Raw genomic sequence first — 72,089 nt, forward strand, 5'->3', positions numbered from 1 at the left:
ACAAGCACATACTTATGCTACTAATGGCGGTGAGCATTACTACCGAAGGGGAGAGACACTGTCAGACAATAAAAACTGAACTAAAGTTTGAATAAAAAATGTGAAGAAAGGATTCTTCTGTGGTTTCAGTCTGTCTCAGCGACTTGTGTATGTTCACGTAATCCCACTGACCTGATCATTTAGAGATCAGAGCTGTGAGTGGGCACACACTCTGTGGCCCAAATATTTGTTCTTCTTGAGGCTTGAGTTGTCTCTTTGTGACTCTGGTTGGTTGTTTGTGCTTGCTGTCGTCATGCATAACAAATTAAGGCCCAATACCCAAGTGGATTTGTCTCTCGTTTCGTTGTTTCTCTTGTCGCCTGTCTCCCACAGAAAAGAACTATGAAGTAGGGGACAGGAGCTCCTTGCTGTTAAGCTCGCGCTGGAGGAATGGTGACACCTGCTAGAGGGAGCTGAGCAGCCTTTTTGTATTTGCACGGATCATAAGAATCTCACCTACCTACGGACAGCCAAGAGACTGAATGCTCGCCAGGCACGTTGGTCTCTATTCTTCACCAGGTTTAATGTTTCTATCTCTTACTGTCCAGGCTCCCTCAATGTCAAGCCTGATGCGCTGTCCAGTCAGTTCACCTCCGACACCAAACCATTGGAAGTTCCAACCATTCTCCCTGCTAGCTGCAAAATTGGAAACATCACCTGGGAGGTGGAGGAGGCCATCCGCCAGGCACTGGAGGCTAACCCAACACAGTTACAGGCCCGGTGGACCAGCGTTACGTCCCAGCAGCCGTCTGTTACAAATTTCTAGACTGGATTCATATGAGTTGGTTTTCAGGCTACACGGGGAGAGGCAGGACCAATGCTCTGATTATACATATTTCAGGTGGGAGACCTTGGATAGGGATGTCAGGGAGTATGTGGCCGCTTGCACCGTTTGCGCTCAGATTAAGTCTCATTCTCAACACCCGGCTGAGCTGTTACAACCACTAACCACACCACATCGCCCATGGTCACATATCATGCTGGACTGTTACTGGGTTACCAGTTTCATCTGGGAAGTCAGCTATTTTCACCATCATAGACAGATTCTGCTGCCCATTTCATTGGCCTGAATAAATTACCCACTGTCATTGAAACAGCCCAAAGTAGTCGAGCAGGTATTCCGATTACATGGCATTCCAGTAGAAATACTGTCTGATAGAGGTCCTCAGTTTTCATCACAAGCCTGGAAGGCTTTCTGTGCTGCGCTTGGAGTCAAACCCTGTCAAAGTTCCAGTTACCACGCTCAAACCAATGGTCAGACAGGAGGACTTAATCAGGAGCTAGAAGCTACCCTCCGTTGCATGCCTACCCATGATTCGGCATCCTGGTCTTTATTTCTCCCTTGGGCTGAATACACACACAACACACTTACCTCCTTTGCCACTGGGTTGTCTCCTTTTGAAGCATCTTTAGGATACCAGCTTCCTCTATTTCCTGAACATGAAGCAGAACTTGGGGTACCTCCATCCAGCACCATCGACAGTGCTGCTGTTGAGCCTGGACACAAACAAGGCAAGCTCCTCTCAGGTCAGTGGCTCACCAATGCCTGTATGCCAACCAGCATCACATGGGCACGCCAACATATGCTCCAGATCAAAAGGTATGGCTGGCTGCAAAGGATATTCCACTCAAGATGGATTCTCGCAAGCTATCATCACACTGTAATGGCCTCATCACTAAGGGTGCATCCCATGTTCCATGTGTGTCAGGTGAAACCACTGGGCTCTAGTCCTCTCTCCACCTGCAAACAAGTAAGCCTCTGTAAGATTCTCCTGTGCTATGCCACCGGTTTTCTCACCAGTACAAGTCTGACATTTCTCTCCCTCTGTTTCGGTGACTCTGACTACCATCCCTCGAACAACGATCCCTTCTTCCAACCTCACAGTAGTTCACTCTCCCTGCTCACAGCCTCAAGCACCTGAACCCCCTGTAGCTCATGCTTCATGTGCACAGCTTCAAGTGCAATTCTTGTGTGTTGTTATTAAAGCTTTGTTATTCAATCTAGTTCAGAATCTGCTTTTGGGTCCACACAGAACCACCGCCGCAACACATAATGCTTTTTTAACCTTAAAAAACTAGTGCCTAACCCTTTGCCTAAACATAAACATAACCTAATGGTAACCCTGACACGAGAACCACATTATACCTTTAAACTCTTGGGGACAAATAGTCACTTAGGGGACAAAATGCCCGTCCCCACAAGTATAGTGGCATGCCAGTTTTCTGTCCTCACAAAGATGTCTAAACATGTACACACATGGCAGCTTATATATTTTTCCACCACCTTCCAGTCCACTCCTACCACAGCCCCTGACCCATCCTTACAAAGCTGCACCTTTACTCCCCACTGCTTCACTCCTATTCATCAAACCTGAACTGCATTCTGGGAGTATAATAGCTCAATCACAGATTCCCCCTCCCCGTTCCACTTCCTCAGCTCAAGCATTTGGCAGCACTCAACTTTTCCATCACTGAGCTTTTAAAGATATATATAAAGAAGATTTCCTGCTCTGACTCTGTGTTTATTCAGGCTTTTCAGGAGTCACTTGAAGGCTAGAGCTATTTGTTCTCTGCTTACAGATGAATCTTGATCCAGTTTCATTCGCTGATCTTTACTGATGATACCAATGCAAGGCTGACTTTAGATTTGCTTTCAAGGCAAAAATAACTAAATTAATTTACTGGCAGCTACACAATATTGATATTAAGGCACAGCATAAATGAAACAAAAGGAAGGAAGGAACGTGATCACAGTCTCACTGTGGAGGTCAGTAAGTAATTGATAAAACCAAGTCAAATGAATATTGGCAGCTATGGCTGCAGCTTGCTTTTAGGTGTGACAACAAAAGACAAAGTGAATCTTTAGTCACAGATTACATCAGTCACATCATTTAATTTATTAGTTTGAAGACAAATCAACATAAAGTATTAAAAGCAAAACTAGTAGTTCATCGTCATTTAGTTGCCTTTTACTTGTTCATATTTAATATGCACAGTGATTGACCCACCCATGCTCTAAGGCCATGTGGATACTACTTTGAGACTCACCCTATTAAATTTTTAATTCAACTCGATATTGAATTCATTATATAAATATACAGTGCCAAATCACAACAGCAGTTGGCTCGAGGCTTTAATATTTTAAGGTAAAGACACTAAAATAGAGAAAACAATCATATGTTTGGCTCAGACTGACCTAGAAGCACGTCTCTTGTTCTGATTGCAGATACAATTAGGTTTAATTTGGGCTCCTTCAGCAACAAAGTAGCAGTTTTTTGGATATGAAATTGCCTAAAATTCATGAGCCAGACTTGACTGTGTGGGCTGGATATAGCCCATACTATATGGACAGGAGCTTGTTTGGCCATGTGGCATGTTTGTGCATGTAAAAAAAGAAAAAACCACACAAAGAAAAAACCTCTGACGTATATTTTTCATGTAGACAGCCAGCTTCTTGGACAACACAGGCCATTCTTATCGGTGCAGATGGACTGAAGCCCTGTGTGTGTCCACCAACAGCAGCAGCAGCAGCTCAGTGATATTTTAGAAGCAGGAATGGCTTCCCCTTACGCTGACCTCTTTCTAAAAAGGAAATGTATGCACAGTGCTGGGAAATGGAAAATCAATTTATCCTTTCTCATTTAACAAGATTGAGGAGAAACAGCCAGGAGAGGGAGTCCGCCCTACCTTTTTATTTCTCTCATCCCTCGTCTTCATTTCTGTTTTTACTCTCTCTTTCCTTGCCTTTATTTATTTGAATTACCATACTATTTTTTCTCTCCCTCAATTTCTTATCTTCTTCTGCACTTGTTACAGCACTCAAGGCATTTTCTTAGCAACAAGTCCGTCATCCTGTGTGTTGATTTCACATATTGTTGTGTGCATGTGTCTGTGTTGTGGTACCAGTATGAACGCAGGAAAAACATCAGCTGTTCAAATGCAGTTGAAATGTTTTTATGATAAATGGTCAAAAACTGGATATTTTTTTGGCTCAGAACTCAAAACTTTTTAGCTTTGAACAGCTCGAGTCTCCACAGAAGAGGTTTTTTCTGACAGTGTATGAAATACTACAGATGTGACAGCTGTGTTGTTTTTAATGGTAGATGAACATGAAATGTTCACACTGTCAACCAAAACTTAAAGCTTAACCATAAATGTAAGACCGTGATGGTCATTGTGACTTATCGTTATTGTTCAGCTCTGCTCTTAACACCATCCATAAAAAGACTCAGTCTATTCTTGTCTTCTCATCAGTTCAACCTTTTGGTTGAGTTGCCATAATCATTGTCAGGCCAATATATTTTTGTGCCATGTAACATAAGTACAAAAAAACTATATAAGGCAGTAACCTGCCGGTCTCGTTCCCATGACTGTGTCAAAGCCCTCACTCTGCCTTAGTTACAAACAAGGTGTCCTTTGGCAGTGATGCACGGTGTCCTGGGTAATGGCCACTCAGTGGTGACTCTCAAATCATCATTTTCCACACTGCAGGGTTATTGTTATTAAAGACAATATTCTAACCCACACTACAACCTTTCCTTAAAGCTTTCAAATCAGTGAGGCAAAAATAAAAATGAGAAAAAGTTCAAAACACTAACTCCAAACAGGATACGAACCAGGGTGTCACAGTCAGCGGGCTGAGAGTGTGTCGAGTGAAGAAAAGGACTCAAATACAGACCAAAAACAGAACGTGAAACGTGACTTGAATTAACAAAAAAATGAGCCGTTTATTATGGCTGGCAACAGACGTACAACATTAAGGCAAGGTGAAACTAAACTAAAACCTAAACTGGGAAACACTAGACATAGACATGGACATGAAAACATGAGCAAAACTTGAGCTGGAAAAACTGAATCTGAACTGAATCTGACGAAGGAACGCAGACTGACAAAGACACAAGAATGACACACACAGACAAAATACACATGGGAGGTGATCAGGGGAAGTAGAAACACGTGAGGAAACAGCTGACAGAAATAAACATAATGACACCACAGGGGAAGAGCAAAACTAAGCACACTGAACATGGAAGCACCAGATTTTCAAAATAAAACAGGAAACATAACATAAGACACTGAGACATGGAATACATGAGGGTCGAGGGAGACGCACTGTTGCTGTCAGTGCTCTTTCATCTCTCACTCTCTCATGTCTGGGAGATTTTTCACTCTTGGTGGCGCTGTCACTTGGTGTTCGCTCGCTCTGTGGTAGAGTATCACTTCCTGTTCCTGCTCAAACACAGTGGTGTTTCTGAGTAGCTTATCTGCTTAGCAATTTAATTAACAACTTTTAGATACATTCTTTTTTCATAGTATAATCTTCACGTGCTTCCCTTTCTGTGTACTCACAACCTAATCTACAGGGAGTGCAGAATTATTAGGCAAGTTGTATTTTTGAGGAATAATTTTATTATTGAACAACAACCATGTTCTCAATGAACCCAAAAAACTCATTAATATCAAAGCTGAATGTTTTTGGAAGTAGTTTTTAGTTTGTTTTTAGTTTTAGCTATTTTAGGGGGATATCTGTGTGTGCAGGTGACTATTACTGTGCATAATTATTAGGCAATTATTAGGCAAAAAACAAATATATACCCATTTCAATTATTTATTTTTACCAGTGAAACCAATATAACATCTCCACATTCACAAATATACATTTCTGACATTCAAAAACAAATCAGCGACCAATATAGCCACTTTTCTTTGCAAGGACACTCAAAAGCCTGCCATCCATGGATTCTGTCAGTGTTTTGATCTGTTCACCATCAACATTGCGTGCAGCAGCAACCACAGCCTCCCAGACACTGTTCAGAGAGGTGTACTGTTTTCCCTCCTTGTAAATCTCACATTTGATGATGGACCACAGGTTCTCAATGGGGTTCAGATCAGGTGAACAAGGAGGCCATGTCATTAGTTTTTCTTCTTTTATACCCTTTCTTGCCAGCCACGCTGTGGAGTACTTGGACGCGTGTGATGGAGCATTGTCCTGCATGAAAATCATGTTTTTCTTGAAGGATGCAGACTTCTTCCTGTACCACTGCTTGAAGAAGGTGTCTTCCAGAAACTGGCAGTAGGACTGGGAGTTGAGCTTGACTCCATCCTCAACCCAGCTTGGAGTAAGACAACATGCATGAAGAGGATGATGTGGACAAAATACTCATTTGCCTAATAATTCTGAACTCCCTGTGTAGCCAAAGTATTCACTCACTGTCTCTGTACTGTTTCGCTAGCTTAGCTTAGCTCGTAGCCGACTCCTCACCTGTCCCTCCTGCACTTTCCTGCTCATTGTGTCAGATGTTTAGTTACTCCTCGGCCTCCTTTAGCAGTAATGATATCTGTAACAAATGTAGCATATTTGCAGCTCTGGAGGCCAGGATTACTGAGCTTGGGGGCCCTTTTCCCCTTATTTCTATTTTTCCTGAGTTGCACGCCGGTTGCCTAGGCCGGGGTGTAACAAGCATAGGCCCCGCTAGCTGTTCCCTGGCAGACCCCAAGCAGCTGGGGAAAGAGGGCGGCTGGGTGACGGTGAGGAGGAAGCATAGTCTTAAACAGAAGCCCCGGGTACACCACCAACCCGTTCATGTGTCTAACCGTTTTTCCCCACTCGGCGACACACCCGCCGGGGGTCAAACTCTGGTAATTGGTGATTCTGTTCTCAGACATGTGAAGCTAGAGACACCGGCAACCATAGTCAATTGTCTTCCAGGGGCCAGAGCAGGCGACATTGAAGGAAATTTAAAACTGCTGGCTAAGGGTAAACGTAAATTCAGTAAAATCATAATTCATGTCGGCAGTATTGACACCCGGTTACGCCAATCAGAGGTCACTAAAATCAATATTGAATCGGTGTGTAACTTTGCCAAAACAATGTTGGACTCTGGGGAGGGGACCAGAGAAAACTACAATCAAACTAGGAGTGACATGTTTAGCCGCATGTTCTCCTTAAATTGCTGGCTGTCAGAGTGGTGTCCCAGAAACGATGTGGGCTTCATAGATAATTGGAAAACCTTCTGGAGGAAAGCTGGTCTTGTTAGGAGAGACGGCATCCATCCCACTTTGGATGGCGCAGCTCTCATTTCTCGAAATATGGACAAATTTATTAAACCCCCCAAAATATGACTATCCAGAGTTGGGACCAGGAAGCAGAGTTGCAGTCTTACACGCCTCTCTGCAGCTTCTCTCCTCCTGCTACCTCCCAAATACCCCTCTCCATAGAGACTGTGTCAGCTCCCAAACAGACAAAAAACTAACTAAAAACCAGCAACAAACAACTTAAACATAAACAATCACAAAGAAAGAACAATACAGTATCCTCTCTTCTGGTTCTTGGCGAAGGCGGTCACACTTTTTCTCCTCTCCTCCTTCCCCTTATCTTCCCTGCTTAGCCTCTTGTGTCCTTGTCCTGTCTCGTGTGCATTACTTTCCCTCGAACAGTCTCTCACTGTTGTTCTCTAAAACCTAAAAGAGAATTATGGATTTGATCAACTGGTCTCTGAATGCTATTGACACCCTTTTCTCAACGAGAAGTCTGGGCTCGGGAGAGCCCGAGTGCCCTGGAGGGACTTTCCCTGCCGGATACACGATGGACGGGTGGCAGAACTGGAGGGTCATGTGCCTGGCGGGACTGTCGATCGAGGACGCTGAAGATATCTACCTATTCGGAACCATGATAACAGGGTTCTTGCTGATCGGAGCTGGCTTGGCCCTGACTTATCAGAGAAATAAGAGAGTGGAACCAGCTGTTCAAAACCCCCCAAAGCTGACCGCTGGAATCGAAGCGATGGGACGAGGCGCGACCTCTCACAACAAACGCAGCATGGTTAACACCTTGGAGACGCTTACAGCTGCCGTGAAGACTCAAAATAACAACATTGAGCGTATGGTGGGATACAGCAGAGAGGGGCCTGCTCAAAACGACACCCTGGAGCGAAAGTTGGATCACATCGCAGAACGGGTCACTGCAGTTGTGAGGTCTCAGAATCAAAGAATGACAACACCACAGAACAGAAGTTTGATACCATCATGGGGAGGCTTGCAGCTCTCCAACAGGAGATCGAGAGACCAGTGTCAGAGTGTTAAAGAACAGCTTGAAATTCAGAGCTGCTCGCATAACGGAGAAATCAACAATATTCAACATGTGGACACCACGGCGCCAGCTACTCAGGCCCAAGGCTGGAGCCGAACAACCACTCCCTGACAATGACTGGGTGATAACTATTCTTCCCATCCCATGCAAGGCCACCTAGGTTGGCTGGCAGACTGTTTACTTAGCCTGATAGAGCGAAGGACACTGTCTCAGCTGAACTCTGGACACGCACACACATACACTTACACTGATAAGCACGCACTCATCCCCCTCCCTTTCCAAATGCCTTCGATGCTTGTCTCCTGTGGGGGAAGACGGCGGGTCTGTGTGCCGCGCTGGAATGGTAGCGCTGTGTAGGACGACTGCTGTGTTCCTTCGGATTACTCCTCACCCCCTACCCAACCCCTGTGGCTTGTCACGTGCTCCATTGCTGTAATGTGGACATTTATGTGCTCTCTGTGCAGAGGAGTTTTTTTTGTTTCCTGTTCTCATGCTGTCCTCCCATAGGTGCCCAGCGTGAGAAGAGGTCTCTGTTTTTCCTCTAGTACTTTTCCCATTGTTGTGTACTTTTTCAGTGTTTTTTTTTCTGTAACGCTGCCGATCTCCGACTGCATTCCCATGTGATGTCTTTGTTGTGTGTGTAAGTCGGGGGGGGGGGGGGGTCCTATTCCTCTGCGGGGCAACCTGCATATGGCCAATAAAGCATTCATTCAATTCAATTCAATTCAATATGAACCAAAGAATAAAACAGTGAAATGTGGATTATTAAATATTAGGTCTCTCTCCTCCAAGTCTCTGTTAGTACATGACTTAACAATTGATCAACAAATTGATTTACTCTGCCTTACAGAAACCTGGTTGCAGCAGGATGATTATGTTAGTTTAAATGAATCAACACCCCCGAGTCATTCTAACTACCAGAAACCTCAAAGCACAGGCCGAGGGGGCGGTGTGGCAGCAATTTTTCACACCAGCCTATTAATCAACCAAAGACCCAGACAGACTTTTAATTCTTAGCCTCGTCCACCCCAGCTGTGAAACTCAGAAACCAGTCTTACTTGTTATCATCTATCGTCCACCTGGGCCTTACACAGAGTTTCTCTCTGATTTCGCAGACTTTTTATCTGATTTAGTTCTGAGCTCAGATAAAATAATTATTGTAGGTGATTTTAACATCCATGTAGATGCTAAAAATGACAGCCTCAACATGGCATTTAATCTGTTATTAGACTCAATTGGCTTCTCTCCGAATGTAAAAGAACCCACCCACCACTTTAATCACACTCTAGATCTTGTGTTAACATATGGCATAGAAACTGAACATTTAACAGTGTTTCCTGAAAACCCTCTCCTGTCTGATCATTTCCTGATAACATTTACATTTACAATAACTGATTACACAGCGGTGGAGAGTAGACTTTATCACAGTAGATGTCTTTCTGAAAGTGCTGTAACTAAGTTTAAGAATATAATCCACCCACTGTTATCATCTTCAATGCCCTGTACCAACATAGAGCAGAGCAGCTACCTGAACACTACTCCAACAGAGGTCGATAATCTTGTTAATAATTTCACCTCCTCACTACGTACGACTCTGGATACTGTAGCTCCAGTGAAAACGAAGGTCTCTAATCAGAAGTACCTGACTCCGTGGTATAATTCTCAAACACGTAGCCTAAAGCAGATGACTCGTAAGCTGGAGAGGAAATGGCGTGTCACAAATTTAGAGGATCATCATTTAGCCTGGAGAAATAGTTTGTTGCCTAATAAGAAAGGCCTCCACAAAGCCAGAACATCTTAATATTCGTCACTGATTGAAGAAAATAAGAACAACCCCAGGTTTCTCTTCAGCTCTGTAGCCAGGCTGACAAACAGTCAGAGCTCTGTTGAGCCAACCATCCCTTTAACATTAACTAGTAATGACTTCATGAACTTCTTCACAAATAAAATTTAAATCATTAGAAGCAAAAATTACCAATAATCATCCCACAGATGTAATATTATCTACAGCTACTCTTAGTACAAAAGAGTCTAACTTAACATCAATGGTACTAAGAGTAGCTGTATCAAAGATCCTTGAAAGAGTAGTTGTCAAACAGCTAACAGATCATCTGCAGAGGAATGGCTTATTTGAAGAGTTTCAGTCAGGTTTCAGAGCTCATCACAGCACAGAAACAGCTTTAGTAAAGGTTACAAATGATCTTCTTATGGCCTCTGACAGTGGACTCATCTCTCCGCTTGTCCTGCTAGACCTCAGTGCAGCGTTCGATTCTGTCGACCATAATATCCTATTAGAGCGATTAGAACATGCTGTAGGTATTACAGGTACTGCGCTGCAGTGGTTTGTATCATATCTATCTAATAGACTCCAGTTTGTGCATGTAAATGGAGAGTCCTCTTCACACACTGAGGTCAATTATGGAGTTCCACAGGGTTCAGTGCTAGGACCAATTCTGTTTACATTATACATGCTTCCCTTAGGCAGCATCATTAGAAGGCATAGCATACATTTACACTGCTATGCAGATGACACCCAGCTCTACCTATCTATGAAGCCAGATAACACACACCAATGAGGTAAATTGCAGGAATGTCTTAAAGACATAAAGACCTGGATGGCCGCTAACTTTCTGCTTCTTAATTCAGATCAAACTGAGGTTATTGTACTCGGCCCTGAAAATCTTAGAAATATGGTATCTAAGCAGATTCTTACTCTGGATGGTATTACCTTGGCCTCCAGTAACGCTGTGAGGAACCTTGGAGTCATTTTTGACCAGGACATGTCCTTCAACGCACATATTAAACAAATATGTAAGACTGCGTTCTTCCATTTGTGCAACATCTCTAAAATTAGAAATATCCTGTCTCAGAGTGACGCTGAAAAACTAGTTCATGCATTTATTACTTCCAGGCTGGACGACTGTAATTCATTATTATCAGGAAGTCCTAAAAACTCCCTGAAAAGCCTTCAGTTAATCCAAAATGCTGCAGCAAGAGTCCTGACAGGGACTAGAAAGAGAGAGCAGATTTCTCCTGTTTTGGCTTCCTGTTAAATCCAGAATTCAAAATCCTGCTCCTCATTTACAAGGTCTTAAATAATCAGGCCCCATCTTATCTTAATGACCATATCACCATATAATGTAGTACCATATCACCCTATTAGAGCACTTCGCTCTCGCTCTGCAGGCCTACTTGTTGTTCCTAGAGTATTTAAAAGTAGAATGGGAGGCAGAGCCTTCAGTTTTCAGGCCCCTCTTCTGTGGAACCAGCTTCCAGTTTGGATTCAGGAGACAGACACTATCTCTACTTTCAAGATTAGGCTTCAAACTTTCCTTTTTGCTAAAGCATATAGTTAGGGCTGGACCAGGTGACCCTGGATCCTCCCTTAGTTATGCTGCCGGGGGATTCCCATGATGCATTGAGTTTTTCCTTTCCAGTCACCTTTCTCACTCACTATGTGTTAACAGACCTCTCTGCATTGAATCATATCTGTTATTAACCTCTGTCTCTCTTCCACAGCATGTCTTTATCCTGGCTTCCTTCTCTCACCCCAAACGGTCGCAGCAGATGGCCCCGCCCCTCCCTGAGCCTGGTTTTGCCGGAGGATTCTTCTTGTTTTTCCTTCCCACTGTCGCCAAAGTGCTTGCTCATAGGGGGTCATATGATTGTTGGGTTTTTCTCTGTATCTATGAAGCGCCTTGAGGCGACTTTTCTTGTGATTTGGTGCTATATAAATAAAATTGAATTGACTCACTGTGCATCTTGTTTGGGACTGGGGTGATAGTGTCAAACCAATGCTGCTAAGGAGACTTTCAATATATCAGTGTCATGTCAAGTGATTTCCACAGGCTGCTCCATGTTTAGAAACGTGGGTCAGTAGTGGTTTGTCCAGCACAATAAAGTCACTGCACCTGAAAATAATAAGACTGACAACTGCTGACCTGCATGTGTTGAATTGATATAAAGCATTAATAGATGATTTTCTGTAGTGTGTGTTCGGAGGACTCATCTGATTTTGAATGTGAAGAGAACCAGAGAGATGGTGATTGACATCAAGGACCAGATGACTTCACAGCTCATGTCTATCCTGGGACAGGATGTGGTGGAGTACCAGTACCTTGGCATGTACACTGATGGCGGGAAGAACTGGAAGACTCACACGAAATAGAATGATTTAGCCTGGTCACTCCAAGAATGCAGTGACCAGGCTCGTGTCTCTCATAGAAGTTCAGATGGTGCTTGTGTCACAAGCATTAAAGAAGTTTAGTGTTTTCTAAGAATGCACTCTGCTGCGTTCTGCTGAAGGCTGCATAATCCAATCAGAAAGGCTGACTATGTGATTGGCTACAACCACACATATGTGAAGCTAGAATAGAGAGGAATTAACTGAACAAACTGCTATTCAACACAAATAATGTGTGAACAGTTTAATTCAGTTCTTCTGTCACAAACACAGACACAGGGAACTTTTCAAACATAACATAATAGTTTTATTATTACTTTAACAACTGTAGCAAAATAATGTGTTTCCTATTATTACTGCTATTATTATTAGTAGTATTAACACAGCCATCAGGGAACTAAGAAAAAATCTATACCTGAAAAGCTATTTACATTTACAATAACACCAGGTTAGAGTTGAGGTAGAGCTGGGCGATATGAGATTTTTTCATATCACGATATGTTTTTTTCATTTCAGGCGATAATGATATATATCACGATATAAGGCAAATAACTATATTTGTAAGATTTAAATGTGCCGTTGCTCACAAGTAAAATGTGAAATAATCAGCATGTTATGATCCTTGGGTCCTTTTGACCCAGCGTTTTGTGTTTTCTGTTCTTCCTCTGTTTAGTGTTACTCTGTTCTGCCCGTGTGTTCCTGTATCTAGTCCGCGTTTCTTAGTTTGTGTCCTTTCATGCGTAGTTCCTGTTTTATTGTGAAGGTCTGCGTCTTATGTGAGTGTTTTCAGATTGCCTCCCTAGTCTCGTCATGTTAATCACTCCCAGCTGTGTTCCCCCACCTGTGTGTAATCTCCCCTTGTTCTCTGAGTGTATTTAAGTTGTGTCTTCTGTCATAGTAGTTGCTGGTTCGTCTGTGTTGTTTCCCCTCGGTCTCCCTGCATCTCTCCATATGTATTTCCCCGGACCTCCCTGCATCTTCGTTTCTGGTTTGTTTTGTTAGTTTTACCCAGTTTAGGTTCCAGTTTCATGTTCCCAGTGCCTTTGTTGTTTGTTTTTCCCTTCGTTAATAAATACTCACCTGCACCAGAGCTGCCGCGTCCTGGTCCTAAATATTCCACACGGCTTGCCCCGGCAAACCGTGACACAGCAGCTTGTTTTGATTTAAATATTTATTTCCCATAATAAGTTCAACAGGGGAGATGTACTTAAGAAACATGAGACTTTTTCAGATAAATAAAGGCAAATATTGCAAACTACACAAAAGGCAGCCGCTAAAGCGTTTAAGTTTCAAAATAGAACAAAAAAAAAACAAAAAAAAAACAGACTACTAAATTGTCAATTCCACTTAGAAACAAAATATTAATTCTATAAATAAATCTTAGTTTGTTTTACAGAAGAACAGACAAAATTGACTAACTTTTGTCAATATCAAATAAACTGTGAACTAAAAGGAAATTCTCAATCTGTCCTTGTTGTATAGCTTAGCTTTTCAAACAGTTACATTAGTCTGACAAAAGCCGAATGACGAATTAGCGCTTCCAGTCAGAGATTGAGCATGCACCGCTTTATTGTATTTCCAGACTTGCTTTCGACACAATTTACAGTGCGCGCTCACAGCTGGACTGGCCATCGGGCATACCGGGCATTTGCCCGGTGGGCCGCTGGTGATTTTTTGTTTTTATGCTCCGATCGATCGATTTTTTTTTTTTTTTGGAAGGGTATAAATAATGAAAGGTGTTGGATTGGCCAATTGGTCATGATCAACTCTGGGCTGGACCAATTACAGCCGAGGAGGTCGGATGCACCCTCCCCCTTGTTTAGCAATCTTATAGACGAACTAAAGAAAATGGAGAACAAAAAAAGGAAAGGAGGTGCAGAAAAAATTAGGGCCAAAAAGAAACAAGCCCTTCAGGCAGACGCTGCCAAATGTGTAAAAATACCTGAATTGTTTGGCGGTAGCTATGGCATAGCTTCCACAGATTTAGCAACATCAGCAAGTGGTGGAGGCCAGCAGGTGGATAAGGGAAAGGGGAGGCAAGAGGGGGAGAGACCCGAGGCGGCCGCCGGTCATAGTGGCAGAGGAACTGAACTTCAGGTAAGAAGTTATGACCTGCTGTCTATCTGTGTCAGATATAAACCAAGTTTAGTTGTAGTTTGTTTTCGTTGTGCTGACTTTTTACAGTCGCTTAGAATAACTGGTACTGCTAATAGCTAGCATGACGGAGTTTATATACTGCTGGGCGGGTGTCACGGCTGGCGGCGTGAGCCGTGTGGTGTAGGAGGAAAAGGACCCAAAATGCAGGCAGTTGACTGGTGATGAGAATGAAGTTTTATTTGCAGAAGTGGAGCAACTGAACAGGTAGTGAGACAAGACGAATGACTGAAAAAACCTAGACTGGGAAAACTAAATAACAAACCTAAGCATGAAACGGGGAGCAGAGAATGCAGAGAGACGTAGTTACACCGAGAAACACAGACGATCCGACGATGAACAGAAGCCAACACACACTATAAATACACACTAGGTAATGAGGAGATGACATGCAGGGGTGGACACAGCTGACACTAATGGACATGATGAGAGGCAGACCTACAAAGTAAAACCGGAAACACCCAGACTGTTTTGCAACAAAAACACAGGGACCTGAACGGAGCACAGAGGGGAGACACAGGTAGGGATAATAAACACGACAACCAACCCAAAGAATTAATACAGAATCAGAATAAACACCAAACACAAGATGAACCCAAAAAGAAACACAAAACGCTGGGTCAACGACCCAGGATCATGACAGTACCCCCCCCTCAAGGGCGGGCCCCAGACTGCCCAACAGAAGCACAAAAAACGGCCAAAACCAGAAAACAACCCAACCAGGGCGGGCGGCGGGGGACCAGGAAGGAGGGACAGAGACCCAGAAGGTCAAGTTCAGGGGGCCGACCCGGAGGCCGACGGCGCAGGAGGCCAAAACAGTTCAGTTCTGGGGGCCGACCGTGTGGACGGCAACTGCGGCGATGGGCAAACAGTTCTGGGGGCCGGCCACGCGGAAGGCAGTGGCGGCGACAGAGCAGATCCGGGGGCCGGCCACGCGGAAGGCAGTGGCGGCATCCAGGAGGGTGTTCAGGAGGGCGTCCATGGTGGCGGAGATGCCCAACAAGCGGCCTGGCAGATGACCGACGATGTGGAGGCGGTAGTAGGGGACCTGAAGGCTGCGTGGTCCCTGCAGCCCCAGGCGAAGCGGAGGCTGGACCAGACGAGGCGGAAGCGGAGGCTGGACCAGACGAAGCTGATGAGGATGATGAGGATGCGGAGGCTGGACCAGGCGAGGCTGATGAGGATGCGGAAGCTGGACCAGGCGAGGCAGCAGCTGATGAGGAGGCTGAAGCAGAAGCTGGACCAGGCAAAGCTGAAGCAGAAGCCGGACCAGGCGATGCTGAAGACACGGAGGCTGGAGCCGGACCAGACGAGGATAACACGGAGGCTGGACCAGACGAGGATGACACGGAGGCTGGACCAGACGAGGATGACACGGAGGCTGGACCAGACGAGGATGAAGCAGTGGCTGGACCAGACGAGGATGAAGCAGTGGCTGGACCAGACGAGGATGAAGCAGTGGCTGGACCAGGCGAAGCGGATGAAGCCAAAGCAGACGCTGGACCAGGCGAGGAGGATGCTGAAGCAGATACCGGACCAGGCGAAGCTGATGACACTGATGAGGAGGCCGGACCAGGCGGAGCTGATGAAACTGAAGCTGGACCAGGCGACGGCGAAGCTGATGAAGCTGAAGCTGGACCAGGCGACGGTGTGGGTGAAGACAGGGAGGCTGGACCAGGCGACGGTGTGGGTGAAGACAGGGAGGCTGGACCAGGCGACTGTGTGGGTGAAGACAGGGAGGCTGGACCAGGCGACTGTGTGGGTGAAGACAGGGAGGCTGCAGCTGGCGTAGGTGAAGACACGCAGGCTGCACCAGATGAGGACGAAGCTGAAGCGGATGAGGAGGCCGGACCGGGCGACGCTGAAGCCGAAGCTGGACCGGGCGAGGATGAAGACTCGAAGGCTGCAGCTGGCGAGGATGATGAGGCTGCAGCAGGCGACGGCGTGGAAGCCGGAGACTGTAGCGCTGCAGGCGTGGAAGAAGCTGCTGCTGCCTGCGGCGTGGATGAAGCTGCAGCTGGCGAGGATGTTGAGGCTGCAGCTGGCGGCTGGACGGGCTCCTCGGGCCCTCCAGCTGACGAGGCAGGACGCTGGACGGGCCCCTCGGGCCCCCCAGCTGACGAGTCTTGGGGCTGGACGGGCTCCTCGGGCCCCCCAGCTGACGAGTCTTGGGGCTGGACGGGCTCCTCTGGCCCCCCAGCAAAAACAGTCTCAGAACCAGTGGGCACCGGAGCCCCTGGCACACACAGAACAGAACCAGCAGGTGCGGAGACCTCTGGCAGAGACGGAACAGAACCAGCAGGCCCACGGGCCTCTGGCAGGAACGCAATAGAACCAGCAGGCACACGGGCCTCTGGCAGGGAGGCTGAACAGGTGGTGGAACTAATTGCTGACCTGCAACCTGAGCTGGTAACTGAGCTAAGGGCAAGTGAGCAGCTGATGCTGGAGACTGAGCTAACGGCTGTGCTAACAGTGGGAAAGGCGACTGTTCCTGAACGACCTGCCCTGGCTCCTTAACCTCCAGGGGTCCAGAATCAGCTGAGGAAGGTGGCTCAGCTTCTGGGGAGGCCCCGGAGGGGGTCGCAGTCCCTTGAAAAACAGGGCTAGCATCTCCAATCCTGGAGTCAGTATTAACCGTACCCTTTAAAGCATCCCTGGATTCAGAGGGTGCATGAAGAGAGCCCCTTAAATCCCTGGGACTGGAAAAAACGGTCTCCGAAACCACAGTCTTTAATCTTGCCGCTTCAGCATTAACTGAGACAGTGATATCTGATCCTGAGCCCATAGAAACTTTGGATTCAGTCTCTGGGGTAACACTTTGCAGTTCGGAGAAAGCAGAAAGACAGTCTTTACCACTCACCACAGCTGGCTGTGTCATAATCTCAGAGTCCAGCTGAGGAGAGGAGCGCTGGCGGCGCATATGCCGTTTCTTGCAGGAGGAGGAGGCGGAGAAGACGACAGAGGAGGCTAGTGATGATGGGGAAAAGGAAGCTGGCTCCTCATCGTCTGACCACATAGCCGCGAGGAAAGAGGCAGGTGTGTAGTGATCAGAGCAGGATGCGGAGGCTGAAGAATTCCTTGGCACCGGCACGGAAACAGCTCTCCGCGGTAAAGTCTGCTGCTGCGTTGCAGAGAGCTCCGTCTGCTGCTGCCGCGACTGTCCGGAGGAGATCTCCATCGGCTGCGACTGCAGCGAGGCCTTCCGGGAATCGACGCGCTCTGACCGCTCCCGAGCCCGCCACGCCTCCTGGCCTCGGCTTAATTCTCCCATGAAATCTCCATAGCAGGAAAGCTCACGAAGGTAAGGATTTCCTTCGCCGATCGCCTTAATAGCGTTTAGTCCAACAGAAATTGTCCGTGGGTCCGTCGCGCGGGTTATTCGGCTCATCAGACACTGTACGCGGAGAATATCTTCCTCACGGGCGGAGCCTGCCGGGTCCATAGTATGGTCGGATCGTGCTGTCACGGCTGGCGGCGTGAGCCGTGTGGTGTAGGAGGAAAAGGACCCAAAATGCAGGCAGTTGACTGGTGATGAGAATGAAGTTTTATTTGCAGAAGTGGAGCGACTGAACAGGTAGTGAGACAAGACGAATGACTGAAAAAACCTAGACTGGGAAAACTAAATAACAAACCTAAGCATGAAACGGGGAGCGGAGAATGCAGAGAGACGTAGTTACACCGAGAAACACAGACGATCCGACGATGAACAGAAGCCAACACACACTATAAATACACACTAGGTAATGAGGAGATGACATGCAGGGGTGGACACAGCTGACACTAATGGACATGATGAGAGGCAGACCTACAAAGTAAAACCGGAAACACCCAGACTGTTTTGCAACAAAAACACAGGGACCTGAACGGAGCACAGAGGGGAGACACAGGTAGGGATAATAAACACGACAACCAACCCAAAGAATTAATACAGAATCAGAATAAACACCAAACACAAGATGAACCCAAAAAGAAACACAAAACGCTGGGTCAACGACCCAGGATCATGACAGCGGGTGCTATGAAGTTACTGATAGTAAATTTTATTTTATGCTTAAGGTTAGTTTCTCAAACTCCTCAAAATCTTAACAAATTGTGCCAATCCTTACATGTTGCACCAGGCTGATTTATCATCATAAGTGGAGAAGTCTGTGACAGAGGAGACAGAAGAGCAGCAGAGAGAGAAATAAAAGAGCAGGAGATGGAGATGGAGAGATGTCATCCATGAGGGATGCATTTGACATATGTTTCACATATTATAGCCAAACAAGTTACTTATAGCAATTTAAATACGAGCAATCAGTTTTTGGCAAATACCGGAAATCAGCTTTTTGCAGACAATCACTTTTTGCCACAACACCGGCTATTGCAGTAATAATACAACAGCTTCTTGCCATTTTTTGTGTTTCTTTTTATTGCTGTGTAACTGAGGTTTTTTTTTTTTTTTTTTTTTTTGTCCCATTTGGATCTTTAGCCATCAGAATTGTTGTCTTAAGGCCAAGAAAGATGCCAAGCGGATTTATTTTACCAAGTGGATCATCATGGCCTTGCCATATTGGTCCATTTGATTGATCTTTATTATAATTATGAATTTATTTTATTTTCAGTTGCTACAAACGGGACAGACATGACTGGGGGATAGGACAGGGAGAACCACCAACGCACCGACACCTGAGGGAGTCCGCCACTGGCAGGGGAAGTGGTGGTGGGTGGAGATAGGCCTCCAAACCTTGGAGGGCCTGAGATGTCCCCCAGAGAGGTGGCGTCTGATACCCAACCTGACATATAGACACAGACATACAGGCACACACAGACACAAACATCCATTCCCACCCTCATGCTCTCATACAGTGGGGCAAAAAAGTATTTAGTCAGCCACCGATTGTGCAAGTTCCCCCACCTAAAATGATGACAGAGGTCAGTAATTTGCACCAGAGGTACACTTCAACTGTGAGAGACAGAATGTGAAAAAAAAATCCATGAATCCACATGGTAGGATTTGTAAAGAATTTATTCGTAAATCAGGGTGGAAAATAAGTATTTGGTCAATAACAAAAATACAACTCAATACTTTGTAACATAACCTTTGTTGGCAATAACAGAGGTCAAACGTTACTATAGGTCTTTACCAGGTTTGCACACACAGTAGCTGGTATTTTGGCCCATTCCTCCATGCAGATCTTCTCGAGAGCAGTGATGTTTTGGGGCTGTCGCTGAGCAACACGGACTTTCAACTCCCGCCACAGATTTTCTATGGGGTTGAGGTCTGGAGACTGGCTAGGCCACTCCAGGACTTTCAAATGCTTCTTACGGAGCCACTCCTTTGTTGCCTGGGCGGTGTGTTTTGGATCATTGTCATGTTGGAAGACCCAGCCTCGTTTCATCTTCAAAGTTCTCACTGATGGAAGGAGGTTTTGGCTCAAAATCTCACGATACATGGCCCCATTCATTCTGTCCTTAACACGGATCAGTCGTCCTGTCCCCTTGGCAGAAAAACAGCCCCATAGCATGATGTTTCCACCCCCATGCTTCACAGTAGGTATGGTGTTCTTGGGATGCAACTCAGTATTCTTCGTCCTCCAAACACGACGAGTTGAGTTTATACCAAAAAGTTCTACTTTGGTTTCATCTGACCACATGACATTCTCCCAATCCTCTGCTGTATCATCCATGTGCTCTCTGGCAAACTTCAGACGGGCCTGGACATGCACTGGCTTCAGCAGCGGAACACGTCTGGCACTGCGGGATTTGATTCCCTGCCGTTGTAGTGTGTTACTGATGGTGACCTTTGTTACTTTGGTCCCAGCTCTCTGCAGGTCATTCACCAGGTCCCCCCGTGTGGTTCTGGGATCTTTGCTCACCGTTCTCATGATCATTTTGACCCCACGGGATGAGATCTTGCGTGGAGCCCCAGATCGAGGGAGATTATCAGTGGTCTTGTATGTCTTCCATTTTCTGATGATTGCTCCCACAGTTGATTTTTTCACACCAAGCTGCTTGCCTATTGTAGATTCACTCTTCCCAGTCTGGTGCAGGTCAACAATACTTTTCCTGGTGTCCTTCGAAAGCTCTTTGGTCTTGGCCATGGCGGAGTTTGGAGTCTGACTGTTTGAGGCTGTGGACAGGTGTCTTTTATACAGATGATGAGTTCAAACAGGTGCCATTCATACAGGTAACGAGTGGGGGACAGAAAAGCTTCTTACAGAAGACGTTACAGGTCTGTGAGAGCCAGAGATTTTCTATGTTTGAGGTGACCAAATACTTATTTTCCACCCTGATTTACGAATAAATTCTTTACAAATCCTACCATGTGGATTCATGGATTTTTTTTTTCCACATTCTGTCTCTCACAGTTGAAGTGTACCTCTGGTGCAAATTACTGACCTCTGTCATCATGTTAAGTGGGGGAACTTGCACAATCGGTGGCTGACTAAATACTTTTTTGCCCCACTGTATGCACTTACTCCACACTCAACCAACGTGGAGACAGACATAAAGAGACGCTGTACACACGATCACACTCCCCAAGCGTACTCTACAAACCGGGTCTAGGTACCCTTGCCCCTGGAGGGGGGAACTGCACCCAGACCCAGGTGGTGTTACCCTTTTCCTTGCGGTGTAACTGAGTTCGATTGAAAGCCTGCATGCGCTAGTACCTCTTGCCACAAGTTCCCAGAATCCTTTGCGGTTTTACCCCTGAATGACGTCACATTTTTGGTGGGCCGGTCTCTAGTCAAAATGCCCGGGCCGATTTTTTGTCCCAGTCCAGCCCTGTGCGCGCTACTCTGTTTGACTTGAAATAGCCGAAATACCTTCACACTACGGAACTTCTCTGGCTCTTCCGTTCGACAATCTCTCCAGCATTGGAACCATCATCTGTTTTATCTTCGGCAACCTTCGGTCACGCTCTCGGTTGATGTTTCTCTAGTCGGCACATTCATTTCCTCCATTACCCGGGCGGCATGGCGGCTGGCTGCTTCCCAAACAAATACACATGTGTGGCTTGGCACTTGTGCTGTACGTAACAAGTCATGTGACGTGACGCTGCAACTGTGATTGGTTCGGCTCTGCACTACTTAATTTGGATTGGCTGTTCTTATTTTTTTTTAAGAGGACAAGCGCGGTGAGGCCTATCGCAATAGTTACATTTTTCTATCGAGAAAAAGTTATTTTGCAATACATTACGTTATCGTTCTATCGCCCTATCTAAGTTGAGGTTACCACCTATGACGACTTAATCATACTCTGTTCTGGATAAGTACGACCCAGGGGTCAAGCTGTCGTTCCTGTTACACTTCTATGAAGTTTGCTTTAAGTGGATGGCCTCGTAAACATGTGTGGTTGGTGCAGTGTAATGGAAATGCTGTTGTGGCGAATCCACTTAGCCAAAAAAATGGATTGGACATCAGTTGTAGAAACGATAGTCCTTATATAAGGCTTAAAAAGGGGAATGTACAACAAATAAACTTCTCGACATCAGAGCAACATATAATGGCTTCCAGAAAACTTTCTTTTGCTAGCTAAAAAACCCAGAGTAACTTTCGTCTACCACAAAGGATTCTGGGAAACGCAGTTTTCTAATATGTCTGTGAAGGTTTTCAGTCATCCAGGTCATCGTAGTCAAAGGAGCTTGCAAAGAAAAGCGTCTGGACTTCTTTAAGTTACTTGAAGACGTTTCACCTCTCATCCGAGAAGCTTCTTCAGTTCTAAAGTCAAATGGTGGAGAGTCCCAGATATAAACCTAGTGGGAGTAACCCCCCACAGAGGGACAAAAGGACCCCCTGATGATCCTCTAATCGCCTGAGCCAAGGTGTGAAACTGGGCGTGGGTCCCAATCAGCCAGAGTTTCGGATGTGTTCATAGGGCTTTGGAGCGTGATGTCACGGGGGGTGGGCGTGGAAAGGATTTTGGCCCGATCCGCCATTTTGGGGGTCTAGCGCAAGTGAAAAGGGAGCGAAGTCACACACAACAGCCATGGTTCGTATTTGCTGTGTGGTCGGCTGCAATGTTCGATCACACGACCGGCAAGAGAATAAGGTTGAAAATGGTTTATCTTTTCATTCTTTCCCAACCTGGAAGCAACATGAGGCAGCTCGTGTATCGATGTTACCAAACGAAGGCGTCTAGCCTGGATAGCAGCTGTGAGACGAGCTGACGTGCAGTTCTCTTCCATCTCCAAATATCTGTTGGTGCTCCAGACATTTTCATTCCGGTAAGTTCTAAATATGTTCATATCTTTATAGCCTATTAGTATTATTTTCTATGCGCTCTGAGCTCATAGCAAATTAGAACAAACATCCTACTGAGTGATTTTGCAGAACTACCTTCTATCTATAGAGTTGCTAATTATTTGGCATTATTGCAGCAAACCAGCCTATGAAATGGATGAAACATCGTGACTGGGTTCCAGCGCTACACAAGGGACCTGCTGCAAACATACCACCATGCCAATCAGATTACTTCTTCCATGTGAGGGTGAAGAGGTGACCCTCCTGGATAAGATGGTGAAGGTTTGCTGCGTTTTGGTGAACAGTGTGATAATAAAACCAGAGAAGAATGAAACCTGCTCCTGTTAAATGTTCTTAAGTCTTGTGCTGTTAAAATTGCTGTATTTTTTTCAAAAGATACAGTAAATAAAGTTAGTAGTGGGTGATATCATGTAAACACTCATGATTTTGTGTAAACATTTTGTCATTTGTAAACTATGGATTCTACATTGTAACTGATGTGGTGTTCTATAAGGTGGTTTCAATTAAAAAAAAAGAGGCAAAAATTAGTGTGTTTCTTTATTCAACTTTTGAACAGTGGTACTCAGTCAGTATATATTCAGTAAATGCAAATTATTTACACGGCAGTGCACTACAGGCATAAATGTAGACCCCTAGATAAAACATTATGGGTCATGCCCACAACCCACAGCTTTACTGTGTTCCAGCAAAGTATCCAATAGCAGTGACAACTCCTCCAAAGTAGCAGGTGGGATTTTTCTGTTTTGAGGACGGCTCCTTTTCCCCGTCACTACGGATGGTCTGTTTATGTTTTGATCAAGAGCCTTTTTTTGGGCAGCTGAAGAGGAGAAGTCTATCTTATGGCCAACCTCTGGCTGTATCTTGGTCATATTACCCAGCAAAACCCAGTATGCAGGTTCATCTGTAACAGTCCTTGTGCCACGGATCAACACTGTTGCTTCTACATTAAACAGAAGAGCAGCGACATGGCTGCAGGTCTCTGCGACTCCGGCCTTGCAGGTGCAGTGGGCGGCTTCAACCTTCCCTGTGATGCTCACGGTGACCCATGGCTGCAATGCTGGTTCATTCAGTCTTTGAGAGTGCAGGACCTGAAACACACACAAAGTTCATTTAAAGACAAGAACTATGAGCCAAGGCCGACGTAAATGTGTTTTATCTACTTTATCATAAATGTAACAAAGTGTTTATAAAGTTAGCACATACATGTAATTTTTCATTTCTTTATGTGTCCATCTATAGAGCGCTGCATGTTATAGTGTAAATCTGCCTGCAGAAAATGAACCTAAAGTATGTACCGGTAATGCAAGGATGTCATCACTTTAGAGATGGAGAAAGCATAAAGTGACAATTATGAATCCCTTAATATGATAAGGAGATTCTGCAGGTCATTGATCAATATATAAAATTAAAATAAATTGTATTTTTAGTGACACAAGATACAAACATGGAAGCAAGATGTTTAATTAGGATTATTTATAATAAATATGAATAAATTAGTGCAATTTCTTTAACCATAAAGAATAACAATCCTTCAGGAGAATGTCACATCAATGCACTGAACTCGCTATGTTATCCACCTAACAGCCTCCACATGTTCTCACTGTAATTTCCCCTCATGAATGAATTTATGCTGCACTAATCTGAATGTTTGCAGGGAAACAGACCATCTCTCCCTTCTGCTACACCCAATATACACACAAAAGATCAAGAGCACTGGGATTACAACCAAAACCGTGAGAACATGGCCGCAGGATGCTATTCCGATGCTTCAGGACTGTTTCCACTGCACAGACTGGGATGTATTCAAGGTGCAGGACACTGACAATCGTGTCGCATTGGACAGTTACACCTCCATTGTCTTGGACTACATCTGTTTCTGTGTGGACAATGTAACAACTTGGAAACGATTCCGTGTGTTCCCTAATAATCCACCCTGGATGACACACGGAGTTCAACAACTTATTCGAACAAGGAACAACGCTTTCAAATCCGGGGACCAGGAGGCATACAGTGCTGCCAGGGCCAACCTGAGAAGAGGCATCAAGACTGCCAAGCAGCAGCACAGGAGGCGTATCGAGGCCAGGTTTGAGAACAACACAAACCCAAGGCAGGTCTGGGAGGGCATCAGGGCTATCACGGACTACAAATGAAGAACACCATCACCCTCAGCCGACAGTTCTACTCTAGCTGAGGATCTAAATCTCTTTTATGCCCGTTTTGACAGGGAGAACACCGACCCTGTCCTGGCCCCTCTCCCCTCAACCGACCCTGCTCCGGTCCTGAGCACTCATGAGCTGAGGCGTGTGTTCCGGAGCATTAACACCAGGAAGGCGGCCGGGCCGGATGGAGTGCTGGGCCGGGTGCTAAAAGACTGTGGTGCGGACCTGGCGGACGTCTTCACCTCTATATATAACACCTCGTTGTCCTGTTCACTGGTACCATCCTGTTTCAAAGCAGCAACCATCGTTCCCGTCCCAAAACAGTCAAATGTCACATGTCTGAACGATTTCAGACCTGTGGCACTCACCCCCATTCCCGCCAAATGCCTGGAGAGACTGGTCATTAAACACATCAGAGCTGCTTTTCCACCATCCCTGGACTCGTACCAGTTTGCATACAGGGAGAACCGGTCAACCGAGGATGCGATCGCCACAGTGCTGCACACATTACTGAAGCACTTGGAACACAGGAACACCTATGCACGGCTCCTCTTTGTAGACTACAGCTCGGCTTTTAATACCATCCGGCCATACAAACTCCGTCCCAAACTCCACCAACTGGGACTTAACTCCTCTCTGTGCAACTGGATTGTGGACTTCCTCACTAACCGTAGACAGAGTGTCAGAGTGGGTAAGAACACCTCTTCCACCCTTGTGGTCAACACCGGTGCCCCTCAGGGGTGTGTTCTGAGCCCTCTGCTATACACTCTCTTCACCCATGACTGTATTTCCTCCTGCGCGTCCAATCTCATTGTTAAGTTTGCAGATGACACTACAGTGCTCGGACTTATATCCAACAATGATGAGACAAACTATAGGACAGAGGTGCAACAACTAGAGTCATGGTGCCACGACAATAACTTGGTCTTAAACACCAAAAAGACCAAGGAGATCATTGTAGATTTCCGGAAGAGGGGCCATAACAACCATCTGCCTCTCTTCATTGGCAGTGAGGCGGTGGAGAGGGTGAGCAGTTTTAAATTCTTGGGGGTAACTGTGACCGAGGACCTGTCCTGGGGCAACCATATCACCTCAGTTGTACGGAAGGCCCAACAGCGCCTCTACTACCTGAGGAGACTGCGGAGCGCACACATTCCCAGATCTCTGATGTTGAACTTCTACAACTGTGCCATCAGCAGCGTTCTGACGTATGGATTTCTAGTGTGGTTCCCCAGCTGCACCAAGGCCGATCAGCAAGCACTCCAGCGGGTGGTGAAAGAAGCTGGCAGAATTATTGGAACAAGTCTGCCAGAGATCAGTAATATCTTCCCCACTCGCTGTCTGAGGAGGGTGCACAGTATCCTGCAGGACCAACATCACCCTGCGCGCCACCTTTTCCATCTGCTGCCCTCAGGGAGAAGGTACAGGTCTATACAGGCCAGAACATCCAGACTGGCCAACAGCCTGTATCCACAGGCTGTGAGGCTCCTGAACTCTCTGCCCCCCTCTCACGGACAATAACCATATCCAACTTCTTAATAGCAATGAACTGGTCTGCATTGGTGCATCATATCTTTATTCTCTTCCCCCTCCTGCCCCCCCCCCCCCCCCCCCCTCTTTCTTAAATAGATAACTATCATATCTGATATCATATCTCACAGTACAATAATATTGAATGGGTTGCATTGTTGTATTTTGTCATGTTTCTCAGGTCTTTGTCTGAATTTCTACGAACATTATTGCTAAGGATTGTCTTATTGCATTGGAGTCACACTGGGTTAAATATGTACACTTGGGTTTTAAGGGGTATTTATTATTTTCTTCTTTTTTTTGGGTTGTATGGAAGCCCCAAACGCAATTTCATTGTTCTTGACAATGACAATAAATAAATAAATACTAAATACTAAATACTAAATCAAACGCATTTCACTCGCAGTACTCGAGCTGACTTACCTTTGCTTGAATGACGACTTGTACGCGCTGATTCCACAGATAAGGTACGAAAATATGTCAGGCTACGTCAGTAGCGGTTGGTCTTCAGGGTTTCTACTCCACGGCCCTATTTCATACTGGTCCACATTTCCAATGCACGCTATTTTCTGCAAGTACCGCTGCTTCGCCTCTGAATGAAATCGGTCTCTATACAGTTCATTCTCTTTTGAGCTGCTTTTAAGCATCTTTCTTGTAGTCGTCGTTCCAACACAGTGTGTTTGGTTTGATTCGTAGACCCCGAAAATGGCGCTGCGCTCCCATAATGCATTGCGGCGTGACGTCAACTCCAAAGCCCTATAGTGAAACCTGGCCCCACCTTATCATGCAAATTCCTGAGGTCAGATGGCCCAGGATGTGAGTGGGCGTTAAGGCGTCTGGGAAGGATCTCGAAACTGGATTATAGATGGCAGAGAGTTGGTGTCGTAAACCCCCGCCTCTGTTCAAAGATGGTCGCTCACAGTGGACATAGATGCTTCTTTCACTCCTCTTTCAAACCATCTGTCCTCTCTGTCCAAAATGTGAACATTGGCATCCTCGAAAAAGTGTCCTTTATCCTTAAGATGCAGATGGACTGCTGAGTCTTGTCCTGTGGAGGTGGCTCTTCTGTGTTGTGCCATGCGCTTGTGAAGTGGCTGTTTGGTCTCTCCAAACAGCCAGACCTCTACATAATCACTAAACATTTGGCTAACACTTAAATCACTTACAAAATAACCAAAATGCTGTTATCAAACAATAAACTGCAATAAAGTTACAACAAATGCTCCATGGACAAAATGCGGTCGCAGAAGACTTAGGCGTGCAGGCATCTACACGGGCCTTTAGGTTCACTGTCCCATAATGAACTTTCCATAATGTGGACCAGAGTGGACACTAACAGACCTGCACATGTGAAAGTCGAGTTGATTCACATTCTTCACAGGCTTTGCTACCATGTGTTTGCTATCATCAGTGACTGTAGCAATTCTATTCCTTTACTAACAGACAACAGAAACAATCAAAGCAATGAGCAGAACACTGGTTTAACATAAAAACACAACAAACTGGTGGGACAAACTGCTACAAACTACGCACAATTCACAATCCAACCTTTTCATGTGACACTTGTCGGAAACCTTAATTGAACCATTAGCTATTAGAATAACCCAAACCAGTCACAGACACTATTCCACTGGAAAATAAAAGATAAAGGAAGAAAGAAAAGCAAACCGCTAATCCTTTCTGTTAATCTTTTTTTGGATTAGAAAATGCAGATGATTAAACATTAAAACATTCAAATTATATGCACTGCTACTAAGATTGTAATTTATTTAGGGGGGAGGGGGCAAAGCATCTTTGGGCTATATAACAGCACTACAGAAATTGTGCTCTTAGCTGAATGAATAGGGAAAGAAATTAGAGCTCTGCATGTTGTGTGTGTTTGTGTGTGTGTGTGTTTGTGTGCGTGTGTACAGTGTGTGAGTGTGTGTGTGTGCAGTGTGTGAGTGTGTGTGTGTGTCCTTTTGCCATCTGTTGGCAGAGATCCTACTTTCCATACTGATCACCTTCCTCATAATCACCTCATCAGTCAAAGTTCATAAGTCTCAAATGCTGTGAACGCACACACACACACAAACTCACACACATGTACACACACACACACACACACATACACACACACACCTTGACAGGTTGACATAACTTCACTACAAAAAAAAAGAAGAACAACGAACTTTGGTGGCAGATCTGTGGGTTTAATAACACTGCAGGTTAAATACTCAAAATAATAATCTGGTACTCGTTCCTTGTTACTATTTTAAGTAAAATGTTTAAACTATTTAGCTCCAAACATCTCCCTCACATGTCTATATGAGTCTAAGGATTGAAGAGGTTAAACTATGCTGTACTACTGTACACAGTGAGTAATTTGCCTGAAATGGGCCACAGCAGTGGTCTTACCAGCACCTCAGACACTCTCGGCTGGGCCCATAAAACTCTGCTGAACATTTTTGGTAGTGCCAAATCTAAGCAATCTAGCTGGTTGACTGCAGGCAATGGAAGTACCTCATTAGGCAGTTGCAACTAGCTCAATCTTCAGTATCACATTTGAAAATGGGATTTATAGGTTTTCCTGTGTGTTCCTGTATGTTTCGTGTAGTTTCCTGTAATCTGTCTTTGTGACTGTGTGTGACCTTGTACATTTGCAATCTGCATAGGGCACAGTGAATCATGCTGAGGTATGCCTGGCACTTACCCAATCGTGGCAGCCGACTTTTAAGCATATGCACATCTAATTTTCTCCTGAAGCTTTGCAGACAAAATGAAATTTCCATAAATTTGAAAGGGAACATTTCCTCCTACTACAATGATGTATTGAACTGCTTATTGAGTTTGAAATACTTTTTAACACCACTGAAAGAAAAGTGCACACTGACCATGAAAACACAGGTATACAGACACAGACTACATGCTGAGAAAACAGAAGCAGAGAAAAGTATCAGTACAGTATTGCAGGACTTCAGTCCTCCATGAAATGGAACAATTTTCTTTCTTTTTCCCATCAAGATGACTGCACAGTCACAAGCTCAGCATATTAAATTTATGTCAGATTTTTGGAACAGTGGCAGAGGGATACATTAACAGAAAACATTTAATAGAATCTTCTCAAATCTGATTTAACTGCTTTGCTTGGCAGTTTGAATACAAGTCAATATCTGCTCGGCAACTTGGCAAAGACGTCTTTGTTTTCTTTCCTTTGCCTCACAGTGGCTTTAATGAAGTAATAGAGAGGTGAAAGGACTGCAGTCAATGGGAGATGTGATGAATGATGCTCCATCCTCTTAATAACAGTATTGGACAGGATAGTAGGATCTTAACTGTTTTCTCATTTTCTCCCTGAGCACTGCCGCCTACTCTCAAAGTGTAGCAACTCCCGATGCTTCTACTCAGTCTAATGAGAAAAGAGTGCGGAGAGACGAGGCACGGGCTGATAGGTGAGCTCGGGTCAGGAAATGCAGAGACTTTGTCTGAAGTTAACAATTAATACGTGACCACTGTAGCTGCTTTAAAAACGACTCCTACACGCTTGACTTGCGAGATCAGGTTTTTACGCTGGAGTTAGACTCTCATTAGACCAGGCGTGACAGGCATACTGAAGGCATGCTGCAGCTCAAACCAGCACGCTACTGGGAATTGTGCAGGAAGGAAATATCATTGAATTTCATACATGCATGTTTATTCTGTGTACATGTATGACCTCACATCTCAGCGGCTATTTGGATAAACTGTTGGCTTAGAACAATTTTTAAACAAAAAGAGCTTTAATGCACAAATTCATGTCAGTGAGTGACAGTGGGAAACACACTGACATGCTATTTAAATATAGCACTTCTAAAATTAGCAATTACTGTGCAGCCAGTGCTTTACTCCAGCCACTGAGTCTTCAGCGATCAAACGACTTACCGCCAAACAGGGTATAGAATATAATAAAACCACACTGTTAGAAAAAACATCTTAAAAAACAGTAATATTCCAGCAGCTGGGGCGCCAAAATAATACCGTAAAATTACAGAAAATAACTTACTCATAAAAATACGGTTATTTCCAGTAATGAAAATACAATTTGTTGCCCTAATTTTACATGGGATTTTGCCTTTTTCAAGTGCTTTTAAACATTAAATTAGGAACAATTTAATGTGATTAACCAATGAAATTACCTATAAACAAGGTCAATGAATGCGGCAATATGAATAATAATAGTTAAATGTACAGAAATATACAGTTAACAGTTGGTTTAAATAATAATGGATTGCATTCATATCGCACTTTTTGAGACCCTCAAAGCGCTTAATAATTCCACTCTGGCCATCACCAGTAGGTGGTAGGTGAAGTGTCTTGCACAAGGACACAACGACCGAGACTGACCTTCTGATTACAAGGCGAACTGCCAACTCTTGAGCCACGATCGCCCTAAATAACAATAATAATAATAATTATTTGATGTAACAAAAGTTTATAAGAATCATTTTATATATTTTTCCATAGCATTACATTTGAATTTAACAGTTCAATCTTTCAAATAACGGACAAATATTTGTGAAATCATGATACATTTGTGAATGTATTTTAACAATCTAAATATGCATATGTACAGACAGATACATTTAAAAAACAAGAAAATTATGTTTTATTACATTACAGTGATTTTACGTTAATTTACGTTTGAAATGTGAAATCAGTCTATTGATGTAAATTTAATGATATTCTAGAAGAACAGTACAAAACTGTAAAATACACAGCAAAATACTTTTATATTAGGATTTTTTTTTACAGTGCAGAATTTTTTTGAACTTGAAAAACTTACTCAAATTGGAGATGGCAGAGCAAAAAATGATGTAAAAATGTGATGATTTGAGATAGAGTGAACTCAGTAGTCACAATGAAAAATATGCACATATTTATCTCAAATGTTTACTGAGTTTGAATTTGAGTACAATCTGGAAACTCCAGAATTTAGTTTCATTGCGTTGGGACAATCTACTGATATCTTTGTCATATTTGCACGATCCAACATGACAGTTGTTGTTGTGATCTAAGCACATGGAACATGGACACAAGACTTTCAAATTGAACAGGAAACATGACGGACGCAGACATGACATGAGCTTGACCACGAGAAACACACGACAGACATGAAACATGACAGGTTGACCACACGAACCAATAAGGGAGACTAAATCACAGAGGGCGATGACACAAAGGGATCAAATAAATGAGCAAAGACTGAGCAATTTAGGAGCTTAAGATAACTAGATGAGCTTAACATAAACAATGAATAACAAAGTCCTAAGACTCTCAAATCCTAACTAATAATTGCAGCAACAAGAACTTAACATATCTTCAATGCTAATATAAGAAATTCACTACAATACAAAATTAACACAAAATGATTTGTCACAGACCGAGCCCATCGCACAACCTGGGTCAGAAACGTATTACCAACCCAGGGTGGGTGAACCATGTTTTTCTTTATTACAACCATGGTGTCGGACTTGGAGGTGTTAACTGTCATCCTAGGAGCACTTGGCTGCAAAAAACCCAAGTGCAAGTTGGAGGTCATGGATCTAGGAATCATCATTAGGCCAGGCCTGAGGCATTCATATGTTTAAAATATTGTTAAAATAATAGTTTCAAAAACATCTTTGTGAAGAAGACTAAACTGAATGAAAGAGGACCAAATACATAAATGGATGGAGCATACAGAGATGGATGACTCAGACAGATGGAATAGGCAACTGTAACCTGACCATTGCTTTTATCAGATTTCCTGAGTGTCTTAGTATGCTAGTGATGGGTCGTTCGCGAACGAAATGGCTCTTAGAGCCGGCTCTTTGACGTGAACGACGCGAGCCGGCTCCTTATCGCGAGCCGTCACGTGGGTTTTTTTTTTTTTTTCTTTCTCTCAGCCTCTCTCTCGCACTTTTTTTCCGCTTCACTCTGCACGCGAGCCTTGTGCTTTACGCTGGGCAGAGGGGGGAGGGGCGGTAGTTACACTCAGTAGCACAGGAACAGAGCCAGAGAGAGAGAAAGAGAGGCAGGGACAACGACATTAGAAAGGTATAGTAATCATCCACAACTATTTTCGGTTGCAGATGATAAAGGATTGAGAAAGTTTATTCATGCAGGTCCATATGACAGAGAATATGCATGTTCTTTTAGTTTTCATATTATAATTTATATTTAATTGTGTTGTGGTTTGCAGTGTTTTGTGTTCTTTTCACTTTAAATTTGTGAAAGGAAAAAGCTGAAAATTTAAATAGTTAAAAGTTGAAATGTGAATAGTTGATTTTTGTATTATATGATTTATTTATTACATTTTATGTGGAGTGAATAAATAAAAGTATATTTACGGTGGCCCCTAGAGACAAAGCACATACAAACTTCAAATCACGTACGAACTCTGAAGCATGTACAAACTCCAAAACACGTAAAAACACGTACAAACTCCAAAACACGTAAAAACTCCAAAAACACGTAAAAACACGTACAAACTCCGAAGCACGTAACAACTCAGAAGCATATAAAAACTCAGAAGCACATAAAAACTCAAAACACGTACAAAAGACAACAGAAGTGCTGCAGGATGCTGGGCGCAGTGTTGAGCCTTTGTTATCTTGTGGCTACACAAGCCAGCAAGTACCAACGACCGGATTTGGTGTGTGGTAATAACAGGTAAATGAACTTTTTTTTAAATTATTTGAATATATATATGAGTGCCTGTGTATAAATATACAAACAATACACACATGCTTTCAATTGTGTAATTTAAGTGATCTAGTAGCTCTGCTTTGGAAGTTCAGTTCATGCTAGAAATGTGTTTTGGAGTTTGTACGTGTTTTGTCTCTAGGGGCCACCGCATATATTTATATATAAACATATATAAATAAAACCACTTGTTTTTACGTTAGTAATTCCTTTTGTGCATAATTTTATATTATTGTTAATAATAAATTAATTAAAGCAACAAAACAACCTGAAGAGCCGGTTCGGAGCCGAAAGAGCCGGCTCTTTTTAGTGAGCCGAACCGAAAGAGCTGGATCTCTAAAAAGAGCCGGAAATCCCATCACTATAGTATGCCTATATTTCCTTGTTATGTTACACCACCTTGTGATCACACACACATACACACACACACACACACACACTTCCCATCATTGTTTTGGTAATTATACTCTCCATCTAACTCTCTGTATCAATCCACATTTGAAATATAACACAACACGAGTACGTCTCCTTTGAATGATAATGAGGGATGTAATACTTTGGGGTACTTTGACTCGGCTGTGTTACGTTTGATTACAATGTCTATAAAATCAACAAAATCAGCACCCAGACAAACAGTTTAGCACAATGTTCAGACTGGATTTGTCCTCATTAGAGGATCTATTGATCTCTGGGGGGATATTGGGTAGTTATACACTGTAAAAAAAATATTCCGTAGAAAAACGGAAAAAGTCCTGGTAATATTCTGCCGGTACATTTTCTGTTTTTTTACGGAAGTTTGACAGACTTTTCTGTAAATGATAAAACGGAAAATTCTGTAGATTTACAGTATACTCTCTGTACTATTTACGGACATTTCCTTCAGCTATAAAACGGAAAATCCTGATATTTTCCGTTAATAGAAAAATTTAAATTTCTGTTTATATTACTATTTCCAAGCACTTCTTTTCACTGTAACTCATTAAATATAGTTCTTTATAACCTAGTACACCATGTACTCAAAAATTAAAACTTAAATTAATTTGTGCTTTGTACACAACAACATTGGTATAATTAATGTTAAATATTCTTTTATTCTCCTTAACTCAAACACTATACTAAAATATAACGACAGCATCCATCTTATCATAAAACGACTAGACAGCTGTCAGCTCGTTAACGTGTTGGCCGTCCAGCCCCACGCACGGGGCGATCCGCGGTAGCTCGTTAATGGAGATTTGCCGTGTTGTGGCGTTAACGTCATTTCAACGAGATTTACGCTGACAGCACTAGTGGGAACACAACGATTATGACTGTACATTTACTCCGACATCATCCTAGTGCAAAGACAAGTGGAAGCAGACAAAAACAACAAGCATGCATGCTACAACCTCATCCTCTTCTTCAAAGTCACTGTCAGACTCAGAATTTTCAGAAATGGTAAATGGCCTGCATTTGTATAGCGCTTTTCTAGTCCATAGGACCCCAAAGCGCTTTACACTACATTCACCCATTCACACACTGGCGATAGCAAGCTACATTGTAGCCACAGCTGCCCTGGGGTCCAATGTCCAGATGAAACCTGAAAGAAGCCTAATGGCTGCTCTTGCGCTTACTTTTCCCTCCTTTTCGGGTTCTTTTTCCCACAAAGCATTGCAGTAGTTGAGAAATACACAAAAATACCTGTAAATGACTAATAGGGAAAATTCCTTCACGATTATACAGTAGATTGTACTGTATTTTTACGGATTTTTTTACAGTGTAGTTACTCTGGATGGCATGATAGACAGGATGCTTGGATCAACAATGTCTTTCAGAAGTGTGGAGGAACAGTGTCTAGTGCCCAGGTTGTGGTTTTCATGGAGGAAATCATCTTTACAAGACAGGTCAGATGAGATAAGCAGGCAAAAGAATCGGAATCACAAAGTGGGAATGCCGCTCCTAATATTCTAACTTTACTAGTAAAGAATTGTAGGAATTCTTCGCATCTGACAGCAGAGGTATTCTGAACTGTATAGAAGGAGGCAGAGAAAACAGTTGATGCTGTGATAGGAGGGAAACATTTTTTTTGCAGCGTTTAAAGATTCTTGATATTTCACAAGATAGTTTTTCAAGATTTCAAAAGGAACTTGAAGTTTGTCCCACTTCGACTTTCTGTCTGATTTTCTGCGTTCCCTTCTAAGAGCTCTAATGATGTCATTCATCAAGGTTGACTGTTTAGGCCGGAGCTTCCTCAGTTTAAATGGAGCAATAGTGTCTGTAAATGAGGAGCAAGTGATCTTAAAAAAGTTGATAGGATCTTAAGCGCTAAGATAAGGTGGGTAGGCCTCTATGGTCCAAACGTGGTGGCCTGTCGAAGCGTCGCCAAAATTGTTAGCAGTGGAGGAAGTAGTAAAATGCAAATGGTGGAGAAGCAGATTTGGTAGGGGAAAGAGAAATATTTTTATCAACCTTGGTCTTTTGTTCACTCCACATATTCTCAAAGGGATTCAAGTTAGATCTTTATTGCTCATTCCAGTAGCATCCTCACAGTATATCACTCCATCAACTTGTTTCATTGTAGGTATGGTGTCCTTTGGGTTGTGCACCTCTCTCTCTTTTTTTTTTTTTTTAAATATAAGCAGTGTTTCTTTAGCCAAAGAGCTCCAGTTTTCTCTGATTAACCAAAGGATGCATTTTTAGTATGCAGAATTTTTCTCCAGGTTGTCCTTACTATACTTGTTTGAAGGTGTGCCTTCTGCAGAAGTGGAGATTGTCTTAGTCTATAACCTTGTAGTCTATTCCTGTGCAGGTTCTAGTGTTTGTCTTGTTTGAGGCTGCAGTTCCTGACTTGCTTAAGTCTTTCACTGGTGTGTTCACAGTTGTTCTGGAGAAACATCTCTCAGTAGTTTCATTTCCAGAGTCTTTGAAATCTTCCACTTCCTACCTCTGACATGTCATGTCAGTTCTTGACACTTTGTGTTAACGTTGTGTTAACTTTGCATATCCATCTGCTGCTTTGTTCTTTCTTTATGTACCATTTTCTTTTTTTTCTTCCTTTGACACGATGCTTCCTTAAATTACAGCTCAAATCTTTGCTTTTAGCAAAGAGTTTATAATTTGTGTAAATTGGAAGTCAACCTTCAGTTCTCACTAGAGCACATCATTGCACATCAGTAGTTGGTGCTATGGCTCCATAAGGGCTAATAATATGGACCCTGGTATTTTACCAGGGTCTAATAACTCATTTGTATCAGAACCCTACAGGAAAGGAAAAACACACAATAGCAGCCCTTATCATTATAGAATAAAAGATCTCTCCAGCAACCCAGCCATTTATTACTTCCAGTGAAGAAAAGAAAAATGGAAATAAGTAGAACACCACAGCTTGTATGTAGGATACTGCCATCAGGGAGCGGGGGAGGAGGAAAAGAATGAGAGAAGATGAAGGAGTGAAGAGACAAATATGGAGATATTAAAAAAATATATATTATATACAACACCAGTAACAGCTATTGTATTACTATAAACTTGACTTTAATTGCCAGAAATCACATGATTGTTGCCTAAAAATGGATAACCAAGTATGTTTTCATACTCTGCATACCAAATTACCGCAAAGGAGAGCATAGACATGGAGGTAAAAAGCTCTTTCTACTATAAAGTTATCCTCCTTTCATCCTCTGTTTATGCAGGGAGGATAGAATGGAGACTAAAGCACCATAGTCCTATAGTACGATAGTTACCGCTGATTTTATTTTCTAATGAACTAATGCTGTTGTACAATAACAAACACAATGTTAATTATCAGCCATATCACACACACACACACACACACACACACAAATTAAAAATATATTTTTAAGGAATAGTTTGCAAAAATTAAATTATTCATTTATTTTTAATTTCATCAGGTTCTAAAAAAAATGCTTTGTAGTTTCTAGATTTTCTACAAGTCACACGGGAGCCAAAGCCATCAGATATGAAGACTTCCTGCTGAAAAGTTATCAGTTTGGATTTGGGAGAAAGATGTTATCTCTACTTTTAAGATGAGGTTTAAACTCTCCTTTCTGATAAAGCTATAGTTATAGACCTGGGTCAAGAGACAATGGAAGTTTTCCAGCTGTCAACTGGGACAAAACAGGATACATTTAAAGCTGAAATTGAATGAATGGATGATGGATGGATTGATGACAAAAGATCCATTAATTGTAAGCATTCATCTCACTACATCTTAAAACTGTAGTGACTTTTGTTTCTCAGCTTTAGGGAATATTAATTGACCATGTGATTTTTTTAAATTGCTTTACTTTATTGATTGATATAGCACTCTTCACAGGATAAAAATACAAAGTGTTTCACAGTAATATAAAACAGATAAACATAAAACAGTGCAATCAAACATGCAGTGCAAATCTAATTAAAAGCTAGTCTAAATAAATGAGTCTTAAGATGATGTTTAAAAGAATAAATACAATTAAGGCAGCGTAGAGATGGAGGGAGAAAATTCCTCAACCTGGGGGCACCGCTCTAAAAGATCACCTCTGGCTGTAAAATGTGTTCGGGGAACTACCAACCGCCTTTGATAGATGATCTCAGGCTGCGAGAGGGAGTGTGACGTTCTAAGAGATCAGAAATATAGGCAGGAGCGTCATGATTCAAAGCTTTAAAAGTCCGTACTGAAAGTTTAAAATCAATTCTAAAATGCACTGGAAGCCAGTGTAATGAGCGTAACACTGGTGTAATATGCTCTCTTTTTCATGTCTTTGTTAAAAGCCTTGAGGCAGCTGGACCAACTGGAGACGGCCAAGATTCTTTTTGCTCAAACAAAGAAAAAGACTTACAATTATCTAAGCGAGAAGAAATAAAAGCGTGAATAATCATTTCTAACTCAGATATAGACAAAAACGTTTGCAGTTTAGAGATGATTCTTAGCTGAAAAAGGCTGTTCCTAATTAACTGTCTAGAGTGTTGCTCTAGAGACATGGCAACACCGAGATACCCGAGATCCAAGAAAACCAAGATGCTGTTTGATTATAGATATCTGGCTGACAGTTAATGCAGTGGACCCATTATACACAGTTATATAAAACAGTTGTATTCAATTCAATTTTATTTATATAGCAATAATAACAGCAACAACAACAGCATCTCAAAGTGCTGTTTATAATAAGGTACAATAATAGGGAGAAAATCACAAAAATTAGACGAGCCCCTTTGAGCAACAGTTGGGAGGAAAAACTCAATTTTAACAGGAAGAAACCTCCAGCAGAACCAGGCTCAAGGTGGGGGAGGCATCTGCTGCGCATTGGTGGTGAGCCAGAGATTAATAATAACTAATGATTCAATCAAAAGAATGCATTTGGCTTGTCCATTTAGGGGACTGCAAGTTTCAGGTTTTCCAGCAGTTCCCAGTTCATGGTTGGCTTGAGCCTTAATGGTGTATGGGTTGTTTTTGGACATCCTAACATTCTTTTGAATTTCCTTTCACCCCAGGGTGAAAGTGTCACGGTTTGTGAAGACAGACCGTGCGGAGATGTGTGTGGTGGACCCAGGTGCGAACACAAGTGAGGATACGGGAGTGAACTTAAACAAAAGCGAGCCTTTTATTGTGGCTGATGATCACAAAAGAAACAAACAAGAAAGAGGCCAGCACAAGAGCAGTAACTAAACAAACCTAAACTGGGAACAAACTATGCTATGGCTGGGGATACAAAAGACTGGGCATGGAAACACGGAGGGTGGGAACACAGACGACGCGACACAGACTACATGAAACACAGAGACTAAATGCACATGAGGGATGATCAGGGGAAGTGGCCACACATGGAAGCACAGCTGACACACATGAACCTAACGACAGGACAGGAGAGGTGCAACTAAATACACTGACACTGAATACAGACTTTCAAAGTAAAACAGGAAACATGGAGATTAGACATGACATGAACTAAACATAACCACGCAGACATGACGCATGACAGGTAGACGCACGAACCAGGGAGACGGAGTACAGGGGAAGATGACAGAAGCGACAGCATGAACTTGACAACACAAGACACACAGACATAAACACATGAAGGGCAAGGGAGGCTTAATACAAGGGTAATATAATTACAAATGAGCTGGAATAACTTAATGAACCTAAACAAACAATAAACATCAAAATAGACTAAACACAAAACACTGGGTCGCACGACCCAGGACTAGGGATGGGTACCGGTGTCCGGTGCCATGATGGCACCGGTTCTGACATAAACAGTAGTAACCAGACCGAAAAGCAGCGCACATTTCGGTGCTTTATTTCGGTGCTTTTTTTTCCTGAGCTGTGATACACTTCTAGCCAATCATTTTACGTTTCCGAGGATAGTAGGCGGGTCCAGGTACGTACGTTCTTTTAGAGCAGAGCTACAGATTAAAAATGTCCAAGGCGAAGCGGTCAAAGTCTGGCTGTACTTCACAGCAAAATATGCAAACTCAGCAGCCTGCAACAAGTGCTTTAAGCTGATACTGTCAAAGGAGGTAACACCTCAAATCCGATGAAACACCTGGCGACGCATAGCGTTTTTTTTAAAAAGCCAAGAAATGCGCCGTATTTGATAGCTTGCTGCGAGACCTCACACCGAGCACATCTACTGCGGGTGTGGTGCCTGTTATCGGACCCGGAGTTAGCAACATCCCCCAAGAACCCGAAGAGGAGAGTCCTGGCCCCTAGCCCTGCCAGTGTAGCAGTAATGATGAGGATGATGATGCAGCAGCAGCCGTTCTTCTCTGCGTGAGTAGCTTAATGTTGTTCGTGTGTAATTTACGTTGAGTAGGCTAACCACGTTATTACATTAATGCATGTAAGGTGAACTAGCAAACATCATCATAGCTACATGCGGCTGTCTTCTTGTTTGATGGCAGATACTCCCTTCACCCTGGCCAAAAAGGCTAAAATGACCAAAGAAAAAGAGGGAATCAGCTAAACATGAGAGGTTTTTGGACAAAGTTTGTGTTTTTTCCATTGTTTAAGCAGTGCTTCCAGCCAAGAGTGATACCATATATGCCCCATAGCTGCAGAAAAGGCTGTTATCTTTTTACAAAAACCAGCTGAACATGAGAGGTTTTTGGACCAATTTTGTGTTCTCCATTCTTTAAGCACCGGTTTGAGCACTGTTTGAGCACCGGCACCATTTCAAAAGTACCGATTTGGCACCGGTATCAGATAAAACCTAAACGATACCCATCCCTACCCAGGACCATGACAGAAAGTTTTGGGTCTTCTTCAAGACCTTGGAAAAGTGGTGAGATATCTAAATAACTTGCATTTACACATGCTTATTTGAACTGAGGATCTTGGGATGCGCAGTTGTTTAGAAATGGGTCAATTAGACTTTCCCACCTTGTGTAAATCTACAGTTGCCATTTTAAGATCTTCACTGAGTTCCTTGGACTTTCCCATTGTTCTCAGTATTGATCTTTACAGTGAGTGTTGTCAAATAAATACTTTTTATGCTGGTAAAGACAACAACAGCAACTCAGACAAAAGGTTGTAGGCCACATAAAATCATAGAGTGTATTCATGAGCTAGGTCATGCTTAGGTGCATAGTGCACAGAGGTCTCAGAGTCAGTAGCTACACACCTCTGAAATTCATATGGCCTTCAAATTAGCCAAGTAGAGTGGATGGAGAGCGTCATGGAATGGTTTACCATTGCCAAGCAACTGCATTCAGGCGTCGGATGCATTGGCTCTGCCCTTAGCTCCAGGGAAAGAAACTCCTAATGCTTCAGCATTATCACATTTTGGACAGTTTTATGATCCCAGCATCGTGCTGACGATTTAGGGAATAGACCCTTCATGTTCCAATATGATTGTGCAGCAGTTCACAAAGTAAGGTTCATAAAGACATGGATGTTTGTTTGGTTACAGAACACCTTTGAATGAATTAGCACAGGGACTGTGAGCCCGGCCTTCTAACATTACTGTGTGATCTCACAAATGTTTTGTTATTGGACTTCTGTGCAAACCACAGTTTGTCTACAGCAAACACCGGGGGAGGCCCGGCCCAATCTTCAACTCCTGGATCAGGAACATCAGCAGAATTCTGAGGGAGACTGGAGACACTAAATCTAAATAGACCAGGCAGCAGCAGCAAAAACATCGGACAGCAGCAGCCCAAGCCTCATAGTGCAGGAATATGAGGTGAGGCGCACACTGAGGGCAGTGAACCCCAGGAAGGCCACCGGACCAGATGGGGTAACCGCAAAGGTCCTAAAAGAGTGTGCAGACCAGCTGGCTGGGGTCTTCACTAAGATCTTCAACACTTCACTGTCCCAGTCCTGCATCCCGCCGTGCCTAAAGTCAGCTACAATTGTCCCACTGCCAAAGCGTACTAACATTAGCAGCCTCAACGACTACCGACCAGTTGCTCTAACACCTGTTATAATGAAGTGCTTTGAGAAACTGGTCCGACGTCACATCATGTCCTGCCTGCCACCCACACTCGACCCGCTCCAGTTTGCATACAGAGCTAACAGATCAACTGAAGATGCCATTGCTACAACGCTCCACACCACCATCTCTCACCTGGAAGTGCAGGGCCGTTACGCCAGGCTGCTCTTTGTTGACTTTAGCTCTGCTTTCAATACGATACTCCCGGACAGACTAATAGATAAACTGCTGGAAATTGGACTTCCTTCCACCACCTGCCACTGGATCAGAGACTTCCTCTCAGACCGTGTACAGAGAGTTAGAGTGGGGCCTCATCTTTCCTCAGCCCTCAGCCTCAACACCGGCTCTCCACAAGGCTGTGTACTGAGTCCCCTACTGTACACTCTGTACACACATGACTGTGTTAGTTCCCACCCAGACAACACAGTCATCAAGTTTGCAGATGATACCACTGTGGTGGGGCTCATCTCAGGGGGAGATGAGACTGCATACAGAGCTGAAGTTCAGAGGCTGTCAGATTGGTGTGCAGACAACAACCTGGACCTCAATACCACCAAAACAAAAGAACTGGTAGTTGACTTCAGAAGGAGGAAGTCCGAGCTGCAGCCTGTCAGCATCAACGGGGAGTGCGTGGAAAGGGTCTCCAGTTTCAAGTTTCTGGGTGTGCACATAGACACAGACCTCCAATGGAGCTCTAACACCTCTGCGGTCTTAAAGAAGGCCCAACAGCGTCTCCACTTTCTGAGAATCCTCAGAAAAATGGACCTGAAGAAGGAGCTGCTGACCGTCTTCTACCGCTGCTCCATTGAAAGTGTGCTGACATATTGCATCGGTGTGTGGTTCTCCAGCTGCACCACAGCACACAGAAAGGCACTCCAGAGGGTCATCAACATGGCCCAAAAAATCATTGGACATCCTCTTCCCTCCCTGAAGGACCTGTACAGCACTCGCTGTCTCAAGAGGGCACGCAGCATCCTACGGGACTGCACACACCCAGGACACCGGGTGTTTAAGCTGCTGCCGTCTGGCAGGAGGTTCAGGCTGCTGAGGTCCCGAACAAATAGACTCAAGGACAGCTTTTACAACAGGGCAATAGCCCTGATCAATGTAAATAGCTGACCTGACTGGATACCTCCCTGGACTTTTTAGGGGGAGGTAACAATGTTTAAAACGATAACAATAATATTTATATTTATAACAAGGTGCAATAATAATTAATGTGCAATAATAACAGTGTTAATACACATACACTTATTCTTCTTTTTTATACTAAGTTAATATACTGTGTTGTGTTGTTTGTTACGTTGTGATGTGTCATATCGTGTCGTGTTGTGTTATATGTAGTGCCGACGTAGGACAGTTTTTCCAATTTCATTGTACTACTGTACTATGTATGACTGTGCAATGACAATAAAGAGTTATCTTATCTTATCTTATCTTCTGCATCAAGCTGTTGAGAAAGTTGCAAGTAGCTTCAGCTGCAAGGTTGTCCTTGCCAGTTGTGGTGGTAATCCTCAAAATAGATGGTTGACAGCGGAGGTGAAAGGAGCCATCAAGATGAAGAAGGAGTCCTATCAGGCTTGGTTAGTCTGTGGGGCTTCAGAGTCAGCTCATGGGTACCGTCAGGTGGCTTTGATGGTAGCTGTAGCATATACTCAACTTCAGATATAGCCTGGCAGTGGAAGGAGTATTTCAAACACCACCCTAACCATATACCATGCCTTTTACAGAGGATTCAGAATCTGAGGATGAGGGAGACGATTCACCCATCACTGGGGCCAGGATCAGTTAGATACTTAACCCTCTGGGTTTGTTCAAAATCACCACCCTTTCAGCTTGTTCGTGGCCAAAAGTGGCCACCAACAGATTAGGTTTGTAATTTTTATTATTTTTATGTTTTTTTGCCATTTTTTCTGCATAAAGCTTTTAACTAACTTCAGTTCTTTTCATAAATATAAAATAGTTATTACTTTTTTAAATTTTTAACCCTTTAAACGCCAGTTTGTTTGTCCACTGCACTAGCTGGAAGACAACCTCAAATCTCACAATTTTATATATTTGCATTGCTACAGGAATTTCTTGTATTATTAATAGTAGAGTCTGGGGCATGTAATTGATTCACATCAACATTTGTTATAATGCATTGTTATTTTTGTGCAGGGAGAGCAAAAACATAAAAACTCCCTAACAGCTTGTTCGTGGCCAAAAATGGCCACACCTTGTTTATGTTTGCAAAATACTATAAAATTCAAATATATTAAAACATTTTTCTACTTTCATTGACTTTATTTTTTTAAATTAGCACCGGTCCTAGTCATGAAAACCAAAATACAATTCAAATTCAGATATTATACCCTTTGAATATCAGTCAGATTATGTATTATTGCTACACTTTTGGGGGAAAATTGTCACGGTTCTGGGTCCGTTGGACCCAGTATTTTGAGTTCATTATGTTTTGGTACTTTTGCATCATGGATTTTCCTTTATGTTTCTCTGGTACTTGGTGTTTCAGTTATCTTGGTGTTTTTCTATATTATGATTTATGATCTGATACTGTTGTGATTATGATTATCATTTAGTAGCCTTTGGTCAGTGTCAAGTCTGTCTCTGTCTAGTCTGTGTCTTAGTAAAGTGTGTTTTGTTTCCTGTTTTACTTTGAGGGTTCTTGTTCCTGTCTGATGTTAGTGTGTGCAGCTTTGTTCCCCCTGTCTCGTTAGCCCTGATCTCTCCCAGCTGTGTCTCCCTCCTGTTGCCGATTCCCCCGTTACTACCCTGTGTATATAAGCCCTGTGTTTTCCCATGCTCGGTGTCGCGTCGTACCATCAGATTATGCCTGTGTGTCCTTGGTCTCAGTGTTCCATCATCACTTCATGTTTGTTTTCCTGCCAGCAATAAAGCTGAGGTTTTTGAGTTTCAATTCTGTGTTCGAGTCCTGCATTTGGATCCTCATCTCTGCCTGCCCGCACACAGAGCCCTGACAGAACGACGCGACCAGTAATGGATCCAGCAGACTCCGTATGGTATCGGCGACCCGCAGTCTCCACCTTCCTCAAGGAGAGGGAGAGGCAGGGGGCTAGGTGTGCCTGGGAGCACGAGTCACCATTCGATGGGTCTCGTTTGGCTCTGGGTGGGCCCCGCAGCTTCCAAACTGCGATGGCTACCGCCGTTCCATCAGCTGTTCCGTCAGGGATGCGAGGGGCCAAGTGCTCTCCCTCGACGGCAGTAGCTCCTCCGTTTTCTGGCGTCACTCCACCGCTGCTCTCAGAATTCAGGCCCTGCAGGAGGGGCAAGCAGCGACGAAAGAAGGATTATGTGGTGGAAGACACTGGGCTTACTCCACTGCAATCCTTTGCTTTGTTTTTGGGACTTCCACGTTCGGAGCTACACAAACTTCCCGCCTCTTCGTCCCAGCCCGGCCCACCGAAAGACTTTCGGCCCGGTCTGCAGGAGGATTCGCAGTCTGGCTTATCTCCCTCTTCCCAGAGTGAGCGACGCTCACGCAGCCGTCGCTCCGCTTCCTCTGGACAGTCAGCAGTGGTGAGCAACAAAGACTGTCTATCTCATGCACCTCCTGAACTCATGAACATAACAAACAATAAATCCACCCCTAAGATTCTGAAGACTACCTGCCATTCAAGTGAATCTAAATCCACTAACTTAAAGGTAGTTGAGTCTTTGTTTGTTAACCCTGTGAACCCCTGCTCTGAGGATTTAAGAACCGGTTTTCATTCTGCCCAATCTGAACCTAGTGTTAAAATGAATAAGACTACTCCACTTAAATCTGGGGGGAGAAATGTTCGAACTGCTGTGAAATTTCCGGAGGCTTCAAGTTCTGTTTTCAAGTCAGCTGAAAGGGGGGTGGTTAATGTTTCTAAGCCAGCCTTTCAACCATGTACTGTTCAGCAAGGGCGCAGGCAGTTGGTAGGGACAGAAATTGCAGGCTGTAACTCAGGCTCTCTGAAGGAAGGGGCTGTCTGTTCCCCAAGGACATTTAAGGACTCTAGTTGCACCTCTCTACAGTCTATTAAGACCGTGGCTCTTCCCAGGGACTGTTCTGTGTCCCGGTTGAATGTTTCTGAGGTTGCCCACTCTGCTAAGACTATATGCCCAGACCCAGTTGGCAATATTGGGCATTTTGAGACCATTCCTGAGCTTCTCGCTCCTCCTGTTTCTGCTCCTAGGGTAGCTCGGGCCCAGCGTTCCCCTCCACCCATTTCAGTTCCTCGGGTGGAAGGGTTTGGTGTTCAGCTGGTGCCGGCACCCGTTCCTGTGTCAGCTGGAGGCTCAGGTGAGCCCTTCCAGCAGTTTTTGTCGTGTTCAGAAGGCTCAGGAGGATTAGCTCAGTCACCATCACAACCACCATCACTACAACCTTTATGGCAGTTCCCAGCTCAGCTTTCCGATCAGCAGCCACCTTCAGCTCAGTTTTCCGATCAGCAGCCACCTTCAGCTCAGTTTTCCGGTCAGCAGCCACCTTCAGCTCAGTTTTCCGGTCAGCAGCCACCTTCAGCTCAGTTTCCAGTGTCACCTGGTCAGCAGCCGTCTGTAGCCCAGTCACCAACTCCACCACCACCACCACTATCACCTCAAGTTCAGTTATCCATGGCTCAGTCGCTACCTCAATCAGACTTTTTGCAGACTTTATTACGGTCCATGGCCCAGTCAGTAGCGCAGCTAGTGCAGGAATCGTTAGCTTTGTCTTCTGCTAAATCAGCCTCTCATCTCCACCCTCAGTCAGGGGTCCCTATTGCCTCTGGCCCTGCATCTACTCCAGCTGGAGGGCCCGAGGAGCCCGTCCAGCCTCATGTTTCGTCTGCTGGGGGTTCGGGTGAACCCAGCCAGCCTCATGTTTCGTCTGCTGGGGGTTCGGGTGAACCCAGCCAGCCTCATGTTTCGTCTGCTGGGGGTTCGGGTGAACCCAGCCAGCCTCATGTTTCGTCTGCTGGGGGTTCGGGTGAACCCAGCCAGCCTCATGTTTCGTCTGCTGGAGGGCCCGAGGAGCCCGTCCAGCCTCAAGCCACGTTTGCTGGAGGGCCCGAGGAGCCCGTCCAGCCTCAAGCCACGTCTGCTGGAGGGCCCGAGGAGCCCGTCCAGCCTCACGCCACGTCTGCTGGAGGGTCTGAGGAGCCCACCCAGCACCACGCCTCGTTAGCTGAGGGTCCTGGGGGACCCAGCCAGCCCATCCTCACACCTGCTGATGGTCCGGGGAAATTGGTTCAGCCCGCTGCCGTCAGGTTCCGCAGCCGTCCCGCTGCCGTCAGGTTCCGCAGCCGCATCCACGCCTGGTCCGGCCTCCGTGTCTTCATCCATGCCTGGTCCTGTGGTTGCCACGCCGCCGTCAGAGCCAGCTCGACCCGTTCCGCCTCGCCTCTGCCGGCCGTTTTCCGGGCCTCTAAGGTGGCATCATGGCCTTCGGGGACGGCCTCCGGAAAGGGTTTGTCGCCGCCGCTGGCATCGCAGCGGCCCTCCGAACCTGCTCAGTGGCCGCCACTGCCTTCCAAGTGGTCGGCCTCCGGAACTGTTCGCCCGTCGCCGCCGTTGCCGTGTGCACGGTCGGCCTCCAGAACTGTACGCCCGTCGCCGCCGTTGCCGCGTGCACGGTCGGCCCCCTGAACTTTTTGTGGACTCTTGGTGAGCTCTGGTTTCGTTTTGTTTTTGATATGCTCTCCTGCGTTTTTTGGACTCTGGTGCTCCTTGTTTTTTTTTTTTTTGTTTGGGCTCTGTCCCTCCATCCTGGACCCCCTCCGCCCGCCCTGGCCTGGTGCTTTGTTGTGCTTTTTTTTGTTTGGGGCTGTCGGGAGTCAGCCCTTAGAGGGGGGGTACTGTCACGGTTCTGGGTCCGTTGGACCCAGTATTTTGAGTTCATTATGTTTTGGTACTTTTGCATCATGGATTTTCCTTTATGTTTCTCTGGTACTTGGTGTTTCAGTTATCTTGGTGTTTTTCTATATTATGATTTATGATCTGATACTGTTGTGATTATGATTATCATTTAGTAGCCTTTGGTCAGTGTCAAGTCTGTCTCTGTCTAGTCTGTGTCTTAGTAAAGTGTGTTTTGTTTCCTGTTTTACTTTGAGGGTTCTTGTTCCTGTCTGATGTTAGTGTGTGCAGCTTTGTTCCCCCTGTCTCGTTAGCCCTGATCTCTCCCAGCTGTGTCTCCCTCCTGTTGCCGATTCCCCCGTTACTACCCTGTGTATATAAGCCCTGTGTTTTCCCATGCTCTGTGTCGCGTCGTACCATCAGATTATGCCTGTGTGTCCTTGGTCTCAGTGTTCCATCATCACTTCATGTTTGTTTTCCTGCCAGCAATAAAGCTGAGGTTTTTGAGTTTCAATTCTGTGTTCGAGTCCTGCATTTGGATCCTCATCTCTGCCTGCCCGCACACAGAGCCCTGACAAAAATAGCAATAAGGTTCACATTTTTTAGCATATGAATGATGAAACCTAATATTTTATTATCATCATTGCAGGTCAGTACCAGTAACTGTGATTTATTTTTACTTTATTTTTATTTTATTATTTTTTGGGGGGGGGGGGGGTGAGTGGCCAAATAGAAAATCACAGTGGCCAGAAAGGCCATTTAATGCCCAAATAACCACTGAAATGACCATTAAAATGATCAAAATTTATATTCCAGTGTGTGCTTCTGCTTCCTCATTAGCAGCAGGATGTGCTAACCACAGTAGAGTGGTTTTTGTAGGCACACTTTCTACACCTGGTACAAGCTGCTGTTCCACTCCTGGAGGTGCGCCTTTTGCACCTTCTTCTCATTTCGTTGGTAGGGTGTGGGTCACACTCTGGTTCAGACTACTGTATCTTGAGATCAATGGCAGAAGTGGCTGAGGATCAGGGACAAGGGTGTCTTGCAGGTTTGATTTTTTTTTTTTTTTTTTTTTTTTGGGGGGGGGGTTTGAGAGGGAGAGAGAGGAAGAGAAGAAAACAACAAAACAAACAAAGTGGAGACAGGTTTATTTTTCCCCCATTTTTTTTCATCTTATAAGACGCCATTTCTAAAAATGTCTCATTGTAAATGAACACAGTCAGCCACTGTAATTTTGGTAAAATGTGCCAAAACGAACGATTCCTTCTAAAAATGAATGATTCCTTCTAAAAAGAAGAGTAAATGCGGCCAAATGTCGGCAAAGTTACGTGACAAGTTATGTACTAACTTGGTTTTAAAGCCTCTACTTCTAAATATACGCCGTTCAATAGCTGAGCTTAATCCTACAGAGAATGTGATGATTTCATGGATATTTAAAGTCACCTGCATAAACTCCAGGACACGTTTACAAACAGTGTTTGTTGTTGTTTGCGCTGCAGCTGCAGCTGCAGGTTTGAACTCTGCAAAGTGTCCCATGATTGGGTTTTGTTTTCGTTTTTTGTTTGTTTTTTAGAGTTAATATTTTGGGTTTTATGAAAAATACAACAGTAAAAGTTTGACTGGGAACCTCAAAGCTCGATAGCCTGCATCGACAGAAATTCACTGCAGCCTATGTAATGTTTGATGTGTCATTATTTATTCCAGTCTATCTTGGAAATACATGTTTGTACCGCAATGTCATGCACAAACACAAACTATTAGATCCTTAAGATCAAACCTATGTCAAAATTGGTTCATTCTTTTGGTCCATTGGAGTGAGGTAAGCCATCAAAGGCCACTACTAGAAACTAGGAATATTACATGAAATTGCTTGTTTGGCCAAAAATGGGTAAATGATGTAATTTGGTAAAAAACATTAAAAACTACAATTTTCATGTGTTGAGTTTAGAATGAAAGCAATTTTACCTAAATCGCACGATATAGTACTGCCAATAACAAGGAATCAAAAAAGGTGGTTATAATGGGTTTCAATTGGCCAAAAATGGCCACGATAGAGCCAAGAGGAACAATTTGGTGTATAGTGAATATTACTGACATTATTAAGGAGCTGATGTTGAAAATTAAAAAATCTGAAAAAAAATACACACCTTTGGGAAGTTTCATTCCATTTACATTAACAAAACAAAAATGGTTGAAAAAAGAAAAGTGAAGTGGCCACAAATGGCCAGGATAGAGCCCAGAGGGTACAACTCCTTGGTGGCCGTGCCCCTGGAGTGGATGAGGTTCGCCCTGAGTTCCCACAGGCTCTGGATATTGTTGGGCAGTTTTGGTTGACACCCCTCTGCAACATTGCGTGGGGATGTGGAGCAGTACCTCTGGAATGGTAGAATTGGGTGGGGGTTCCTATATTGAAGAAGGGGGATGAGAGGGTGTCAGGAGTATGGGGTGAGTGTGTGTGTGTTGATTCTAGTTTGTCCTACATTCTGCTGGGCAAAGAAATACTACAACCATCACAATCTTCCTAAGATCGGTGTCTGCCGTGAGTGGAGTGTTATGGCGGCACTCACACGACATTCCGGTGAATATAGCCAGGACACTCGGCTCCCTGTGGATTACTATCCCTGAATCCGATGATGAAGGTGGCGCAGAGAGAGCAGAAGCAGAAGTGAGGCTGTAGGGTCAGTGCACTAGCTACACTATGGAGACAGGCTTTTTCTAAAGCCAGTTCCATTGTCAAGAAGGATGAACTTCAAGTTGCATCAAGCTGCATGATCATGGACAGCTGTTTGTTTGTGATAAGAGAAAGCTGGCTTCATCGGTGCATATTGGACTCTGCTATCGGGCTAACAGGTTACATATCACGGCACTACGACAGGACCATAAACTCCAGTAAGAGCAGAGGAGGGTGTTTGTGTTTGTGTCAGGTGTGAAATGTTTGGTTTTCAGGGTTTTTCTCGGTTTTCAGTGTTATTTTGTTATCGTTTTTATCGTTTACTCGGTTTTCCTGGGTCTTTTCACGTGTGTTATGAATAAATCTTCTTTTTTTCGGTACCAGTACTAGTTTTATTTTGTTGTGTTTATCCGCGACACCTTAAAGGCCGGTCCATGAAAATATTGTCGGGCATAAACCGGTCCGTGGCGCAAAAAATGTTGGGGACCGCTGGTCTACAGTATAGCACAAACCAGTCTGAAGGGAGGCATCAGAAAGGTGAGGCATCCTTGTCCCTTTACCAAAAAAAGCACCCACAACCACTCAAATGTGCAATCCTATTTATCCATATTATATATTCTGTATTTATATATGTGTATATGTGTATATATGGTATATTTATGCTCATAACCTTACTCTCATTCCTCTTATTGTATCTGTAACATGCAACTTCTGTCGCTGCTGTGCTACTGGAAACTGAATTTCCCGGAGGAACCCACCCGAGGGATTAATAAAGTTGGATCGGATCTCTAGTGCTCATCCCAGTGCTGATGAAGTGGTTTGACAGACTGGTCTGTAGTCATAACATGTCCTTCATCCCTTCCACCTTTTATGCACACCTATTTGCTTGCATGGCTGGTAGGTCTACTGAGGAAACATTTAAGAGCAAGGAGATGGTTGTGGATTTTGGAAAAAAGAAAGCAGACATTAAACCACTTTACATCAATGGGGATTGGGTGGTATGGTGTCGGACTTTCGCTTCTGAGAGTTGACATCACCGAGGACCTGTCCTGGGGTGTGGACACAGCGGAGCTGGCAATGAAGGCTGAGCAGAGACTTTATTTCTTGAGAGTCCTCAGGACAAAAACATCCCTCAAAAGCTGCTGATGTCCTTCTATCGATGTTCTGTTGAGAGCATCCTGTGCTGCTGCCTCTGTGTCTGGTTTTCCAGCTGCACAACAGTGCGGAGGAAACACTTCAGGGGATTGTAAAAACTGCCCATGGAATCATCAACTGTTCTTTACCTTCCCTGGATGAACAGCTCTGTCTCAGGAAAGCAGGAAATATCATGAAAGACTCCTCACACCACACTCATAATCTGTTCCAACTGCTGCCATCAGGCAAAAAATACAGCAGCATCAAAAAAAGGACAAATAGACTGAATATCAGTTTCTACCCTTTAGCTGTTTTATAATGACAATAAAGATATCCAGTAAGCTGGACTTGTTCCGGTGGATGTTGGGCTCAGGGCAGACCCAGGAAACACCGGAGACATTATATTTCTCGGGTTGCCTGAGAACACCTCAGTGCTGGAGGAGTTGACCAAGGAGCCTTGGTGTCTCTGCTTAGGCTGCTGCCCCAATCACCTGGCCCTGGATAAGCAGAAGAAATAGATAAGTGGGTGGATGAACACAGTCATAAGGAAGCTTTCCCAGAAGAGCTGAAACTGTTATGGTTTCGAAGGGTGGATCAGCATCAGATTAAACCCTATTGATTAAGAATGAAATGTCACTTAAGATCATATGCATGTAAAAAAAAAACCCAAGAGAATACTTTACAATATAGTGTGCATACACATGAAGGAAAACTCATGAATCCAATTTTAAAATCTGGATCAAAATGAGGGAAACTGGAAATATTCGAACTGTTGCCGATCTATACAATAATGATACATTTATTGACTTCCAACAACTAAAGGAAAAATTTAAACTTCCAGACCAAAATTTTTTTTAATTTCTACAAATAAGAGACTGGATCAAAGAAAAAACCAAAGGAACATTCCCTGAGATTCCTAAAGAAAGTCCTTTTGAAACGCATCTTTGCACCAAACCATGGAAGTCAATAAAAGGAATAGCATCTTCAATATACACTATTATTAATGAAAAATTACCTGACTGCAACAAAACGTCTCTGAAAAGAAAATGGGAGGCAGATCTGGGCTATGTTTATGAAGAGGTAGAATGGTACCATCTAATGGAACAGGCACAGACCATGTTAATTTCTACAAATCATAGACAAATGCAATTTAATATATTCCACAGGACATATTATACACCTTACAGATTACATAAAATTGATATTAATTACTCTCCCAAATGTTTGAGATGTAAGGTGATAGATGGTGATCTCCTTCATATGCTGTGGAATTGCCCAGTAATAGAGGAGTTCTGGAGACGGACTACTGAAATAATTTCAAGGGTAATTGGGATCCAAGTCGAAATGGACCCAAAACTATGGATTTTAGGTGACATAGATTCTATAAATGTGGATTACCACAAGAAATATTTCATTTTACTTGCGAGTACTGCAGTTAAAAAATGTATTCTGACACATTGGAAATCTGAAAATTCTCCAACACTGAGATATTGGATTAATGAGTTAGCATCCTACTGTACACCTGAGAAGATTTCACATAGTGTAAAAGGGAAATACGGAACCTTTAAAAAAATTTGGGGACCATTTCTTTCAGTATTACCGTCTTTGGACTTGACAGAATATAGAGATGACGTAAATTCCTCTGGGTTTACCCTGAATTGATCCTCGGTTAGGCCCTTCTGATCAGAATTCTTGAATGTTGTGCTGATTCTTGTGTATAGACGGGTGTAAATATGGGCTGTTTAGATACACGAATGTGATGAAGTTGAGAGCCATACAGGGGTAAAGGGGTGGGGGGATGGTGGAAGGGGTTCACACGATATGTTTTTCTTTTTTTCTCTTCTTTTTTTTCCTCCTTTTTTTTTCTTTTTTTCTTTTTTTTGTTTTTTTGTTTTTGTTTTTTGTTTTAAATTTCTGTAATTACCAATACTGTTACTATTATAATTATTATTTGTATTATTATTATTAATACGCCCGTATTTTCTGTGCTCGGTCCTCAGATGGTTGAGGCTATGTTTGAAAGATAAAGATACTAGAGTGTGTTCCTGAGATTTTTTATTTATTTATTTATTTTTTTGGTCATAATGGCCAGTCAAGCTTTGGCTAGTTGATGATACCTACTCTGTCCCATAACTGTGAATGTCTTTTATTGTTTGTTTCTGTTTGTTTGTTGTTTGTTTTCAATTTAAAAAATGAAAATAAAAACTTAAAAAAAAAAGATTTAGAAAACAAGAGAAAAAGAAAAAAAAATGAGGGAAACTGATCAAATCACACTACACGTGAAAGTAAACAAGTTTGGTATGAATTTATAAACACAGGCACATTAGTGAGGCAAAAATGAATCGAAATGACGCAGACCACAAGATAGTCTGAGCTGTACAAATGAAAGATGATTTGTCACAGAGTGAGTAACATGAGAGAGAGGTTAACATTTACACAAGCAGAAGGCCAGATGGATCAGTCAGCAGCAATCAGCAGTAAGTGATGATGCCAAGTCATCTCATGCACATACATACACACCTACTCATTCACACTCATTCCATCAAAGCATACAGCAGTTACACAAATCACACAATCACTCAGACACACAAACATGCACATAGCTTGTTACCACGCAATCATACACATCTGTTAGCTGACCTGCACTTGTTTGATATTTTGGTGCATACAAATGTGCATTTGCTGCTGTCAGAGTGCTCTCATTTGTGAAGCAAATGGTCATTAAAAAAGCTGATGAGTGGTGTGATGAACAAGATTGTGCCTCGGAGTGATAAAATATTCCAGAGTAAGTGTGTGTGTGTGTGTGTGTGTGTGTGTGTGTGTGTGTGTGTGTGCGTGCGTGTGCGGAGAAGCAAATCAGTGTGTCCTGAGAGGATAGAGTTTATGATCAAGTCCCAAGGTAATGCAGATTATATCAAACAAGAGTCTTATTTTTAGTATTATTTCTGACAATATTGGTCACATGTGAGATCTGAATTATACCTGCATATTAGGCAGAGCTTGGCTCTTTAATTGTGTGTAAGCTATGGGTAGGACATCTAGCCTCCAACTGAACGACACTTACCTGGTGAACTCACCTGCCTGCCCACACTGTATCATCTGTTACTCACACTTCACATCGATCATGTCGTGATAACATTTAAATTTACCATAATGGAGTACACAGCAGTGGGGAGTACATCTCATTATAGTAGGTGCTATAATTACAGTTAAGGATCTAATTCCCTCACTGTTGTCTTCTTCAATGCTATGTGCCAACACAGATCAGAGCAGCTACCTAAACCCTACTCCCACAGAGGTCGACTGTGTTGTCAACAGTGTTACATCCTCACCACATATGATTCTGGAAACTGGCTGCTCTGAAAAATAAAGCCTCGAATCAGAAATACTTGAATCCCTGGTATAACTCTCAAACGTGCACATAAACCCATGAGGTGGAAATCAGGTGTCTCACTAATTCGGAAGATGTTTTTGTTAACCATAATATTTTATTACAGTGATTAGAGCATGTTTGTATTAAATTTTAATTTTAACCATTAGAGAAAAAAATACTCATAACCATCTTAGAGACATTACGAACACCTTTCAACACCACTGATGTTTATTTAGACCTTTTTTCTCCAGTTAGTCCGAAACTTCCTCTGAAACATTAACGTGTCTTTTGGACCCCATCCCTACAAGACTGCTCAAAGAAGTTCTAACATTAATTACTGATTCAGACTTAAATTTAATTAACCGATTAATCAAATTTAAGACTGATCTATTAATAGGCTGCATGCCACTCTGAAGTTAATTATGGAGTTCCACAGGGTTCAGTGCTAGGACCAGATCTGTTTACATTATACATGCTTCCCTTAGGCAGCATCATCAGAAGACATAGCAGACATTTACACTGCTATGCAGATGACACCCAGCTCTATCTGTCCATGAAGCCAGATAACACACACCAATTAGACATAAAGACCCGGGAGACTTTACGGGTCTTTATGTCTTTCTGCTTCTAAATTCTGATAAAATGGGTAATATTGTACCTGCCCCTAAAAATCTTAGTGTCATGTTTAGTGCAGGAACAAACTATAAAAACAGGATTTTCAAAGGACACAATGAAAGGAGAGAAAGTCAGAGTGATTATGAATTTTGACGGATGGCTGCCCCTCCCTGAGCCTGATTGTGCCGGAGGTTTCTTCCTCCTAAAAGGGAGTTTTTCCTCCCACTGTCACCAAAGCACTTGCTTGTAGGGATCATATGATTGTTGGGGGACCTGGAAGCCTTCATCAGACTGCAAAGTGCTGGTCAGCAGTCTGGAGCATGGCATTTTAGGCTGTCTACAGATATACTGCTAGCATACAGAGGGAAATTCAAATGCTCACTCCTGGACTTGAAACAAAGGTGGTTCATGTTTCAGTGAAGCTTTAAACTGTGACAGCCCTGTGGCAGTGAAGATTAATGAGTTTCATGCCTACGTGACCCAGGGATGGTGGGAGGAGGGATAGAGGCAGTGGTATAACAAGCTGCTTTGAGTTTGTACATAGCTCCTTCTGTTGGTCCACTGCACTCTGGATAGAATCATGAGGACAAACTGACTTAAGTCCCTAAAGCTTCACAGAACACCCACCAAACACAAGATGGTGTATAATCTCTATGTCTGAGGGGATGACTGGAACTGGGATACATGTACTAGATGAACAGTTTCAGCTGAGAGGAATTTGGGCTATGAAATAAACTGGTTTAGAGAACCAGTTACAACTACTGAATTGCTTTCAGAAGAGGTTAAACCAGAACTAGTCTTACTCCTGGCACAAAATGCCTGGACATGCTCTTGGGCATTTGTTTCTAAGGTGGGTCCCAGAAAAGGTACGTTTCACCAGGGCGATGGTGTGACTTACCGTAGATAAGGGACGGTAAATGAAAAATAATGTGTCAAACACAATTTTGTAAGCAGGTCTTAATATTTCAGCAAATAACATGACTGTCATGGTCCTGGGTCAGTGACTCGGTGTTTTCTGCTTTGTATTATTAATGTTTGATTTCATGATGTATCTTTGTTAGTTCTTAGGTTTTGGTTCTGTGTTTGTATTATGCCTCTAAGTTCAGTCTATGTATTTCCTGTTTTATTGTCAAGGTCGCGTCAGGTCAATTAGGTTCAGCTGTGTCTCCCTCCTGTTTGCCACTCCGCGTCGCCCTCTGTGTGTCAGACCCTGTATCCCAATTCAGGGTCTGCAGCCTTAAAGTACACAGCCTTAACGGTCCACAAGGGCCGCGTACTCAAAGACCGCTAAGGCCAGAAGTTCGAGGCTTGTGAAATGGGGCGGTCTAGCCTCCGTGGCGCTGCCCAGGTTGCCTAGCAACCATGACACTAACAGCTGGAAATATTTCATACAGCATTATTTGGCAGAAATGAAGGAGAAAATATTTTGTTCATTTGTTTGTTTGTTTCTACATGAGCTTTGATTTGATAAGTATCTGAGACTGAGACCACGGGACTGTGAAATCATGATTGTTGGGCTTCACTTCTGTGCTGAACAGTCATTTAAGATTAGTTAGTAAATAACAATTAGCTAATGTTGTTCATGAGACTAAAGTCATCTTACTTTGGTAATGTAAATATAATATGGCCAATATTAAAGTTATTATCTCAGTCATTATTAGTTATTACAGCAGTGAATAACTGTGCCAAATACTGAGCTGCAGTAAAGATTCAAGCTGCATTTATTTATATTTCCTGTCACCTTAAATCTTCACTGTATATATAACTGCGTTATATATAAGAGACAAATATTGTTCTTTTAATATGTTGGCATTAGCAAATTTGTCTCAGTGCTTACTTTAAATATCCTTAAAATAATCAAATTTTCTGTAAAATTAAGGTTGACTATTGAACGGCGTATATTTTAAAGTAAAGGCTTTAAAACCAAGTTAGTACAAACATCACTAATGTCACATAACTCTGCCGACATGTGGCCAACAGGAATGTTTTAATGTTCTTCGTTATTAAACATTTGCACATAAATAAGTGACATCATATTCAGTACTTACTTTCAAAAGTTTACTCTTCGGGCGCCCCTCATCCGCCGTTTTTTGCGCTATGCATTCTGGGATATGTTGGGCCACGAAGTCTACACCGCCACATCCTTAAAATTCAGTGAAATGAAGGACGCATTTTAGGGCCGCATTTCAAGCAGCCTTTGAATTGGGACAGCCTTCGTCGCGTCACTGTGACATAATCAGCCTTAAAATGCGGCCTTTAAGGCTGCAGACCCTGAATTGGGAAACAGCCATAGAGTGTGTCCTCTTGTGCTCAACCCTGGTTCGTCTGTGTTTTTTCCCTGTGTCATTCAGTGCCATCCCCCCAAGTCTCCCTGCATCCCCGTTTCAGGTCTGTGTGGTTAGTTTTTCCCAGTATAGGTTCCTTTGGTTCTGTTTCTTGCCCGTTACGCTTCTGTTTTTTTCACTTACCGGTTAAATAAAGCTCACTCGGATCAGAAGCTGCCTGCATCTTGGGTCCTACCTGCCAACCTCCACACGTATGCCACGGCAGGCGTGACAATGACATTCCAGTCAAGAAGGTCATTCTGTTGGGTGTATCAGCACAAAATGTACAAATTTCTATTTAACATTCATGCATATTCACACAAACATGGATATATCAGGCAGCAAGTTGGGGTTCAGTATCTTCCCAAAACCTGGAACTAACTAGCATTCCAATTAGTAGATGAACCTGCTTTACCATCTGAGCTACAGCCAGCCCACTAGGTGAAGTGTAGTGGTTCTTACGGAAATTATAACTTGTATTTTTGTGTCCAGCTTAAACCATTTTTCTTCATAGACTGACACCTTGGTCCAATTCCAAGTAGCAGGTATGGCCAACAACTGTGAGTTTGTTAAGATGAGATAAGGGAAACTGTTACAAAAAGAAAGTTACCTTCAACTCTGAGTCAGCTCGATTCATTCCCTCATTCATGAAGTCACTGTTCAAGCAGAGAAATTAATTTGTAGATGTTTATTTAATCCCAGTTTAAATTTATTTTGTACTTAGCATGAGCACTTTTATAATTATATATAGGATGGAACCAGCAATAACATCACAGACGTATCAGCTAAGAGTAAAATTTGTGTAGTTTCCATCTTTCCAACTCTCCCTCTGTGGACATGAATGTGGTCAGTCAGTTTCCTTGTACTGTAAACATTTACTGTATGTTACACACTGATCAATAATCAGTCGTTTGTTATATTAGAAAAAGTCACACTGACAGTAAAATGTCTGTCAAAGGTGGATCTTGGAAAATATTTAAATATCGGAGCGAAGATGAGTTAAAAATGACTTTAAGACTCTAAAAATGAACCAAATGAGTTTAAAGTAACATTTCAGACAGTGTTGTGAAACCGCAGCATATCTGTAACTGATAATCAGTCTCAGTGGGTCAAACTATTTCATATAGCACCAAATCAACATCAGCGATTGCCTCAGGATGCTTTATATTGTAAAGACCTTATAATGTTCATATATTGTGTGTTTTTATATTGTTGTGCTTGACATCATCAACCGGAACCAAATTCCTTGTATGTGTTTGCGGGTATACTTGGCCAATAAGTGTGGTTCTGATTATGATAATACAGAGTTGGCTTAATAAATGTGCAGTGTTTCCAACGAGGATGTTAGTGACAGCGAGTTAAACTACAAATGAAGATCCTGGAGTTCAGTTGCAGCTTGTTTAACGGTTTCCATGACCATGTGGTGAAAACTGAAATGACAGAGAATAAACTCCATCTCAACAGGTCGAAGCATGCTTACATCAGTAAAGTGAATTACTCTCACTAAAACATTCATGTCAGCAAAATATACATTAATATCCAAACCTCTCTGTATGAACTGTCATAGACAGTAACTTATGGCGTTCCAGCCTGATCAGTCAGAGTAGATGGCATCTGATTTCCACACTGTCTTTAGCATGTGCAGCTTGTTCCTCAGCAAAAAACCGAGCCGCCGGAACAGGAAATACATTTTAGCGATATTTTCTATTTAACAAAAACGTATGTAAAGCATGAATTATTCAGTTTAACAACATGTATTTATATTTTTTATTGACCAAAATTTTTAGAATTCTTTATTTTAAACGTATGAACTTATGCATTCAGAAAATGCCTTAGCGCAACACAAAATGCGTTTGAATGTTTACCCGACTCTGACACCAATGTTGTCACGACTCTGAAGAGTCGTATCCGTTCCTTCATGTCACGGTCAGAAAACAAAAGAATGATATAAGCCCACAAACAAACCCAAATAATCTGGATTGGCCAACACGAGCTCAGGCTGAAGGGAATCTGTTGGTGGAACTGGGTGAGCAGTTCTGTATAACACAGGCCACAGATGAATGTGATTTAATTCTTCTTGAGAAGCGTTATTATCATGGGTATCTGAATCTTGTAGTTAAGGGAAACAAAGCACTGCAGTGCTTTAACTGATTGCAACCATATATAATTAAAGAGCGAGAAGGAGACGAGGTAAAATCCATGGTGGCTCGAAGGGGGACTTGGATACGCACAGGCCCTGCTAATGAAAGGACATTTATCATGCTTAAAGCAGTGATGGACGCTGGCACAACTGTCCCTCCCCGTGGAGGTAAGACTCCCGTACAAGCCTTTTTCATGAAGACAGGTAAGGAGAAAAAGGGAGGACGCAAGGGCAAGGGAAATTGTGCGAGCCGTCCCTCATCACAGCAATAATTACCCAAAACACACATCAGGGGTGGAGCAGCACGGACCACTTGTGTTTCAATGGCATCATTAGAGACACACGCATATATACATGCTCGTAAAGCTAAAAGAGTGCATGCAGGGATGGAAGCGTGTCTTTGCTTGATGCTTCTGCAGAAATCTGTGGTATTTGTGGCAGATGATTGTAGATGCTTGTCTTTAAAAAGCATTTTATTCTGGTTTATCGTCTAGTTTCCATGAAAACAGATGTTATTACATTCACCAGTGTGTGTCTGCAGTAGGGCTAACCAAGAGGGTGTATTTGGGTCTTTTTGGTTTGAATACAACAACTTGTTTGTGTTATTCAGAAGCAGAAGGCCTAAAGTGGTGTTGACTGGGTGGTGGGACCTTCTGTGTGCTGTGATTAAGCACTGTTGGTTTGAGCTGCACCACAGTGTGAGTGTGTGTGAAGGTGAATCACCCACCGGTAATTTTACAGTACAACAGATTCATCGGCTCTTTTATGTGGCGTTTTAAACAGTTGTTAAAAAAATAGTTATTACATTGAACCCCGTCTCTGTCCTAAGTATAACGGACCTTAGTGCTTTCAACTCTGTATTCTCTGGGTGAAATTCCCAGGGTGGTTGTTGGGTTTTCATTAAATTGTAAAAGCTTTGAGCTTCCAGTTGCCACTTCCATTTTACTGCGTGCATGTGACACCATTGGTTCTTTGCTCTTTTCCGTATTTACTTTCCACCACACTTGTTTTATTAAATCTTACTTACAGTTAGAAACCTTGGCATTGTTTCTGCAGTCTCTGCAACCCTATTGGAGCAATAAACAAAACAGATTCTCTCCATTATGACATGGGCATTCAATGAGGTGGACATCAGTTATAAAATGTACATCATCCTCTTCACACCATTATGAAGCCTCATTCAGCTTGCCCTCATGCACTGTGGATGGATGGCGTCACTCTGGAACTGCCCACTCCCTTCACAATACAAATGTTGTATTATAGGATAACAGTGATCGGTGCAAAGTTGCAAATGAATATTGTATTTAGCTTAACTGGATGAGGGAGCGTCTTCACAGCATATCATATAGAACAACTATAGCTCACCAACAAAGTGTCATTTAGTCATTCAGCCTAATCTGCATTCAACACACTCCTTATAAAGTCATGGCAGCGTTCTTTACAATTCTCTCTTTCCAGTATCTGTCACTGTCTCACAAACCTTTAATGACGTGTGGAGATGTTGGCTCAGAAAATGAAGGAGCACCGAGGCAATATATGTTTTCAGATTTGGACCTGAGATGTATTATTCACAGGTTTTGCTGTAGGTTTTAACTCATTCACTGCCAGCCATTGGCAGTGAATGAGTTAAACCCATTGACTCATTCACTGCAATTGACGGCTATAGACGTCAATGGCAGTGAATGAGTTAAGATATTGCAGTTTATCTTAATATCAGCTCCCCTCAACTTCATTACCCTCCTGCCTTCAGATGTGATATCTTTTAAAGTCGAGCTACTTCTGCACAAGAACAGTCCTTTTGCTTGAGATTGAAGATTGGAGTGCACCTTGTCATGCGTATCTTTGGACTGTGGGAGGAAGCCAGAGCATCAAGAGATGGTAGGCGTTTTTTGTTCTTGTTTTGTTGGTGTTTTTCTCTTCCACACATGGATTTAGAAAATGAATGATTGCATAAAAGCAGGGCTATACTCTGTTAATCCAGTAAGTGCAGTCACATCACTTTGTGCTCAATTCAGCCATTCATTATGAGCATTTAAGGCAAACTCATTGTTCAGTGAACGTGCTCTTTCAGGATACGGTTCAGGTGGCAGTAGAAATATCTCCATGTGTTTTCCCTCTAGCTGAGGAGCTGTTACAGTATGGTTCAGCTCATTAATGTGTCTCCCTGGGTATTAACTGCCTATGGAGATCCATTATCTTACCAATGAGATGTGTTTGCATGACTGTAAGGTCTTCCTGTATGCACACCTGAGTCAGACATGTCAGCACATTCCCAGGCAAACTGAAAGATGAAATGACATAAGGTTAGCAGAGAAAAAGTAATCAGTGTATACAAAAACAATGCCAGTACACACTGTCTGACAGCTTTAAAATAAGGTCTTCAACACTGTGTCTACGCATTTAAACTAATACAATGTGGCCCATACATGTCTAAAATAATGTGCACATATTTTTTTATGTTTCAGCTGTTTGCTTTGAAGAGGAGCTAAGTTCTGTGTCAGGTTTTAGAAATGTGTATCTTCTATTACTAACTGAATAAGATGTAAAAGAGAAATTTAGATGGTAGAATCTGTGTTAACATTCTTACTGTTGGTTTGTGAAGCTTCATTCAGATGGGATTAACATCAAGGCCTATAGTTAGTTAAATATTCCATGTGGTCTAATTCCAGAAGGAATTTTAAATTTAATGAACTTACAGGATCTTTTCTGCAACAGACACATAAAGCATAAAGCAAAGAAACAAGAATGTTTAGAAAGAGTAAAACTGAGCTTCAGAACGTTACAGAGTTACACATCAGAATATTACTGACCGTGCTTGGTGTCATTCTTGTCAGCACAACATCACATACAGTGTTAAAGGTATTTATTTTTGATTTTTGACGTACTGTATTAACACAATGGAACTACAATCACATCAAACATGAAATCAGAGGAGGAAAAGAACTTTATTTAATTCTTCTGTCATACACATGCTCAATGCAGCAAGAGAGACAGAGGAACAGGGGAATAAGACATACAATATAATATAATACATAACAATAAGAATACTAGTATATAGTAATATACAGTAGGTAGGGTAGTAAAAATATAATATCAAATAACAAAGTAACAAAATAAGTATATCCTGAAAAATCAATAGCTTAGCTATCAGTGCAGCATAGTGCCATAGTACTGTGCAAATGAATAAAAGAGAGTAGCATCATATGATGGGGAGATGAAACAAACATTTGATGATGTTATGCAGTGAGGGGCGGTGAGGGAAACATCAGACTTCACTCCATCCCAATTAAAGTAATTGTTTTATTGTCTCTTGCCAACATCATGCACATGCAGACAACAACTTTTCAAAATGGCCCCCAATCCATTTCCTGCTCCCTTTAAATACTCTAAAGACACACCTTCTTAATACAGACTGGCCTATAAAAGAGCTGCAATTGAGGCAGGCTTCCTCTTTACTGGGAAAACAAGATGGCCACCACAAAGGTAACCTGCAACACTTTGTTACTTAAATGCTTCCCAACAGATGAAAAACTGTTGGGTGATATTGCACGGTCTGAATGGCAGCAGAATAACTTTGTTATTAATCCTCAGGAAAAGCGAGGAAGAGCTGTAGATTGTTTTTACTGTGAGAAGCATAAACATCTTTAACGTGTCATTTTTATCATTTGAAATGCAAATAAAAAATGTAAATTTCCAAAACGTATAAATTTCACAAAGAAGGTTTTGTACAACTATTTCCATAAAAATGCAGACAGAGCCTCAGTTTTCTGTACCGTTATTTAAGACTGTTTACTTACAGAATAATCAGGTGTCACAATATAAATTTTATTTGTCACATACACAGTACAACATATAGTGAACATGCGGTGAAATGCTTGTGTCCTGAACTGCAGACAGGCTGCAGATGTAGCCGCGCCACACCTGGATACCAGGTAGGACCCCTACTCCAGAGATGGGTAGTCTTACCACTACACTATCCAACTCCAAAAAATAAAAAAGATTCGGTCCACCACCAGGGGAGCATATCACAGGCCTGACAGCTGCAGGGTGTATCACTCCTGTTCTCCAACGTGAGACAACATTGTGTATAGTGTAGTCGGATGGTAACAAAGAGAGGGAAGGTAGTCAGAACTGAGGGGATCAAACTACCAAAAGGAAACATTGCAGACATAGAGGACAGCTACAAGTACCTGGGGATCCTACAGGCAAATGGGAACCACAAAGGGCTGCCAGGAAAGCTGCAACCACCAAGTACCTGCAGAGGGTCAGGCAAGTCCTGAGGAGTCAGCTGAACGGTAAGAACAAGACAACACCTACGCCCTGCCCATGATCAGGTACCCTGCTGGGATAATAAGTTGGCCAAAGGAGGAGATAGAAGCCACGGACATCAAGACGAGGAAGCTCCTGAACGTGCATGCAGGGTTTCACACCAAGTCCAGCACCCTGAGACTGAGATATCAAACATCCAGAAGATGGCCACAACTGACCGAGTGCCCAGTGAATACCTCAGGCAGCAGAAACCCAAGAAAGAAGAGGAAGAGAAGGAACCATCATGGAAGGACAGGCCCCTGCACGGTATGTACCACCAGCAGATAGAGGAGGTGGCTGACATCCAGAAATCCTTCCAGTGGCTGGACAAAGCTGGACTGAAAGACAGCACAGAGGCACTAATCATGGCAGCACAGGAACAAGCTCTGAGTACAAGATCCATAGAGGCTGGGGTCTATCACACCAGGCAAGACCCCAGGTGCAGGCTGTGTAAAGATGCCCCAGAGACAATCCAGCACATAACAGCAGGGTGCAAGATGCTAGCAGGCAAGGCATACATGGAACGCCATAACCAAGTGGCCGGCATAGTGTACAGGAACATCTGTGCCGAGTATAACCTGGAAGTGAAGTCCTTTGAACTCTTTTTGTCCATCTTCCACTGTTTTTAATTTTGCACTCCATTATGAACACAAATCCCCCAACCCGAGGATCACCACAACATAACCTAACAGACCTACACCTTAGTTCACAGATTCACTTTGTCTAAGGTTTATTTCTGGGATTTCACACAACCCAGGATTCAAATCATGAATACATAATGGGCTTGGATTTACATCATTATAAATGAAATGTGCTCTATTTGGAAGCAGCCACCCCCCCCCCCCCTTTCGACGAGTTGAGTGTGAGACTTTAAATCATCAAATTATAAATTTCAAATTGTTATTGATCCTTTACCCCTTGTCTTAAAGTGTATATTTATTTTCATACTCTTCTTATATTTATTGTTTGTTTACTTGCACTGGTCAAAGGAGCTTGGAAAGAAAAGCGTCTGGACTTCTTTAAGTTACTTGAAGACGTTTCACCTTTCATCCGAGAAGCTTCTTCAGTTCTAAGGTCAAATGGTGGAGAGTCCCAGATATAAACCTAGTGGGAGTTTCCCCCCACAGAGGGACAAAAGGACCCCCTGATGATCCTCTAATCGCCTGAGCCAAGGTGTGAAACTGGGTGTGGGTCCCAATCAGCCAGGGTACCCGAAACCCTGGCTGATTGGGACCCACACCCAGTTTCACACCTTGGCTCACTTTTCGCTTATAGAATTTCGAAAAGACATCGGTGCAAATTATAAGTCTGTATCATGATGTCTGGTGTCTTCGTGTTTGTTGGTTTGTTTTTATTTTCTTTTATTTTGGGGTGGGTTATTAGAAGCTGCTCCAGCCAGAGAATCCCCCGCTGCCCCGCTCTCTCCTCCCTGTTCCGCCAGCAGCAGGCGCACCTCGCAAACGGAGGGCGCCCTTGCTCCCAGCAAATGGGCGATAGAAAACCGATCGGTGCCTGTACCATTCCCAGTATGCGCTGGCAAGACGTCGGGGCAGCACGAGTACGAGTAATTTTTTAATTTTTAATTTTTTTTGCCGATGCCCGTGATGCCGCCCCCCACCACGATGCCGCCCCGGGCAACCCCCCATGTCGCCCGTATCTAAAGCCGCTACTGCTGTCAGCAAAGCAAAGGGTGGCTATTTTCAAGAATCTAAAATCTAAAACATATTTGGAGTTATTTCAGTTCTGTTTTGTTTACTGCATAACTCCACATGTGGTCATTCATAGTTTTGATGCCTTCAGTGAGAATCTACAATGTAAAGAGTCATGAAAATAAAGAAATTAAAGAGAAGGTGTGTCCAAACCTTTGACTGTTAGTGAGTGTGTAAATATGTTGTTACTGATTGTGAAACTAGTTTTCAGGTTGTTATAGATAGTTACCATGTTAATTGTCTCTTTCTCACTCCCTTGTTGGGATTGTGGTCCCTCCTCCGTCTGGTGCTGCCGCCTGTTGCTGTGAGCACTTGTTACTAGACTTTGTTGCAGCAGCAGCCTCCACAGCTAACATATCGGTTCGTTTGACACGTTTTGCTGCATTTAGTTTCATTTCTTTTTCTCTTTTAGCTTTTCAGCTCCACATTTCACGACTTCTTCCACACTAAACTCTGTTCTACAAGGTGCATGAGCACACAGGGAAGGTAGGGGAGGGGCCGTTTGAATTAAGATATCTGATTGGGTAATTGAATATCAGTTGTGTTCTGTGAGTGCTTGTAGGGCCAGTGTGCAGCGGCACTTTAAGCCGGCCTGTAGCCTGTATAATTATATTCACAAAGAAAGAAAAACGTATTGACTTATCGGTCCACAAGCTTAAATGCCCAGTTGCCAGATTACTGGCCTTGCCCTGTGTGAATGTACCGATTACTATTGAACTCTTACACAAGAAGTTATACTATTTAATATGATGGGTGCAAAGCCACAAGAGTAAACAAAGTGAACCGAATAAAGTGAAGATTTTAAAAGAATATGTGTGAATTTAACGGCATTTGTAACACAGTCCAATGGATCTTGACCTTAACTCACCAAATATAATTATGTTAGATGCAGAAACCTGCGAGGGAATGAAAAAGGTCCAGTTTTAGGGAGTAATTAGCACCGAGAGATGTGACATTGCTAATATGAAGCAATAGTCTTTGAAAATATGGCCTGCTGCAGGCTGTGTGAGGCAGAAGCTGCTTTTTTGATAAGGTCACCAGTGACAGCACTGGGATGCTTTCTAATTGGGAGCAGGCTAGCTCATGCAGCCAGAAGAAAATACATAAGCTGTGGATTTCACTGGACACTGTGTGCATCTATCGTAGCAGTTTAGTTTGCAGAGTTCATGTCTGTCGTCCATTACAGCTGTGCGTTTATTTGCACATGTTTGTATAAGGAAACCAAATACAGCCACATCTGTGTGCCAGTTCACATGAAGGTGAACAAATTGTCTGTTTTTCTATCTACATACATGTAAAAAGTTCAGCTGGACCCTAAATGGAGCAGCAGGAAATCCTACTATTGCTCAAGACTGAATTCATAAAACGGGAGAAACACTGAATACAATTAAGTTAAATTCAGTAAAGCACCGAGTCGAGTGTAAATGGACGTTCTTGTTCTTGTAATGCTGACAGTAGGGACACAGAGGTTTGTAGGACTGATTACAAGTATTGTAATCAAGTTAGTCTCTCTACACAGAAAGGTTTCCTAAACTCATGGCTCAGTAACCCATTAACTGTCCAACATGTGAGTATTAGAGTCAGCACTGTTGGAGAAGAACACCAGGACATTGTTACAAATGTTACAACGACAGGGTTCTGTGTTTTTATAACAAATATGTAAAATTAGAAATATATGCTTGTGCCATGTTGTACATTAAACTTTTATGTTTTTACAACTTCACCAAATATTCTTTACACTGACGTGTCACCAGTAGACGGGACTATGTTTGAAATGAGATACAGTACATGTATGTGTCCCAGAATGTGCTGCGCTCCATCCACCGTCAGTATGTAATTCCCGTCCTGACCTTTTCGATGCTGATCTGCACACTGCAGTGGCTGGACTCTGACACTCTACACTAACTAAAATTGTCACGTACACAGCCACAAAATAAAAAACAAGACCTTTATCTTAATGAGCCTGCTTGACACACAAAACCGCACAGTATTGGATGTGTGTAACGCACGAACATGAAAATATCCACGTGTGCAGTAACACAGGAGGGGAGGAGGAGAAAGACAGTGACATTTAAGAAGCTTTTCCTCAGTCCTCCCAGGAGACCAGCGATGGGATAAAAAGCTAATGGCTAATACTCTGAAGGAGATAGTGATGGACTTATTTAACAAGGAAGCTGCTTAATAACATAGCATCAGCTCAGGGGATTACAGCAAGTGTCTGTGTGCACTTGGCAGTGAAATGTCTTTACGAGTATAAATAAGAAGAAATGTCAGTTTCAAATTTTACAGAAGAAATCAAGAAAAGAAACAATGGATCTGCAAATGGATGTCAGCAGAATCAGGCTCAGGGAGTCCCAGCTGTTGCATCAGGTTGGGAGATGTGGGGACCGAGAAACGGGCAGAGCATAAAGAGACCGAGGGAAAAAGACGATGTATGGGAGAGAGAAGATAAATGTTAATCACAAGTATGTAAAACAGGGAGTGAAGAGAGTGAATGGAAAAGTGCCCCCTAGTATTCAAACAGAAAGTTGGACATTTTTTAACGCATCATGTTCTGCATAGTGAAATATTTGGACCTGATGATGATGCTTTAAGATTGTAAGACAAGTCAGTTTTATTTAGTTTGTCAGAAAAGCTGTCTTCTGTGCTTAACACTGCAAAGTGAACATGCTACAGTAAAAGAGAACCCCCCCCCCCCCCAAATCCCCTATGAGCAAGCACTCAGCTGTGGGAAGGAAGAACTCCTTTCAAAATAAAATCCAGGCTCAGGGAGGGGCAGCCATCTACCTTGACTGCTTGGGGATGAGAGAGAAAAGAGAAATAAGGACACTCAACAAAACAAAGTCATAGTTAAGTTAAAATTCATGACAAGTAGTACTGAAACGTGTTTTTTTTCTTAAAGTGGATTTAATGAGCAGACTCGAACAACATTTCAAAGTTTTATTGGTTTATTGAAAAGCAGGTTTGCGGTCAAAGATAAATGCTGGGGAGGTTGGATATTTCACCGGGTAGTAATCGGAAAAACTGAAACAGACTGAAATGTGCTTCAGCTTGTTTGTTCGTGAACGAGGACTCTGCAGGGGTGCTCGGCTGGATGGAGGTCTGAGAGAGTGCAGGTGGAGAACATATCATAGCATTCATCTTCAAATGTATTTATTTTTTATTTTAAGTGTATTTATATAGTACCAAAAGTCCTTTATACTGTAGGGTAAAGACCCGACAATACACAGTGAAAACAGAGACAACCCCCAAATCACATGACCCCCTATGAGCAGCACTTTGGCGACAGTGGGAAGGAAAAACTCCCTTTTAACAGGAAGAAACCTCCAGCAGAACCAGGCTCAAGGAGGGGCGGGGCCATCTGCTGGGTGGGTGGAGGCAGACAGGACAAAATGGAAACTGGACTCAATCTCAGAGATGGTTAGTTAGAGGTGTATATAGGTAGATGATGGACGTATTTGTGCGTGCAGGTGCAGCACACCATATCTAGACACTGAAGATATGAACGGCCCACCAAAATTACCCAAAGACCTCAGGAACAACATGAAGAGTCACAAAAGACAGGCTTCACTTATCTCAGTTAAAGTCAGTGTTTATGACTCTACTATGAGAATGAGACTTGGCAAAAATGGAAAAGTTCCAAGATGAAAACCACAGCTGAGCAAAAGGAACATAAAGGCTCGTCTCAGTTTTGCCAGGAAACATCTCGACGATCCCCAAAACTTTTGGGATAATATTCTGTGGACTGAGGAGACGAAAGCTTAACTTTGTGGAAGCTGTGTGTCCCATTACATCTGGTTGTTACCAGAGCATTTGGGAAAAGGAACATCATACCAACAGTAAATATGGTGGTAGTAGCGTAACAGTGTGTGGTTGTGTTGCTGTGTTTGTGACCTCAAACTGAAGCACACTTAGATTCTGCAGCAGGACGATGATCCAAAACACACCAGACTCTGGAGTCCTAGTCAAAGCCTGGACCTGAATCCGATTAAGATGCTGTGGCACGGCCTTAAAAAGGTGGTTCATGTTCCAAAACCCTCCAAAGTGGCTGATTTACAAACGTTCTTTAAAAGACTCACTGCAGGTTATCTCAAACACTTTAATGCAGTTGTTGCTGCCAAGATGGCCAAAACCTGTGATTAGGTTTAGTGAGCGTTCACTCTTTCACACAGGGCCATGTTGGATTTTCCCCCTTAATAATAAAAACATTCATTTAAATCAAATCAAATCAAATCACTTTTATTGTCACATCACATGTGCAGGTACATTGGTACAGCACATGTGAGTGAAATTCTTGTGTGCGAGCTTCACAAGCAACAGAGTTGTGCAAAATACAATAATGTAAACAAGGAAAATACAAGCTACATCTGAAACTAATAAATATATGTACAATATATAATAGTATATGCATTCGGTGTTATGTGTTATATAGTCATGTGTTTCTGATATTTGAATTTGTTTGATGATCTGAAATATTTGAATGTGACAAATAAATGGAAGAAGACCTTGTAACTGGTGGACGACACACCATACCTGCTGAGCTACGCTGCTTCATAATAAGTGTTATCATAGTCCAGCCTAGGACGAGTTTTTCAGCATTGCTCTGAGACTGGATGTTTCTGATTTGAGCACTTGTGAACACTGTAGGCTTTATTCAGCAGTGTGTTTTAAAATTTACCACACGCTGTTTTCATAGCTGTTTGTGGTTATTTTAAGAAATGAGAGAAGTTCTGACAAACAGAACAATCTGCCAGTTTGTTAATCTGTTGTTGTTGTTTTTCACCATGTCTGATCTGTTGCTGTTCACTACAGACACACTCACTCTCCAGGACGTTTCATCTAAACAGTGTGTGCTACACTGACTGTCTCACTGCATCCTCTGTGTCATCTGGTGCCTCACCAATTTACACCCCAACGTCTGACAACTGCTGTGATTTGTTTAAGGCCACACAGCGACACAACGTTACAGCAGCAGCACCCGTGCTGCACCTGATGCCTGCAAGAAGGCTTGCTCAGAGAAACTGAGACGACGGGAGGAAGGTGAGCGCCTTCATCAACCTGAGATCCATCTGGGTTATTTGTCCTGCTTTTCAGATTATTATACCTGGTGTGCTTCACTGCACTGAATGTAGCAGTCAGTCAAACATGGCTTAACTCTGTGTGTGGCTCTTTGTATCCCATACGGTAAAAAATATTTTTCAAAATATTTTTTTACCGTATGGGATAGAAAAGGTGTAAAGTTTAATCTTTATTTATTTATTATAGCCCAGACAGTAAAGCCTCTGCACTGCTGTCCCATTAATATAATATTACACAACGTTTATGATCTAAAAGTTGTCATAATGAAGAGTGTGCATTGTTCCTAAGAAAAAAGGAAAAATTGTTTTGTAGTCAAGTAAATTTAATGTTATAAAATGCAAACAAATGCAAAACTTATGCTGCTGCCAGATGTTCCTCAGTAAAACACAGCAGTACACATCTGGCTGCAGAGCTCCACTCACTGTGGCTTCATGTAATAGTTCATCTACACCAGCGGTCTCCAACCTTTTTTGCGCCACGGACCGGTTTGTGCCCGACAATATTTTCATGGACCGGCCCTTTAAGGTGTCGCGGATAAATACAACAAAATAAAACTAGTACCGGTACCAAAAAAAAGAAAATTTATTCATAACACACGTGAAAAGACCCAGGAAAACCGAGTAAACGATAAAAACAATACTACACACTGTTGTAAATCATTTTCATTTAGTTTGATAAGATTATTTATTTGTTTAATTCATTAATCTCAATAGTGTTCATTAAGAGTTGGAAGTGAAATTTAACTCTAAACTAAATGAAAAACTGTTTTCAAAATGCTACATGCACACGGTTTTGCTAACCTTGTATGAAAAATCAGATTTACTTAATGTAACGTGTGCATCTGATGGGGCAAAGGTTTTTATTGCAACACACTTATAAATCATGTTTCTGTGTTAACGAACAGAACGCTGTCATTCATTCTTCTGCAGCAGCGTGAACTAACAGAGAAGTACACGATACAGTGGAAGCATTTAGTCAGGTCTGCAACGCCGTAATAACCTTTGGTGGGGCTTTAAATCATTACCAGATATAATATAGAATTTTCATGTTCTCATACATGGTGTGATTGTGCCGAAGGGGAAAAAGAATTTGTCAGTAAACGAGAGGGGGATTCATTCATACGTAAAAACACCTCGCAGTAACAAGATGCACCTCACTCAGTGTATCACTGTATGGATGCTGTTGTTTTCAAGCTGTGATGTTTCCATTACAACATTTTGTCTATAAAAACATTTTTCTTTAGCACAATTTTATAATCCTGGAAAGGCACACTAAAGAACGTAAACACAGAAACAAACTGTTTTGTATTGTAACATAGACACATCTTTATAAGTAAAATGAGTATGCTCAGTATTCTCAGTCTCATGTTTAAGGGTGCAGTTAAAGGTGACAGTACATTTGAA

Source organism: Maylandia zebra, linkage group LG2, assembly GCF_041146795.1.
Source record: "Maylandia zebra isolate NMK-2024a linkage group LG2, Mzebra_GT3a, whole genome shotgun sequence".
Classification (NCBI taxonomy): Eukaryota; Metazoa; Chordata; class Actinopteri; order Cichliformes; family Cichlidae; genus Maylandia; species Maylandia zebra.